A 72,089-nucleotide genomic window follows, 5' to 3' on the forward strand; every position below is an offset into this window, starting at 1 on the left:
AAAGGTGAATTATTTGTATGGAAAAATATTTTAGTATGGGAAAAAAGTTATTTGTCTTTTTTACTTCTGCCATCATGTAGAATCATCTCCCAAAGTTAGTGCACTTTACCCCCGGTAACGCTGGCTAAACCTTATGAGATACATCAAAATAATATACTAAGGAATTTTATATCTTAAAAAGGCCTACAGAAAAGTCCGCGATGGTTTATGTATATCTCCTATGGATAACCCCCAGTAACGCCGGGTATAGGTCAGATAGTTGAATATAAATTATTTATGATGATGCTAGTTGTAAATATACTGGTTTTGATTTAAGTGCATAATCAGAATGCATAAACCAGTAATATTTGCTTTTATTATCACTCTTTAGTAAATAAAGTACCTACTTTATTAATTTGACCTGCAACAAACTAATCTGACGTCATCGTGATACTTCAATACAACAGTCATAAAGGTTTTCTAGTTAAACCAGCCAAATCAGAACTAAATAAAAAAATAAAATATATTTAAAAAAAATATACATATACATATAAAAAATAAATATAATAAAATATAAAACTAGATAAAAAAAATTATGATAGGTTAGGTTAGGTTTTTAGGTTACTTATCGTCATTTTATGAGTTCGTATCTTTTCAATTGTTATGATTTATAATTTTTTTTAATGCTTAACTGCTCCCAACCGTCTGGAACCAGTGAGATTATGGCATCCCCAATCGGAGTATGTTGTGAGGCTCAAGGTAGTGTGGGCAGTGGGGAAGAGGAAGGTGGGGAATTACCTGGCTATTCAGATCTAGTCACCTAATAGGTCAAAGGCATTTCAAGCAACGTTTCAATTCTGAATGGTTCTCTTACACCAGGGCGATACTGAGAGTATCTTCCACTTTGAAACTTTTGTATTGTACAACAGAACATTCATTCCAGTTACAGTACAATTTTACATCATATCAGCATTTAGCTAAGTGACTCTTCAATTATTGTTTTAGGTAATTTAGAGAACAGTCACTTACATCCAAATTCTTTGCTAGTTCGTTCAACAGCACCACTCCCCTCGTCATGCTATGCTTTGCCAGGACGTCGCGCGTCGGTTTTGCCTTTTGGTACTCTGAATAAGTCATGGTATCGACTTCGGCTATAGTGGTCTGGTACATATAAATCATAGCGAATGAATCAAGAGGAATGGGCTATCGATAAAATTGTTCCAAATTTTGGAAGACATAAAAACTAGACTTGCTTTCCGCCTAGTTTCCAGACTCACAGAATTAGTTTCCTAAAGTAAGTCGATATGGTGCATGAAACTAGGATAAGTTCCATGCGTCCGCATATAGACATACCTGAAGAATTTCTTCTGGATTTGCTCTATCATATCAATGTACTTCTGGTGGTACGGTGCCCAAACATCGCTCGCATACTCCAGCTTGCTTCTCAGTATGCCATCGAACAATTCTAACATGGCATCTTGGTTATTGAACTGCTTGCATGTCCTAATGACGAACCCAAGAAGTTTGTAGCAAGACTGAGTGAGCTACGATATGTGGTCAGAGAATTTCAGAGAGATCCTTTACGGAATTTACACGTGATAGTGTTTCGCCCTTTATCTTATAATCGTAAAGTATAGTAAGTCTACGTTGCCGCAAGTATTAGCGGGTTGCAGACCAAGAGCTAAGCTAAGTTAGTTTAGCTTAGCTCGCGTAGCTGAGGTGATGTGTGCAGACCGCAAACTATGTAAGCTAAGCTATGTGAACTACCCGAAATATGCGAAGCTAAGTTAGTTGTGTATGCCGGCCGATGCTAGCTGAGCTAATCTGGCTCGCCCGCCTCACCCCTCGCGCTCCCCTTTGGCTCCTTTCGTTAGTGTTGTCCAGTGTTGTCGAGTCTTTCGCTTAGTTGTTGATGTGCACGCGAACAAATTTCTAGTTTAGCTATAGCTGGCTTAGCTTAGCTGACTTTGCTTAGCTCCACCACAGCTTAGCTTTTGGTCTGCAACCGGCTTAGTTACGATTTTTTAAATGAGTTATTTGTGAAAAATAACAAAAATTAATCAATAAATTTACTTGCGTGCATAAATATCATAATGGAATGCGATAATATCAGTACATCAATATCAATATTTGTATGAACACGTGTTCCGCGTCCTCAGAAAATATTCACTTTCATCTGATACTTTGTTAGGAACTCTGTCAATTCATTCTTGAAATGCCTGCAGTCCCGTTTTTAACAGAAGTACGAATAATTTGACAAGTTTGTTCATAAATCAACATGATTTTATATCAGTAAGTTTTCTCCGTGTGAAAATGCATCAGAGAAAAATTAAAAAAATACGAGAATCATAACTTTTTTTTAAAGTTATTTTTTTTTACCGAAGTTATCATTTCACTTCTAACATGAATTTTACAAGCATTTTTGCCGTTTCAAATAGATAAGCAAAATCAATTTGTCCCACAACAATGTATATTTTTTTCAACCATGGTTGTAAATTTAAAACAAGGAAGTAAATGTAAGTTTTTAGATTCTCACGGCCAAAAGCATGTTTGTTGTTTGTTTTTGGGGTGTTATGCCGTGTTGCGCTAACTCCTTCTTTAGCCGACGTTTCGGACAGCGTTGCAGTGTCCATCATCAGGGCAGATCCGGTAGATGATGGACACTGTAACGCTGTCCGAAACGTCGGCTAAAGAAGGAGTTAGCGCAACACGGCATAACACCCCAAAAACAAACAACAAAAAAGGAAGTAAATAATTATTTTCAAAATGTTAAATCGTAATTGCTTGGATCGACCAAAAACTGATCTCACATCACATAAAAAGCAATCATATCGGAATTTTTTTCGTAATTTTCGTTAAAACGATTGAAAAATAAATATAGGTTTTTTCCTCAATTAACTTTAATTACTACCTATAATAATGAGACACAATTGAAACATTTTGATAAACAATAATTATTTTTTGAAGAGTAACACTTGACTTGGTGGTCTTACAACAGGGCGATACTGAGAGTATCTTCCACTCTAGAACGTGCCACAATTTGAACATATATAAATTGTGAAATAAAACAAATTGATTAATTTATGCTGTTTCACAAATTACTCATTAAAAATAATATGTTGTATACTTGCGGCGGTGACCGGATAAATCATCAAAATGATAATTCATCACATCTTTAAAAAGTTATAATATAAAGTCATGGAAAGTGATGAAACAAAAATTTTATTAACTGGGTTAGGTTAGGTTAGGTTTAAAATTGGTTTTTCATCGTTTCTAATGACTTTATATCACTTTTTAAAGGTGTGTTGAATTATCACTGTGTTGAGTTATCATGGAACGGTTGCGGCATGTTCCAGAGTGGAAAATACTATCAGTAACGCTCAGAACCATTCCGAATTGAAAACTTCCTTGAAATGGTTTAAGCAGTGTTTGGTGACCATATCTGAATAGCCAGATACTACCCTACCTCCATCTTTCCCATCTCCTTCCCCTCCCCAATACTTTCACGTCCAAACATACCCCAATTGGAGTTGTCATTGTCTCACTGACTTCAAACGGTTGGGAGCAGTTGGGAAACTTGCACGGTTTCACAAAAAAGAAGAAAAAAATCTTGCGCACGCCAGTATTTGAACCCGCGACCTTCGGCTTGCTAGTCGAGTGCCTTACCCCTCGACCACGGAGGTCAAACTACTATTTAAATGAGACATTTAGTTACTAATGCATCCAGATAGGTTTCGATTGTGTTTGTCTCTCATCTTTCTCATTCCATCACAGTAATTTAGAGCCCAACGAGAAAATTTTCCAAAGTACTTTTCCTTCCAGACGTTCATGGAATCAGCCAACCAATTCTGTCAATTAAATTAAAACGGTCACTATGCGAGAAAGGAACTTATCATGTACATATACTTAAATGCAAAGCAGAATATCTCTGATGAAGAGGAAAAACTTACAAACTTGAGCTCTGGTATTGTGAAAATCACACAGCTCATTATTTTTAAATTCTAGGTTGACGCCATTTTTTGGCACATTAACTGAGTATTCTTAATTTATTAAGAATCTATTCAACTTATTAGTAATCCAGTTAAAACAGGGTGTTTCCTGATAAACTTTTAGTAAATTATCCATATCGGAACACGTGTTTATGCAGCTGCATTTACCTTGAAAATATATAATGACGAAATACAAAAATATTAGTATTTTTAAGAACACGTTTTCCAACTTCAATACATTCTTACCAAAAGTTTCCCAGGAAATACATCAGGTCTGAAATCCACTTTTTAATCGGATTACGAATAATTTGAAAAGATTCATTAATAAAATAGGAATACTTATTGAACTAAAGAAAAATTGTGTCTACAAAGTGTTTTTTTTTAATCGTCTCTCGGGCGAAGCCGGGAAGTAAATTATTTTATGCTGACATCTCTATTTCCTTCGTAAGCTACGGAGCTTTGTAACATCTATGAAATATATAAGGAAATTGCAATGTCGTAACGTAACAATAGTTAATTATTAAACATTATTAAATAACTTTCAAAGGACTTTTCTGTTCTCAACCTTATTAGCTATGGTTTAAAAGATTATAAATTTATTTTAAGTAAAGTTCAGTTTAACCCTGGTGGAAAGCTGCCAACCGGATATGTTAAGAGAATATATCTTAAACCTTACAATATTTATCGTAATCTCCAACATATTACACAGATAGTCTGATGGAGTCCCCTTGATGCCTTGTATATATGTAGATTGAGCCAACATAGGCGTTCGAAGTATGGTCCACAAACATCGGTTCATTGTCCGCTGCACAGACATAGGAATTAATAGACGAGAAGATAATGGCGAGGGGTAAAATCAACTGTTTAAGAACGAAGGGAGTGAAGCTGACTGTGATTCGTCAATAAATCAATCTGACAGTAAATAGGCATCTCGCATTATAATATCACCATTTACTTCTTAAAAGTAAAATCTACTTTTGAATGAATAGACATTTTTACATGGGAGCGCAAATTACTCGCCACGTTATGAACAAATTTTCGAAGTCCAAATTCGGCAAAAAAATTCGGTTCCATTTTCAGAGTCGAATATTTCGTTTAAGTATTTAGTTAAGACACTTTTATAAATGTTCATAATTTACTTCCCAGCAACCAACCAGCTTTGTGTTTCGCGTCCAGACGTTTCTCGATGTGATAGTAACAACTGATTCATATTATACGATGTGAATATGCTTAAAATAAAGTAAAATAATGCTTATACAGGGTGTCCGGAAACTCGTAGTACAAGCGGGAAACTGGTGAATCTACATCACATTTGGAGTCGATTTTGTAGTATATTTTTTTTTTATTTGAGCTTTCGTTATCGAGTAAATCGAGTTTGAAGTTGATTTTTTTTTTTTTTTTTTAATCAAATTCTTATAAATTATTACTGAAGATCAAAGTACCCAACTAATTAAAACTATTTGAAAGTAAAACAAATGAAGAAACTCGGATTTGAAGCATTATTTTGAAATCACCCTTCATTTAACCCGGTGTAATCATAAAATATTTCTGCTCTGCAGGGTTAAAACATCTGTTATTCAACCCTAAACACCAGAAAAAACTTTAACCCTAAAATAGCCGAAAAATATTTTTTTTTGGTTTTTTTTTTTTTTTTTTTTGAAAATGCTCAAATCAAAAAACTTTATGTTTTTTTGGGTTGGGTGGTGTAGATTCTCCAGTTTCCCGCTTGTACTACGAGTTTCCGGACACCGTGTATATGGAATGTAATACGACAATTGGGTTTATTCTCTTTTTCACATCTATTTTTACAAGTTTTCATAGTACAAGTCAACATTTTGCCGTGTTATTTCGTAAAATGAACCGATGATGCCTCGACCATAGTTCGCACAAGAATGATGACGTCACGTTTTCAAATTTCACTTGAGGCTATACGCGAGCACAGCCGGCTCCAATGGAACCGGTATGGGGAGTGGGGATAATACGCTTTTAATCACTTAGGGCAGGTCTACTAATATTCATATGTCTATGGTCCGCTGTGAGATACCACGGGATTCAGTCGGATACAAGTGCTCGCAAGGCACAGGTCTCCGGAGATAACATTGAAATTCCGACATGCACGCTGAGATATGGTATAAGTCGTACTGGTACTGTCGTGATTTCATCGGTAAATAGGGTTTAATCAGTAGTCGTGTAAATTGTTTTTTTAATGTTGAAATATTCTAGGAGCACTTGAAGTTGGCGCGCCGGTAACCCAAATGTTCCGTACGCGGTTGGAAGGTTTCGGGCGACATCGGCAGCCGCCACACCCCCTTCCTACTTCACGCACATTAACAACACTTACACTGATTTTGCAAGGAGTATAGACTCCAATCTATACAGTATGTAAATACCTCATTACCTTGATGGTCCTCCGGAGAATATCAAATTTCTACAATAAACATTTGGACATATTAATTTTGTTTTTTGTACATATTATGAATTAATCAATTATACGTTCTATGAATGTGAATTAAGCAAGAATTGTTTGCCAAGACCTTGCCTACCCTTGCGGGGAAATGGCGCGAAGGTTGGTTAATTTAGTTATTAGTTAAGTATTTAAGCTTTTTATTCATTTATTTTTTCTCATAGTATTATTTTTTTTTTTTTAAATTAGTGTCATTATTAACGTAAGTATTGCCATTGTACTACCCCTGAATTGCATTCCTTCTGAAATAAATAACTATATTATAATTATAAATCAATTAATTTCGAATTTATTTCAACAATCATAAATAAATCAGGCATTATTTATATCTTTGTATCTATATCACGTGTTTTCATGCAGTTTCTAAACACTAAGATGATAGTTTAATCTGCTTTGACGATGTAATTAGTGTTGAGTAACATAAACGATTCGGTATTTATCTTTCTCTGTATGAAAACGTGTGGCCATTTGATTTGGTAAAGTGTTTTGGCCTAGTAAAAATACAATTTGATTTACAATCATTTTATTAATGAGATGTCGTAAACTGGGGTCATGAAGAAACGATTACATAGAAAACAAAGAAAACATTGTAGGAAACTAGATCCACAAATCAAACACGGTTTACATTACTTTGTAGAAAGAAACATAAAAATAATTTGCACAATTGCATATCAGGTAATGTAATATTGATGTATGTATCAGGGGCGTATATATATACAGTCATATGACTGTATTTATTGAGGAAGCTACAAGCCAAAAATGTTTATATTCTTGGTATACCTTATATCGTAGGTAATAGGCAGTAAAATCGCTTGACAAAAAGAGTCTAGAAACGTTCGATTTCAAGCAAAAAACTGTTTTTTATTTATTTTGTAAATAATTTTATAAGAAAGCAAAAAAGTTAATCAAGCGAAACTGTCACAGTTAATCTTAACTATAATAATTTATTTTTGAAAAGTTGTATCCTTTACGCGTTCATACATTTCTATTTAAAAATATATATATTTTTTAGTAGTTTACATTTATATTTTTTATTGAGTAATTTATTTTTTTATTTGTATTCTACTGAAGCGAAACGGTAGAAAAACCTTCAATTTATCTAAAGAATATTTTTGGTATTAATAATGTACACCAATTCGTTATAAAGATTAATCAAAATATTAATTTAGCATTAAGCTTCGCCTCCTTGGCTCCTTGACTCCTTCGCACCCATGAACCTAAAAGGTCTTGAACAGAGTTATTCGAGTACAATTTGAAGCCGCGGAGTGAGGGGGAAGATGTATGAAAAATGTCCCCTGTCTCATCGAATACTGAAAAAAATTCTTAAGCGGTAATAATTTCATTGACAATATAAAAATAAAATAGTTCATTTTATACCACTTTGTATACATATCATATCAAAATTTTGTTATACTAGATGGCTGCTAGGCGATTTCCTCTCACCCTAGATTTGGCTTTAATGTCATTCATACAAAATTGCACCAATGCTCTGTCCAGATGGTCCAGCTCTCTAATCCTTTTTAGGTTCATTTGGCGCTTTGGCAATTCGGCTCCCGGAGTATACTGCATCAATTGCGCCTGCACGGTGCCGGCCCTATACCTACTACCTACCTACATTATTTTTACGCTTCTTAGAAAACAAGATTTATGTATTATGAAAAACTGTAACTTTATGTACGTTAAACTTTGTAGAAGGAATTTCTACAAATATAACTATAAATTGCCGTAACTTTCCATCAAGTATCAATAGCACTCTTCCGATATCGAACTAAAAACTATTGCCAATTTAGTGGATTTAAAAAATAAGATAAGGATTATTATATAAAGAATGCTACAACCAAATAGACATAATTTCTCTTCACCATCTACCAGAGGTACCTTATATAACTTATAGCGTATTATTATTTTTTATTTTTAATGGTTTTTATACTTTTATGTGCATAATTCTGATGAAGTATTTTTTGCGTCACAATTTACAAAAACAGCACAATTTACGATGATTTTGTCTTATAAATCAGGTGTCTATCATCACCTGGACGGTTACGAACAAAGACTTACATTTTTCAAATTAGAGAGTCTAGTTAAAAGACGAAACATAGTGACCTCTTAATGTTTTATAAAATGTGTATAATCGAACAGATAGTAATTTAGTCAATCAAATCAAGTTATACGCCAAGCCACCATATTTACAAGAAACCCTATCATATTTTGGACCAAAAGTAAAGACAATAAAGCTGCCGACAGACGTAGCTATAAAAGATCAAAAGTTATTTGGCTTGGCGTATTTCGGCATATCGCTCGCCATACATTTCAATTGGAAATGTACGGCGAGCGATATGCCGAAATACGCCAAGCCAAATATCTTTTGATCTTTTATAGCTACGTCTGTCGGCCCCATAACACTGGATATTTTAATGCTATGTCTATAATGTCTCGGTCGTACAAAAATCACAGCTTCACACACTACCATAGATATTTTTTCAAATACTAGTTTGTTTCAAGAGATACTCCTATCTCCATGATTTCTGATCTGAAAAACTGTAATAATTTTAATTTATATTGATAATACTCCTTTTTAACTTATTTTATATGAATATTGTTTGTAAATTTGTTTTCTTCAGTGATAAAGTATTGTGGTGGCGGACATGTAATCTGCCGTGGCAAGTAAATATAATAATATTTGGATGATTTGTATAGCGCCGTTTTTGTGTAAAATCACCTCAAGGGCGCTGTACAAATATATAATACATTTCTACAATGATCCATGTCATTACTAACTATATATGGAGATAATATACAGTACCATACTTACCTGGTAGGTCACTTGGGATTAACACTGTTTTTTGCTTAACAGTGAAATTTAGATACGGTTCGCACGCACATGACATTATTGGAAAATTGAACGTAATTAGATTTTCCGGTATTTATTTTAATAATATATATTTATGTTCCAATGAGCGTGTTTAGGAAATTAAAAGCAAATTTTATGCTGGGCGGTACTACAGTACAATGTTTTGATCAGAATTCACTTTCCTAAATGTGAATCATCTCTCGGTATAGGACAGATTATTTCGAATAATCCAATAATACACAGTAAGGCGATGCCATACGTAGTAATGCAAAATCATGTGTTTTTGGTTTGAGAATTTGGTCGCCTAGAAATGTTTCAGATGCTTTAATATACTGCGAGTAGAATACATCTTTTTATAAGCCCAGAAAAAAATAATGTATAAGGCCTATGAAAAATGCTTTAAACTTCAAAATCTCCTACTTACGAACTCATTTTCGGTCATGATTTTATTGTATAATGTGGCAAATTAAGTTATTTATAAAATGATCGGAAAAAAATTAAATATTTATGCCTGAAGATCCACAAAATAAAATAAAAGGCACTTTTTTGCCATGTTTTTTCTTGCATAAATCAAAACAGGCGGATGGTGTTAAGCGGGAATTTAAACCGTATCGCCATCTACGTAAGGGTTGTTATTGATATCGGCTCAATTTAAAATATTACACGACGTAGTGCATCGCTGTAATTCCCAAAATTAGAAAAAAATAGTTGAAAATGGGAAGTTATGAAGTACCGAATTTACTATGTTTTACGTAAAAAATAATTTAATGATACAATTTTTTTTGTATTAAAAAAGACGATATTAGATCGATATAAAGACGATATTTAATACAAGCCGATTTTGCTAATAAAAATAATATTATAAACGCTGTATGTATTAATGGATTGGCCCGCCGCGCCGTTGCAGAACTGTCATATTTTATATTTCGATTTTTAAACACATTGTAAAGAAATGTGAACCTAGGAAAAGTCGTTACATATTTTCCTTCTAATTGTTTAAAAATATGGCTTTTGTTTCAATTTTCAAAGCTTTAAAATAAATGATTGTCATCTCTGTATGATTGTATCGAAATTATACATAGCGAGATATCGTTTCTGCTACAGATGAAAACGAATTCAGCATTGAATTATGCTTCGGAAATTGGACTACATCCAAAAAATGGCGTTCGGTCCTCGACCTAGGCCTCTTTCCAATAGCTGTACGGAAATTAAAATATCATGCCGACCTCCAAGAGAAGTCTTTATGATATTACAAACATCACAAAATAACATAATTTCACTGTAAAAATGCTGCAAAAGTGATGCCAAAAAAGCTTTCGCCATAAAACGATATCACTGCCATCTATGGAAAAAGTTTCATAAATTTTTTTGAGTTACTTGATTGGGTTTTTTCCCGCTAGGGGCGGTAGCGTAGGGGATGTTTTTCTAATACAATTCGCATTACATCAGCGATTTTCTCTTGGTTTTTGGTCTATCATTTTCTTTCTTGGTATTATTATGAACGGCTTTGAAGGTTAGTTGTTCTTTGTGATTCAACATAGTGAATATCTGTGATGCTTGACATTGAAATGAGGCTAAAATTAGAAATAGAGATATACGCGTGCCACGGTTCTGATACGAAATACATAATGGTAAACGTCACTCAGAAAATGTGTCATCAAGTGCATTAATTGAAATGACAGATACTACATTGAAGTGAATGTATATTTATACTGTTCAGTGTTAACCACTAAAATTATAATAATTCGTTGGAATATATAAAAAAAAAAAAAAATTAAAACTGGGTTCTTTTTTGACATCAATAATGGTAGGTACGTCATAAAAAATATTATTTCACGTAGGTAGATACTTGTTATAAGATCAACTTTATTTATATTTGTTAGTTTTAGGTAAGTTTATAAACTAACAGTAGTGAACAATTTTTTTAAAAGAAAGACAAACATTCCCAGTTTACGAATAACCTGACAATAATTTGAAAACCTCCCACCACTGCCAAAGTCAGCGGTAAATGTTGCTTGTGTCGTGATGGAGGACGGTTGGTCGAGTGGTAGGGCTCTCGATTAACAAGCTGTAGGTCGCGGGTTCAAAATTTTATTTGTTTATTTTGTGTTATTTCACAAATTACTTATTAAAAGTTATATATAGGATATTTCACGTTCCAGAGTGGAAGATACTCTCAGTATCGCCCTAGTATAATACCACCGTTCAGTATTGAAACGTTGCTGGAAAAGGCTTTGGACGGGTTTGGTGACTAGATCCGAATAGCCAGATAGTTCTCCACCTTTCTCTTCTCCATCTCCTTCCCCTTCCCACTACCTTCAGCCTCACAGCATAACCCAATTGGGGGATGCCATAGTCTCATTTGCTCCAGACGGTTGGGTGCAGTTGGGACTCGTATGCATTTTCAAATAAAAATAAAAATGAACTCACGTCGCCAGTTGGGACTCTGACCGGTCAGAAATTAAAGTTGAATGTTTAAAATGTATTCCGAGTAGATGGGTGCTAATAAATTAAAAAATGTTTTTAATTTTTTTTTTTGCGCAAATCTCACTTGAGGTGAACTATCACATATCTGCTCTATATAAATTATTGTTATTGACTGAGCGCAGATTAAAGTTTTGAAAAAAATAATTGTCTCTGAGATAATGGCGTTTCTTCGGAAAATTGAAAAAAAATACCTTTCATAAAAAATATTGTGGTTTATAATTTAAATAGGTAGGTACCTACTTACAAATCTTCCGATTTCAGAGGAAATTTTGGTTTTGATTTATTGAGAGAAAATTTTGAAAAATACTACATTGGAAATCTAATTTTCAACAACTTTATTCGTAAAAACATGTGTACTTATTTTTATAAATAAAACTATCAACCCTGATATGAATGTAATCCTGATGAACATCAGAGCTTCGGACGTGATCCATCCACTGCATCAACCGCCTTAAATGTTATCCGCCTTACTAAAAATTAACGTATAAATATGTTTATTTTTCGAAATTAAATAATAATTGCAAAACGTTATTGTTTATCATAATGAAATATGTATGTAATAGTCGTGATTTATTTCCAACTATTCATAGCTAAAAAGGGAGTTACCGGTTAGTGGCTGAGTTGACAAATGCGTCTGGTTTCCACCTAGGCGTACCGTCGTGGGTTTAATTACTCTCATAACTAATCCTCTATCATTGCACAAGCAACGTCTTTCGCTTATATTAATGGCCAGTAGGAAGAATTCAAATATTGCTAGTTTATTATTGTAACCCGGAAATGTTTACCATTCTTTAAAAAAAAATACAAAAATAATATTGGGGTGCAGTTGCAGTGTCAATTTCATTTTAATTTTTTTTCCGTTTGAATTAATGTTATTTCTAATCAATTCTGGCCTTGATTGTATATTGTGTCTTACGCTATATTGTGGTCAAATTTGAAAGGAAACAATATCTTTTGAGTGAAGATGATTTGATAATCGTGTCTCACTCTTTTGAAAGACCGAAATGTATTTTTTAAATGGCTTTAGCTATACTTTGGTAGTTGCCAAACTTTCTCTTGAAAACTCTTACCTCTTCTCCACATTAAAATATAAATTTTCTCTTCTATTCAAAAGGAACTTCAACAGATCATTAAATTTTAAAAAAAATGTGCGTATTCGTGTGGTACCTACATTACCTACGATTATATTATAAGAGAAATAATTATAGATTTTTTCTTTGTTTTACAGATAAGGACAGAAATAATAACATCCTTCTTTCGTGAAAACAACTTACACAACTTTAAAACCATCGCTTCAATGGCGTCCCAAACTGTAAAATAAATTTTCTTTTGTGCGACCAAACTTTTTTTAATACCCCCAAGGCTGTGAAAAGTGACTTACATTTATTATCAAGAAATTGTAACAAAACTAATTCAAGATGGCGATGGCCCAAAGTGCTTTGATAGTGGACTACATAGTGTTTATAATATTCATAGTTGGCAGTTCTCTATGGCCCCTTTGGAACAAAGTGAAGACACCGCAGACAAAAGAGAATTATGTGTTTGCAACTGGAGGCGGTATTTCTATGGTTGCCATGATGTTGTCTATTGCTAGAGGAACTCTTGGCGTCCGATCCTTTCTTGGTAAGTGTGATTATTTTATTCATTGTGTATAACTCTAAATAGTATAACATAAAGTCGCTATCCACGTCTGTCTGTTTGTGTGCTTAGTTCTTCTAAACTACGCAACGGATTTCGGCAGGGTTACTTTAAAAATGATTAATAAATTATTTGTTGTACTTTAACTCGAGCAATATATTGCCTAAGGGTATCAAGGTGTTCTGTTGCCTATATCCATGTATTTCGTTAATGTTTAGCTAAACCTATATTTTCCTGGGAAGTTGGGGAGGGGAAGGAGATGGGGAAGAAGATGAATGAACGGGGAAGGTGGGGGAGTATTTGGCTATCCAGATCTTGTTACCAAACATGAGTAAATCCATTTCGAGTAACGTTTAAATTCTGAATGTTGGTCTTACACCAGGGCGATGCTAAGAGTATCTTCCGCTCTGGAATGTGCCGAAATATATATTATTTTAAATGAATAAACTGGGAAATAACATAAATTCATTAAATAAAATTTTCTTGCGAGCGCCGGGATTTAAACCCACGACCTTCAGATTGCTGGTGGAGAGCCTTACCCCTCGACCACGGAGGCCTGGTCGTCATGATGAGGTAATATCAAGATAGTGGCTATTTCTGAAAATCAAGGTATTTTCGGAGTTTGCATCATTTTTACATCGATTTTAAATCTTATACCAGGGTTATTAACCATCGAATTACACGTTATAAGACTAGCCCCCTGACTAAATGTAGTTGAGATAATGTTTTTTTATGGAGAATAAGATTTTTCTTAGGCCATAGGCCCATTGTGCTTCCATCTCCCATTTTACCTCATTCCACAGTAATCCGGTCCCTTTAATGAAGTTCACCAGGGTTGTCATTGGATATGTGGTTATGTCTTCTGGTTCTACAATGTGTCCAGATATCTGAGCCTTATTCCCAACAGGGCGGGACATTGGCACCAAAGGTGAATTGGAGTCTCTTCATCCTCTTCACATTTCCTGCATCTGTCTGTGTTTTCCACTCCCAACAGTTGCATGTGTCTCCTGAGATGGCAGTGTCCCGTTAATAGTCCTACCAGTTCCCTCAGTGAGTTTCTGTCCATATTAAGTAGCAACAGATGGTTACGCCTTGAGGGCTCTCTCAACGATTGTATTTTTTTAAATAAAGGAAGCTACATTTATGCTAAACTAATTTTGAACCTCCAATGCAGAGGCATAGCATTAGTTAGTATCATGTACAAAGTAATGGATTAGTTTAAATTACAAAATGTCTTGCAAATAAAACATAACATGAAATACTGGCATTGAGAAAACAACCTGTTGGAAAAATATTGCTAATTTATTACTAATCTCTTCAAATTATTCGTATTCTTTTTAAAACGGGATTATAGGCCATTAACGAATGAATTGATAGGTATTCTGATAAACTCTTATTAAAATACTTAATGTTTTTTCATCATGTCCGAACATGTGTTCATAAAAATCCACACTTTTGCAATTCGTCATGATATGTTATTAAGACAATCGTAGGTTGATGAGCACGCATTCCGATATTATTATGAATTTACTTTACCAGGAAGCGGCTTGCAGTCCGTATTTTAACAGGGTTACCGATATTTTTAATAAGTCAGCATTACTCACTTTTCTTCGTGGGAGTGCCCAAAGGCTCCTTAACAGGGCCATACCTATTAATGATTTCATGAACTAATTTTTTTTCCGTTCTCGACTAGGTATCCTCAGAGATTCCTTGAAGTGTTTTGCCTATGTGTAGGAGATATACCTGTGTTGACTTATGACACAGGCACCTTGCAAGTCTGCGGAGTAAATAACACCAATAATATACCTTTTAAACACTAATCAATGAAAGCTTACTATGTTTATGCTTTTGACCCTCACAAGAAAATATATTCACATAAATCTATAAAATATAAAATTGATGTGTTTTTCATTGCCTCCGCATACAAACCAAGTCTGATTAAATAAGTTTCCATGGAAACTGAATGACGGAAACCAATATTATCACCTTGTATGAAAAATACAAATACTCGTCGACATGTGTGGTTTGTACGCGTCACCTGCTAAGTAAAGATTTACAAATCTCGTGAAGATGAGTCTTTACGATTCGTAGTATCAAATAGATAATTTTATTCTTATTAGCATTGCTTATTTTATAATTTATCACGTTATTATCAAACGGGGACTAATAATAAAAAATGAACAAATTGTAAATATGAGTAGGTAGTATGCTAGGGTTGGTGGTATTTGCCAAGAGACAGGGCTTTAAAATCAAAGCTACGAAGCTCAACCAAAACTAAACTAATTATTTTTTACCAACACACTTTTTGACATATTTTGGGCCGTTCTTACGACTTGTTGTTTTCTTATGTGAACGCTGCACAAGAGTCCCAACTGTCAAGATCCAGTGGAACTATGACAACCCTGATTAGGACATGTTGTGGGTCTGAAAGAGGTGGGGCAAGGAAGGAGATGGGGTAGAATAGGGTTGGAAGGTTAACGCTTTATCCGTGTTTGGTGACCAGATCGGAATAGCCGCTTATTCCCCACCTTCACCTTCCCCTCTCCACTACCTTCAGCCTCACAAGGTACCCCAATTGGTGATACCATAGTCTGACTGGCTCCAGACGGTTGGGAACATTTGAAATTTAAAAAATCTACTGCCACGATCATGATAGACCGCCCGTCATAGTTCATGATTGCTGATTTATTAAAATCTTGTTAAAAACGGGATATTTCTAATTCCTAATCAACTTTTAGTACATTTAATATATATGGAACACGTGTTCATTCACCTGCGTTTGTACTGATAGTACACAATGACGAAATGCGAAAATATAAAAGAAATATCAACACGTGTTCCGACATCGCCATAACACATTCGTCTTTTACTGATAGTTTAATAGGAAACCTGTCAATTCATTATTTAAAGGCCTGCAGTCCCGTTTTTTACCGGAATAAGATTTTTAATAAATTAGCACTATTTTATTTACATCAGTAAGTTTTCCCCTCGTAGCATTATTTTTTTGTATTTTATTCTGACGACTTCTGAATAATGTGTGTACAAAGGTACTCAACCTTTACCTTGAACTCAAAAAAAGTATATATCCGTGTAATATTCAATTTAACATCTACCTGTGAAATTAGTACTAATTGCTGTACCTATTATAACCGAAGCACGGTATGGAGTTTAAAAAATATTGATTTTAACCAGGAAGCACAGAATTAACAATGACAAATCAATATCAACCTTATTAATTAACAATATCAGCAGATATGTATCTACTTGATATTCAAATAACCAGGAAAATTAGTTTATTTTGAAAACTAAGCACTTTACGAACGGTTGTGCAAACTTTTTCATCGGGCCCCCGCATACCCAATTTCTACCGATTTATAACAAGTTTCTCGTAAAGTTTAAGTTTACTGTCGAAATCGTAGCCACGACCTATTCTGTATACCGCAGGGTCGGACAGATGTCATTGCCCAACATAGCATGACAAGAGGTATGACCTTGCTAAATGCCCTACCAGCGGATATAGATGTGTTTAATATCACTATACCATGTTTAAAAAAAAATATGTACTTGTATTGTTAGTTATAATAAAATTGTACCATAATTGGACTTACCTGTCTGTCGTACAATAAAAAAATAAAAAAATAAAAAATTCAAAAAAAATATATATGTATATATATATGTTATTTTTCAAGATAATGTCTATACATTTGTTATGCCGATAGAAAAAAATCGCAAATTAATCTTCGAAGATTATTTAAAACACTTTTTGTTCTATTATTTAATATGTTATAGGCATGAAAAAATTCACAGTGTATCTTTAAATGCAACTTAAGCATTTGACGAGATATTTTTGCTCTTTTTCAAACGAGTTGTGTTTTGTTAAATATCTTCACCATTTTCGCTAAATTATTTACGATTTTTAATATTAGTGGGCTCCCTCTAGCATTCGTACTTACATATCTCCCTTTCAAATTATCTTTGAACGCTTAGTACGCGGCGTTAACTATTTGTTTTCAATTGCAAGGTATACCACAACTATGCGTACCGCCGCCCCGGGAACCATTTATTGGATAAACAACACCTCAATGATTCGCTAATTTGGTGACTCAGCAGGGGTGCCCGGGTTCGTGGGGGTAATGTTTGTCTAATACCTGTTGCGTGGCGGGCCGGATCAAGAGAGACTGGTTGAAGGAGGCCTATTGACCTCACCGGCCGGATTCTCTCAACCCATCGCGTTGCCCAGTTAAAGCGATAGATTCATATATCCGTCACTCCTGGTCACACTGACCCCAGGTTTCTACCCCCCGTACCTTTTTCCTTCACAGAACTTTCTATCCTTCCTGTCCTTGAAAAGACCCTCCACACAGCATCATTTAAGATGATGTAGGCCCTGAGGGAAATTATTTTATTCATCGCCCTCTGTGTGGAGTTATGTAAAAAAAACACGGTGACCGGATATCTAGGCAAAACTACAATTCAACACACCTTTAAAAAGTGATATATAACTAATGAAAAATAATGAAACAAAAACTAGATAAAGTATGCTAGGTAAATACACTAGCATTTTTTATCCCTATACTTTATATCACTTTTGTAAGGTGTTTTGGATTATCATTGTATTGAGATATAATGGAACCACCAAATATCTAGTTGAATGGTCATTGTGTTGAAATTTAATGGAATAATCAAAAATATAGTTGAATTGTCATTGTGTTGAGATATAATGTAACCACCATATATCTAGTTGAATTGTCATTGTGTTGAGATATAATGTAACCACCATAAATCTAGTTGAATTGTCATTGTTTTGAGATATAATGGAACAACCAAACATCTAGTTGAATTGTCATTGTGTTGAGATATAATGTAACCACCATATATCTAGTTGAATTGTCATTGTTTTGAGATATAATGGAACAGCCAAACATCTAGTTGAATTGTCATTGTTTTAAGATATAATGGAACCACTAAATATCTAGTTGAATTGTCATTGTGTTCAGATATAATGTAACCACCCTATATCTAGTAGAATTGTCATTGTTTTGAGATATAATGGAATTACTAAATATCTAGTTGAATTGTCATTGTGTTGAGATATAATGGAACCACCAAATATCTACTTGAATTGTCATTGTGTTGAGATATAATGGAACAACCAAATATCTAGTTGAATTGTCATTGTGTTGAGATATAATGGAACAACCAAATATCTAGTTGAATTGTCACTGTGTTGAGATATAATGGAACAACCAAATATCTAGTTGAATTTTCATTGTGTTGAGATATAATGGAACCACCAAATATCTAGTTGAATTGTCATTGTGTTGAGATATAATGGAACCACCAAATATCTAGTTGAATCATTGTGTTGAGATATAATGGAACAACCAAATATCTAGTTGAATTGTTATTGTGTTGAGATATAATGGAACCACCAAATATCTAGTATAGGTGTGAGCTATTTTATTTATTTGTGATTTAAATCATAAACTATAGACCATTAGAGAATTAAATTTGTCATTATTTTAGATACTACTCTGGCCATTTTTTTTTGTTAGTTCATAATATAATAACTTACTCTCCTTCCTTTCATTTTTCACTTTGCAAAAAAAGAATGCAAATCTTTGAGGAAATTAACCCAATACCCGACTTACGCTCGAGCTACAAATTCTGCAGATAGACTCGTGGTCGAAGAAAATGCATTCTATCTAATTTTTGTACACACCGCGGACATACTTATACGCATTTCTCTGAAATTGGATGACATTAATGAATGTCAGTCCTACCCGTTCGGCATCTGGCAAGATCGGTAGCGCGGTTGACTCTGGTCCCTGGGAAGGAAGGTACATTCCCCTGCCAAACTTTTTTTATGTTTTAAAAGACATTTTAAAATAGATGTTTATGTTAAAAAAAACTTTGATTTTTTATAAATGATTTTACCGCAGCCATCCTCGGGAATTTAGTTTCTTCTGTAATCAGTAGGTAAATACATTGTTTGTAGTTGAATTGTAATCAAGAAGCTAAGCACAAATGTTTAGTTCTATTGTTTTGTTGCAACGAAATATTATCACGCCATGCCTGTGATATTGGCTATTATTTTTATCACTGATATCATAACTATAAAGTTAAAATCTTTTGTTGAAGCAGTCCACACTCTCCGATGTCAGTAAGTTAAAAGCGTTCTTTTCAATATGATGAAAAAGTTTTTCGAAAAGGTAATAAATAAAAATAGCAATGAAATCCAGTTTTGATTACTAATGTTGTTTTTCACCTGCCTCTGTGTTTCCTCCCTCCTACAACATGGGACTCTTCAAGACCCATGTTCACTCCTTCCTCTCCACAAAAAGACCGTCCACACAGCATCCCCAAAGATGACATAGTCCCTGAGGGAAATTATTTTCTTCAGGGCCTCCTGTGTGGAGTTAATATTAAAAAAAAGTGCGATGCGGAGAGCATCTACCATTGAAATAATAAATTGATTAATAAAATACACTTTGTTCGTATTAATTATTGTGAAATAACAAGCACACATATCCAGCTTGTAAAGGCGACCGTGGCTTTGTAGGAACATTACATGGAGAAAACTAAAAAAAATATTGTTAATTTATTAAAGATCTGCTCAAAGTATTCGTATTCCTGTTCAAAACGTGCCTTTAACGAATGAATGAATTGACAGATTTTCTAACAAACTATCAGTAAAACACGATGTGTTATGAGGATGTCGGAATACGTGTTCATAAAAATTCTAATATTGTCGCATTTCGTCAATATGTTTATCAGGAAAAGCGCAGCTGCACGAACACGTGAGCCGATATATTCTGAAGGGACTAATATTGTATTAGGAAATGGCTTGCCATCACGTTGTAAAAAGGATTTTAATAAATCAGCCATATCCATTTTTCTCCGTGTAGGAAGATAGTCAATTTTTTATTTATCAACTTTCAAAAAACAGTTTTTACTATTAAGTCCCGTTAAAATGATTGATATCAGTTTGTCAACGGGTTCTTTTAACAGCATATACAATTTTAACAAGTATATAAAATATACACATAATTACATTTGTACAAAAAATTCTTTCACATAACCATTTTTTCATACATATCCTTCTGTGAGTCAATTTACGCTTTTTATTGAGTTTGGTAACATGTTGTAAATTATTGGAACGAGGTATTCTAGAGTTCTTTGACCGTATTTATTCAGGTATCTGGGAACTACAAGTCCATCGTTTGCAATTAGTCTTGTATTATGAACATGTGTCACTATTTTATTATGTTCAGATTGAGATGTATGCTGACTCGCAATTTTAAGCCACAATATAGCACGAACAGATAATAAATTTACAGAATTGTATAGTAATGACGGTTCCATGATAACTCAACACAGTGACAATTCAACACACTTTTCAAAAAGTGATATAAAGTCATTGGAAACTATGAAAAAATATTTTTTTTTAACCTAACCTAACCTACTTAACCCAGTTAAAAAAGAAATTGTTTCATCACTTTCCATGACTTTATATAATTTTTTTAAGATGTGATGAAATATCATTGTGATGATTTATCCGGTCACCAGTAATGACATTGGTACGTTATGTCGTTGTTCGTATTTAGTTTTGTTTAATAATTATTTTACCAAAGAATATTGTACATTTTGGACTGAAAGAAGATTTGTTTTTGTTGAATGTCCCCATGAAATTATTCCATATCTTATTTTGGGATTCCGCCAATGACAGGTATACTATTCTATGGGTATTTGGTGGAACAAAAAACATATTAATTTTCCTGATAAATGACAGTAACAATCGATTTCCAATTTATTGGGAAAAATGCACATTTCTTACGTGTGTAATGCGCAGTATTCACCCACGGATCCGCCCTGTATTACTCAAAATTGCCCTTGAGAATTTTGACTACAAAATCCAAAATTTTACAATTTCCCTACATTTTGTGGTTTTTCCCTTTTGTAAAAAGTTTTTCCCCACTAGATTTGGTCAAATTTTTCATCACTGTAATGTGAAATGCTTGCTTTGGCGGATTTGCTCGGCGTACAGATCTGCCGAGCAGATCCGTGCGTGCATTATAATCCTATTATAGGGGTAATTATTTTGAAAGAAGTGGTGATCATTCTTATCTCGTTACAGGTTGTGATACCAGATTTGAACATTCTTTGAAAATGCCCCTTAGGACCGAAAATTCATTAAAATTACACGAATTAGTCTCACGCTTGTACGGTGATAATATTCTTATCAAAGATTTATCACCGTAGGAATGCGTGAGAAATTATTCAACAGAATAAACTCACGACTCATTAGTGATCGGTGTTTAGTTAATTTTTAAAATTCAATACGATGCATGTCATGTCCGATATACACATCTCTAAATAGTATAAAATAAAGTCGCTTTCTGCGTCTGTCTGTTAGTTCTTCTAGACTACGCAACGGATTTTGGTTGGGTTTTCACTTTTCCGGAAGGTTTATGTATATATATATATATAGTTCCTTTCTTATGAATGTAGAGTGTAGGTATGAGTAATAATAACAAATATTATAAATAGGAAGAAAGCGTGTGGAGAGATAAAATAAATTTTGTAATCAAGGTATTGTTAGATTATATGCTCACGAATTGTAATTGACTAAATAAAAGTTTTATTAGTTTAAAAATAATTTATATCACGCTAAAAAATTAATAAATTGCTTTTGTATGTTAGCAAAGAATCATGAAATATGTGTTCATTTTTCATGATTTTTCGTAGTGGGTATATTATATGTTTTGATGGTGCGTGTAATTGGTGTGTTATTTGCATTTACATAAATACAAAGACGTGTTATGTTCATACTTAACGAACAAAAATATGGTACGTCCCTGTTTCTAGATTGAAATCGAATAACGTTAAGCATATGAAAAGAATAGATACATCGAATATGTCTGTATGAATGTAATGGCTTCAAATAACATCATTCATAGATAAATGGAACGGAACGCACTAGAAAGAGATAGCTATTCAAATATTATGTGTAAGGGTGAAACAGCTATATTATTATGAACGCCCCTAGTTTCTGTACGCGTTTCTCGCGACACCAGTTCCTACGCTCGTTTGTTTGTCGAGAAGTAGATAAAAAGCGGCCCACTGACGGGCGAGCATGTCCGCGGCAAGCATGACATCACAGACGAGCGACGAACATTTTTATCCGGCGGACATGAATGTCTGCCAGATAAATCGCGTGACATCATGCCCAGTACAAACAAACAAGCGTAACAGTAGTAGAATACGACGTACGCACTGTCACTAGGTTGTCCTTTATACGCTTATGAGTTTCTGCGTTCGCTGTCTCACTTTATTTTATTTGAGCATATGAATAATTGTATTTATTGAAATTACCAGTGATTTTTGAGTACATGCAAATGGAAATAAATTCTATCAAACAGCTTGTCTGACCGACGGACTTATGTACGATACTAGACAAAGTAAATCACAAGTTTGTCCATTGGACGCTCGTTGTCTCAGTAACCTATCTTCCATTTTAATTAATCTAAGGTTATTTGCTACATTAGCATAAATATACCACTCATATTAGTGTTGTTGGCTTCTATAAGAATAACAGTTATGTTATAGACAGAGATGTGCTTTATTTCAAATAAATCCATTTCAAATGGAAATGCAAAATGCAAAATGGGTATTTTCCATTTTGCATTTTAAATGCTTTTCTAAAAACCATTTTGCATTTTAAATGCTTTTCTCAATGCATTTTCCATTTTAAATGCTTTTTGCAACATTCTTCCTACTATCTCCACTCATCTTTTTTTCATAAGGCCCAAATATCAGCCGGTCCTCAAACTCGCTATGAGAGATAATTTACATTTGTCAAGTTGCTCCCTGGTAGGAGCCCTGGCGATTGAGTGATACCATTACAAAAAATACTGATTCAAATACTGAACACGGGGCCATGACGCTGTAATATTAAATGTTAGATAGCAGTTTCTATGTTTTTATGTTGGCAACATTAGTCCCGCGCAAATTTTTTTATGGTTTCATAATCTGTAGTCGTGGTGTTTTTGGATTTACCATCATGTAATATGTTTGTTCTACATTGATGTCCATTATTAAATGACAAAATTGTTTAAAAATTCTATAATTATTTTGATTGTTTGACCTGAGAACCATTTTGCATTTTCAATGCATTTACAAATAGGTATTTTGCATTTGAAATGCTTTTCTAAAAAACATTTTGCATTTTGCATTTTCAAATGGAAAAGTTTTGACCCATTTCCATTTTGCATTTCAAATGGTTTTGGGTACCCATTTTGCACATCTCTGGTTATAAATAACAGTTTTATTAGGCTAGGTTACTAATGTAATACACACAATCCGTAGCACCATTCAGACATTTTATATTATCTACTTTGTATGTTGAATTTTCCGGTATGAATTGTGTTCTGGTGGGCAACAGTTTGAATTCTCGAATTTTTTGTGAACCCATGCACCCTTTTTTCAGCGAACATCTGCGAGGCCATAAACCACATCTCTAACATACGTATAATTGTGACAATTTACTACGGTTTCTGGATATAATTCTGTTATAAATAGATTGCACACCATTGGTAACTCTTGTGCTTTGTTAGCTGATATTTTTAATGTGAATCTATTGAAGTATGAATACTAATTAAATACTAATTTTCGCGGTGCATTTATTAATGAGGTCACAGCATAACAGATTTTTTGTTTTTGTTTCTTCTTCGTTTCTTTCATTAACTTTGTACTAATGTTTATTGTTTTTTCTTTTGTTTCGTTTACTTATATAATCTCATCATTTTTCTTTCTTTTCTTCTTTATATATTGCACTACGATTGTCGATAACTATAATCGATAAATGACACTTGTGCCGTTGATTCTAAATCTATAAAAATAAAAAATGAACCTGTGGTGTGCCAGGAAATTCCAAGCTCAATTTAATTCCAAAATCAAACGTCAAGTGTCCGCTTAATTTTTTTTTGTGTCCTATTAAATAAGTATATGATAACAATTCTTCCAGATTTCGGTAGTTTATACAACTGTTGTTACTAATTATATTATTTTGTACAAGAAACCTGTAAATAAATAATGCTACAAATATAATTATTCATTATGACATAAAAATTTTGACATTTCTTACGAAGTTAATTTTCATCACTTTTCTTGGCTGAAATATTATAAAAATTACATAAAAATAATGTAGATAAAAATATCTTTCTGATGATACCTCAAATCTATTATTTCCACAATCAATTTATATCAAAAATAATGAAAGAAGACGCTTTGACACTAAAAACGCGGCAAATATTTCGTTGGCATTCCACAGAAAAATTCTTTGTAAAAAATCTGAAAAGCTAGAAGTCATTCCGGTATTTGCTGCGTAAAGAACGAAAATAGCCCAAGCGATTGTGACCTTGTTCTTCATACAAATTCCTTATACATAAGGGTCAAAATCGCACATAATTTTTTTTTTTAAATTCGTAGATAATGTGCAGCACTCACATATGCGGTCCCGGCATATGACAATGTTCAAAATCTTAAATCTCCGAAAGTTTTTCGCCGACTGCTCTGAAATTTTGACAAAACTTTGCATTTGAATACTCGTGTGTTTATATACAAATATTGTACAAATGTCTCCTGTGACAGGTAAAAATAGTTTTTTTTAAAAGAGCGCCAACTGTTGGACGTAAAAGCAATATGCGCTATTGTTTCTCTATCTGCACAGGCAGACTGAGCCACAGCAACGCGTGACGGGGTAAAGCTATTAAATAAATAAATTTTAGAAATTTGCGATCATTCAAAGAGGTAGCTGCCAATATTATGGGAAAAATTAGTTTCGAGATAATATTGTTAATTCTGAATTTGAAATATGAGAGCGACAAATAATATGACGTTTAATAACCAGGTCCCAATGGTCGAGTGGTTAAGAAGCTGCCCCGATAAGACAAAAGATCTTGGGTTCGATTTCTAGTTGTGACCTTTATCTCTTTTTTTGTGTCTTGTTCTGTTTCATGTTTCGTTTAGATTTGTGTAATGTATGGTAAAAAGTTGGGTATTCAAACGATAGATGGCACTAGTCATAAAGCTTACTCCAGAGTCCGACAGATGTCGCTAGTGTGTAGCAATTGCCTGTGGAGTATCCTTGTCAGACTTCAAGCTAGTAGAAACAGAGAATTACCAACCCTCGGGTAGTGAACAGTATAGCTAAATCCAGACTTAATTTATTGTAACGTAAATACACGCAATTAAGAGTAAAGAACTTTTTACTTAATCCATAGTTCCCAACACACACTAAATCTGCTAGTAAGCAGAGATATAACAATTTGTTAGCATGATCTTCTTCTTCTATAAAATAATTATTTATTTATCTTTCAGGCTTTCCATCAGAGCTGTTTTACCGCGGCAGTGCCATGTGGGAGACCCTATACGGCATGATCTGCGCCTACCCCATTGTGTCCCTGGTCTTTGTGCCCATCTACTACTCGCTGGGCATCACATCCGTCTACCAGTACCTCGACCTCCGCTTCAAGTCCCGAGCGGTGCGCTGCTTAGCGTCAGCCACCTACATCTGGCGTCAAGTGCTCAATCTTGGCGTGACGATCTTCACACCGTGCGTCGCGCTGAACACTGTCATAGGTCTACCTTATTGGGCGTCCATTTTAGGGATCACGGCCATCAGCATTCTGTTTACGATATTTGTAAGTACCTGCCTATAAACCCTTTGTTTCATCCTTATATAGATAGATATCTATGGTTTTGGATGATATCTAAGATGTCTATGGTTTTACATATACCTGGAAACAGTTGATTTATGCCTGGAACTCCGCTGCAAGTTCCTTACGGTGCGCTGCACCTGGTGGAAATTGGTCAATTATGCGCTTAACACAATAATTAGACCATTTTGGCCATTACAGCTATGACGACTTTCGTGGTCGAGGGGTGAGACTCTCGACTAGCAAGCTGGAGGTCGCGGGCTTAAATCCCGGTGTGCATTAGTAAATTTTATTTGATTAATTTGTTTTATTTCACAATTTACTCAAAATATGGTATATTTGCGGCACGTCCCAGAGTAAAGGATACTCTCAGTATCGTCATGGTGTAAGACCACCATTCAGAATTCGAAACGTTGCTTGAATGGCTTTGGCCATTTTTGTTGCCAGATCTGAATAGCTAGGTTCTTCCCCACCTTCCTCTTCCCGATTGGGGATGCCATTTCACAGTTGGGAACAGTTAGGACTCTGGTGCCGGTTCACATTTTTAAACATATTCATATTAAACATTCACACAATATTTGTAAGTAAGTACTGACTTTATGTGTATTATGTGCCAAAACTGCTCTCCTACATCTCATCCATAATAATCTTCATATTACAAATCAACCAAAAGCCATAATAAAAACCAGATTATCAACAAATAAAACACTGAACATTCCGATAACACACACCACACACGGACAAAGACACTTTCAATACTAACTTTCTCAAAAAACATATCGTAGCCTGGATAAAAAATCAAGATATTCACTTTATTCAAAAGATTATAATTCCAAACCAAACAACCAAAATATAATAAGTAAAATTAAATATTATACACGTTCTTCAAGAATTATCCAAAAATACATACACTCACATATAAATGTGTGTTTTCATGTTTAAATATATGTCTGCGAAAAAAAAAAAAAACTTTCTACTACAACACATAAATACCTGTCACACTTAATCACAAACACGTTAACACCTCAGCACAGGTTCTCCTAGTGAGGTGTTCACGTAACATACAATATCACCCACACACAGTTTTACCTATATCAACCTATGTTCTTTATTTTTTATACCTTTTTTCTGTACTTTTTTCTATGTACCACAATATAAACCACTGTAATCATTTGTAAAATGTGTATTCAAGAATAGACATAAATAAATTATCTTTTTGTGTATGATCGGAATGAACATCTGCGAGTCAGAAGTTGCACATTTCATCAGTCTGATTCGAGGAAGGTTCGAAAATACGACTTCCATGGAGAGCATTAATATCTCTGTTCCCGAAGGTTATCTCCGTCCTCCATCACCAAGACTAACATGCCAATGGTCATATTGCCGGTGGGGAGGGATATCTTTTTGCCTATGGCAGACCCTGCACGGGCGCCTTTGGAGCAGTCTGCTCCAGGCGCTGAATCGCTAAAGCGCCGAATTGTTAAGGTGCCGAATTTTTAAAGCGCCTAACACCTAAAACTTGTGCGTCGACAGGGTGCGGCGGATTAAAAAAATATTTAAAAAAAATTATTTGGTGTTTATTTTTACATCCAAACAGGAGGCCGTGAGGAAAATAATTTGCCTCAAGACCTATGTCATTTTTGGTGATGCTGTGTGGAGGGTCTTTTTAAGTAAATGAAGGAGATGAAATTCTGAGAAGAAAAAGAGTATCAGGGGTGGGTGCGAATCTTGGAATCAGTGTGTCCAGGAATGACGGACGCATGACTGCATCTCTCGCACTGTGGTGCAAGGCGATAGGTCGAGAGAGTCCTGCTGGAGATGTCAAAAGTCTCAGCCATGCAGTCGGCGGGCAGAAGCATCCACCGCCAAGACCTAGACAAACCTCACCCCATGAACCTGGGCACCCCTGCTAAGACACCAAACATAGCGAACCACTTTAAGTGACCTATGGCAGATGGGTTGGTTATCCAATTAATGGTTACCGGGGTGGCGGTACACATACCCGCCTCTCAAATCGCTTTAAATTGTTAACTGCTGCTGTCAAATGACGTCACTATTTTCTACTTTTTCCTCGAGTGATTTTCAATGAATCACTCGAGGCAATAATGCCTTCATATATCATTTACATTTACTACACATGATTGATAATAATTGCCTAAACTTGTCTAGAACCAGAATTCTGTGTTGGTAATCATTATTTGATGTTGGCTCTAATTCGACGTACAAACACATTTTAATGTATCAACATTATAGTTGTGAGATTCTTTGCCTATTTATTTGAACAAAACAAACTTGAATATGGTAACCAAGTAACCATGTTGTGAAAACTAATGTCAATATTACCTTAAAAGCGTAATTTATTTCATTGATTGAAATCGTATCCATTTTTATCATGGGGTCTAGCACAGTGAAATCGATAACTTTATAATGTCGGTCGATAGGCGTAACTACCGATGATTTTATTTCGATCCATAAAGCCCTATTTCAAATAAAAACTTATCTAGCACAGTGAAATCGATAACTCTATAATGTCGGTCGATAGGCGTAACTACCGATGATTTTATTCCGATCCATAAAGCCCTACCTATTTCAAAGAAAAACTTATCTAGCACAGTGAAATCGATAACTTTATATCCATAGGCGTAACTACCGATGATTTTATACCGATATATAAAGATAATTTAAAAATTTAAATGGAGTTTCACAAATCAAACATGATAAATACACATTCCTTCGATTATTTTACAATATCTTGGCTTCATGCGAAATTAAAAAATAAAGTCAGAGTACCTATTCAAAAACTAAAATATTTCATTTATACAGTTTGACACACTTAACTTTTCTGTCGGGGTCGTCACTACTGTAGATATTTTTAATACGGAAAAACAGCATATTATTTTAACTATGCTTAGATTTAGACTTACCGAATTCGATACTTCGTTTGTGTGAAAGCACTAAGAAATAATATGTGAATAAAAATAGTTCATTTGTTCGTTAGTTCCACGTTTGACCGCCTGTGAAATTGAGTATATATCGACATTATGTCAAACTGTAGATGGTATACTATATTGTACACAGTTAAAAAAAGAACTTTTTTCCTATTTGTTTGGCAACTTTTGGAATCTATGGTCCTATGTTTTGTACCGACTCATGTTAAAAGCCATAAAACTGATATTAACCCCCTAGTGACCGATTTTTCACATTTGACTTTAAAAAATCTAATCTTGGACTAGATTTATTCAAAAACAAAAGCCAAAAAGTTGTACCTAAAATCGACTTGAAATGTGGTGTAGATTCACCACTCTCCCGCTTGTTGTACTACAAGTTTCCGAACACGTTGTATAATGAACACATCTAACTCAGTGAAAATAATTTTAAAAAAAACATATGGCGGTATTATGTCCTCTGAAGTTTAAAATCATCCTCAATAACAAATTTGTTTTTATTACTGTATGACAGATCAATTATCCATTTACCGTAAAAGATTTCTTATTTTAACATTCTTAAAATTTGAGAAGATAGGTATATAAAAAAGTTTTAAGGTTATTTTAAGAGTAATTTTACATATCTATTGTTTTAGAAATTTAATTGATCGAGCACTGTCTGCTCTGCCATGTGGTATCCATTATTATTATATATTCTATTATTTCCAGGGAGGCTTAAAAGCAGCCATCAAAGCCGACGTCATTCAAGGAGTGACCATGATCCTGATCAGTATAGCCATCTTGGCTCAGTGCTGCATTGAAGTAGGAGGCATCAGTCCCATTGTCACCATCCCGGCTGAGCGAGACAGGCTGAAGTTCTTTGAGTAGGTTTACATAATATGTTTTTGGAAAGGAAGGAGAGGATGTTCCGGAAAGGAAAAAGGTATAAAGGACGTATGACCGCTGCTGTGAAAGACGATGTCTCTCTCAGACTCTCCATATCTGGCCTGCCACGCAGCTGGTGGGCTTATGCATTCGTCACCAAGTCTGACCTGGACAAACCTCACCCTATGGACCAGGTCACCCCTGTTAGCTCATCAAACGTATCGAACCACTTGAGGTGACCTGCATAGAGGTGTTATCCAATAAATGGTTCCTGGTGTGGCAGTACCTATACCGCCTCCCAAATTAATTAGATTTCAGCTCCCGGTGGTTATTATCAGCAATCAAAATTGAGAGCACAAGATGACATCAACCAAAGTGATTCCACTGTACCATACATTTGTTATTTTCACCACAAGCCTTTGAAAGCCAATCTCCCGCTATTTGCCTTCAGTTTATTGTGTCCAAAGGAGCAGTGTTCATCTTCCCATTGTACATTTACCTGCCTCCCATTATTCCTTGGTCCTGCATGCTTATCACATAGAATCCTCTTCGGTGGTAGGCTTTCTTTCATCCTAGTTTCGTTTCCTGCATAGTGAAGTCGTCCAAATTTGATTAATCCCGCTATCGACAACTCCTCTATCAATTGTTATAGTCACCATTGGATCATCTACTAATTTTTGTCAAATTTCAGTTTCAAATGGGATCTGACAGTGCGAGTGGACACAATGTCGGCCTGGCTGGGACAGATGTTCATGTCTCTCTCTTTGTACGGCTGCCAGCAGAACTTCGTGCAAAGATACTGCAGCATGAAGTCACAAAAGAGAGTTAGGAAGTAAGCATGTTGTGGTTATATATTAGCTATAAATGACACATGCCAATTCATCCATTCATTTATTCATCTATAAAATATTTGTTGATATGACACATAAAATGTATCAAACTGCCAGCAAGCAAGCATATGGGTTTTATTGCTTATTCATCAAACTGCGTTCGGAATTTAAAACAATTTACATATTGGAACTTCGCCGAAAATCAATTATTATTATTTAGTTAAGGCTTGGTTACAGTGCGATCCAGCATGCTTGTTAGCTATGCGAGTTACTGCAGTGCAGCTACTTGCACCGTGCGACTGCATAATACGAGTATTATTACCTGTGCGAGTCAGTCAATAGCTTGCATTCATGGTATTATAATATTTTTTGTTTTCAAGGCAGCAACTCGCACAATTTTGGAAAGGCCAGTAGGTCATACGCTCGGGCCCGCGTGTTTTAGTTTGTTTCGGTAGTCAAAATGCAGAGATGTGCAAAATGGGTACACAAAACCATTTGAAATGCAAAATGGAAATGGGTCAAAACTTTTCCATTTGAAAATGCAAAATGCAAAATGGTTTTTAGAAAAGCATTTCAAATGCAAAATGCAAAATACCATAGACATATGAATATTAGTAGACCTGCCCTAAGTGATTAAAAGCGTATTATCCCCACTCCCCATACCGGTTCCATTGGAGCCGGCTGTGCTCGCGTATGGCCTCAAGTGAAATTTGAAAACGTGACGTCATCATTCTTGTGCGAACTATGGTTTAGGCATCATCGGTTCATTTTACGAAATAACACGGCAAAATGTTGACCTAATGCTATGAAAACTTGTAAAAATAGATGTGAAAAAGAGAATAAACCCGATTGTCGTATTACATTCCATATATAAGCATTATTTTACTTTATTTTAAGCATATTCACATTGTATAATATGGATCAGTTGTAGAAACATGTCTGGACGCGAAACACAAAGCTGGTTGGTTGCTGGGAAGTAAATTATGAACATTTATAAAAGTGTCTTAACTAAATACTTAAACGAAATATTCGACTCTGAAAATAGAACCGAATTTTTTTGCCGAATTTGGACTTCGCAAATTTGTTAATAACGTGGTGAGTAATTTTCGCTCCCATGTAAAAATGTCTATTCATTCAAAAGCAGATTTTACTTTTACGAAGTAAATGGTGATATTATAATGCGAGATGCCTATTTATTGTCAGATTGATTTATTGACGAATCACAGTCAGCTTCACCCCCTTCGTTCTTCAACAGTTGATTTTACCCCTCGCCATTATCTTCTCGTCTATTAATTCCTATGTCTGTGCAAAATACTTATTTTCAAAATGCATTGAAAATGCAAAATGGTTTCTCAATTAAAATAATTATAGAATTTTTAAACAATTTTGTCATCAATGGACATCAATGTAGAACATATTACATGATGGTAAATCCAAAAACACCACGACTACAGATTATGAAACCACAAAAAATTTCCGTGGGACTAATGTTGCCAACGTAAAAACATAGAAACTGCTATCTAACATTTAATATTACAGCGTCATGGCCATGTTCAGTATTTGAATCAGTATTTTTTGTAATGGTATCACTCAATTGCCAGGGCTCCTACCAGGGAGCAACTTGGACAAATGTAAATTATCTCTCATAGCGAGGTTGAGGACCGACTGATATTTGGGGCTTATGAAAAAAAGATGAGTGGAGAAAGTAGGAAGAATGTTGCAAAAAGCATTTAAAATGGAAAATGCATTGAGAAAAGCATTAAAAATGCAAAATGCAAAATGGTTTTTAGAAAAGCATTTAAAATGCAAAATGGAAAATACCCATTTTGCATTTCCATTTGAAATGGATTTATTTGAAATAAAGCACATCTCGGTCAAAATGTCTGCAGTCTCGGGCAGAAGTTACTTGCCTGTGTTATGGCAGCTAATCTCATTGTGTGACCGGTCTGACCGAGTATACAATGACAGGTTAAATAGATGTCTACTGTCAGGTCAGCAGCTTGCAGCCCATTACTTTAGTAAAACTTGCATGTTTCAACTGACCCAGTATCTTATTATACACACTTTTGGGTCATTATTTGAAGTTTCATGTAGGCAATCTTTTAAATAAATTATTATTAATCAATACATATTTCTGATTATTCCTGTACGCTAATATCAACACTAGAGACATCTAGCGTCTGAAACCTAATGCTTATCTTAACTGAAGCAAAAATAACAACAGATTTTTCATTATTTAAATCATTACATAAATAAAACTACCATTTCATCGTCTCCTACCCCTTTAAACATTTTTATTTTTTATTTTTTTTTATTTATTTATTATTTAACATTATAAATGATAACAATATGCAGACTTATAAATAATTTGTTCATTATTATTCTATTTCTCCATAAGTTGAGCTCCAGGAGCTCGTGTTTATGGGAGGAGTCTTTACATTTAATTCTAATGATTTTTTAAACAATAATCAAAAACTTTTGAAATAAATACAAACATAATACTAACATAGGTACACAAATTAGAAAATTGTTTTTTTAAAGATAATTAAAATAATTCATCTTTTTACAGATTAAGTAAGCGTGAGGAAATTAAGGGTACAATATATCAAGAAAAATTTAGAAAAGTAGTTTTTTTTAAAGACAATCAAATTAATATATATTTTTTACAGATTGAGTAAGTGTGAGAAAATTAGGGGTACAATATAACATTATCCAATTTTAGGGACTTAATTAACTTTTTGAATTGTTCATAATTCACAGTTTCGGTTACACTAATTTTATTTTATATTATTTTACATACTTTAACTTCACAAAATATCCAATTTGGGTGACACATAGCCTAGCAGTTGGAACCCTTGTGCGGTATACACATAAAAAAAATTTAAAAAAACTAAACAATGTCACTTTTATTTCCAGCACCTTGACGCTCATAATCCCCGTAATAACGGTACTGTTCAGCCTCTCGTGGGTGTGTGGAATGGGCATATTCGCCACTTACGCTGACTGCGACCCACTGACCAGTGGCTACACCAAGAAGATGGATGAAATCATGCCGTTCTTTGTGGAAGACAAGTTCACTTACCTGCCCGGCCTGATGGGACTGTTTTTGGGCAGTCTCTTTAATGGAGCATTGAGGTAAATATAGTTTCATGTAACAATAGTTGAAGTCCTTCGCGTTGCCCGGGATTTACATTATACATTACATTGTGTCAACAACAAAATGTTTCTTATTTTTCTTTCTAGTCTCTCAGTGTCAAACCTTAACTCCCTTGCCACCGTGACCTACGAAGACTTCCTCTCCCAGTCTCCAGCCTTCAGCAACCTGAAGGATCGCCACCAGCTGGTGATGATAAAGATAGTCGGTGCCATCTATGGGGTCATCATCATGGGTGTCAGCTTCGGAGTGGGTCTTCTGTCAGGAGTCATTGAGAGCAGTATGCTGATGACTTCTGCCACATCTGGACCTTTACTGGGAGTATTCTTACTGGCAATGCTGGTACCTTGTGCAAACAAAAAGGTAAAAAGTTATAACTATTTGACATGTGGGGGTTCTTCATAGTGGGATAATGGGGTCCATCCCCACCAGATTTTCCCAAAACCTACTTAAAGAGAAAAATGTTGAAATTTTGTCTTCATAAAAATGAATAAATTCCTTAAACATAAAAGAAATTAGCATTTGAAGAAATATAATATAAAAAATTATTTCACATTTTTTCAAGCTCTAAATTAAAACAGTTTCTACGGAGGAACTGACTTCCGCTCCGCAGCCTTCCTTGTAGTTTACTAAAGCATACATTCAAAATAACACAATAATACAAAACCCAAAACTTGATCTCAGGACACTGAAGCCGATGAGCATTGGCCATACCCAGAGCGTACAGCGCATTCACCGAGCTTTTTCATGCTCACTTGTATATGAATATCTAACCGTCTTACTCATAATAGATAATAGCACGTTAGTAGAAAACATTACACATAAACGTAATGCGTATACTGACCATAATACCGCAGTATTAGTGGCTGACAGATTTTTAAACTGCCCGACACCCAGGATTGGGGACGTATTACTATGGTATTAAGACCATAAAGGTATTGAGGGCAATGAACGGGCTGACGAACTAGCAAGAAAAGGGGCGAAAGTACCACTTGTAGGATCCGAGCCGGCCGTAAGAGTAGCAGCTTGCCACACAAAATTACATATTGATAGGTGAGTCAAATCCCAGCACTGCAAAGAATGGGAGAGGGCACCTGGAATGAGACAATCCAAAGTACTCATAAAAGGACCAGACCCTAGACGAACAAAGAAACTACTCGATATGGACAGAAACTCACTGAGGGAACTGGTAGGACTACTAACGGGACACTGCCATCTCAGGAGACACTTTCAGATATTGGGAGTGGAAAACACCAATAGATGCAGGAAATGTGAAGAGGATGAAGAGACTCCAATTCACCTATGGTGCCAATGTCCTGCCCTGGTGGGAACTAAGCTCAGATACTTGGGGAGACATGCAGTAGAACCAGAAGACATAGACACATACCCAAAGACAACCCTGGTGAACTTTATTAAAGGGACTGGGTTGTAGTTAAAGGATTGAGGTAAAATGGGAGATAGCACAATGAGCCTATGGCCTAAGTGCTCACAGGAACTAAGTGTAAACCGTCTCCGCCCTTAAAAAAAAAAAGTGTTATTAAGACGGAAAAATCTTGTTGATTTGACAAATATCGATCGGTCGCGAAATGAAAATGTAGAAAAGTAGTAGTACCCATTGGCAGCACTATTAGATGAATATTTTAAATCGAAGCAACGTGAAGTTAGTTTTTGAGAATTGAGAAAAATTTTGAGTAAAAAAATGTTGAATGAATATTATTATGAGTAAATATTTACACCATTTCACCGTATAGCTATACCAGCGCTGCGGTGGCGTATTAGGGAATCTTTATAAGCAAGTAAGTTCTGTCCTAAAACAGGTAATCTCCTAGTTGGACAGCCAAAGATCACTGTAATATGTAATATGTCATGTTTTTTTTAAAAATTAATAAATAATAAAATAATAAAAGATGATAGAGTTTGGGGACAGTCTTTAATGTTTTAAAGTCCCCCTGCCTAAAATTGGACAGTTTGCTAGTTTCGGGCGGGAATTATAATTCTGTATTATAAATTGGTATAAATCTATAGAGATTTAAAAAAAAGTTATTTTGTGTTTAGACAGCTGATTAGGTGCATAACTTATCCGTGATCATTTTTGTTTGAGAAATTATATACATATATTCTTCGGGTAGTGATATTTTAGTACACATTAAAAAATTCGGCCCTCACCATCGAAAAAGTGCTCGAGCCGCCACTGCTATTTGATAATTTATCCCTCAATTCTTATGGTGTTTTACTCAGCATGAGGAATCCATTGTTGCTCTACTTAGCTTCATATTCAACACCATTCGCATTGATCAGGACTAATAATTCAAAGTATGACTTCCAGGTAAGCTGAGTGTCGTTATCTCATGCGGTCATCATATTATCATAAAAGATGGATAGTAAAATGAATTATACCGAGTACTAGATACTTGTTGTGCCTGTGTACGAATCTCCACGCAGATGTATGACGGTAGTCACCACGATACTTGAATTATCGACTATCGAATATTTGCGTATCCTAGTGAAAGAAGGGCCTTAGAGTGCCGATCTATCGCTGCATCTAGACTGCTCTAAATACCCCCTAACGCAGATCTGTCACCTGTATTTGATGTATCATTTAAAGTACAATAATAGAGGAAACACAGTAATTTGTGAAACATTCTGTAAGGCCTAGTTTTTTTGCAGAAATTCAAATGTAACATTTGTTATCAAATGGCTATTCAGCGCTATTTTGTTGTTTGACATTTGATAGGTCCCCGTTAAACTAAGATTCTAGGTGTATTTCAGCTTTCTATCAAATTGTAATAATCTGACAAGCATGATATTGTCCTCTTCTGCTGATCACAATTTATTCAAAAACTGAAACAGACTTAGGACGGGTTGTTTCGGAGCATTTGAATGTTAAATTTCTTCAAATTTCAAAGTTAATTTTATAGTTCAGTGAAAGATTTCTTTAAGTTCTGTTATTATTTCAGTTCTGTCAAGCAACTAGTCTATGATGATATAATAACAGAACTTGAATAGGATTTTCACAGAACCCGGAAATGAACGTTGAAATTTGATGAATTCTTCAAATTCTCCGAAACAACCCATCCTTAGAAGGAAACCTTTCAATTGTAAAAACAAAGGACAAAATGGCCTGAATGGCCAATTGATTGATGCATGTGAATTTCTGCGAACTAGCTTGACCTTCGTTTTTTTAAGCTGCAAAATGTGTGATACTGAAATGGTTATTTGAAATGGGAACATATTGTAAAATATTTACCTTTTATCTGTTGTTTCCAGGGAGCCATAGTAGGCATGATCCTCTCCCACATAGTGACCATATGGGTGACAGTCGGCCACCTGATGTATGACACGAAGGACGTGAAGCTGTTGCCCCTGTCCACCGCGGGTTGCACCAACGAGACCTTCTCCCCGCACATCATGAAGCCGCGCCAGCAGTGGCCGCTGCCCTCCTTGCCGCTGGAGGTCAACCTGAACACCACCCACTTCCTGGAGCACTTCAACCATCTGAATGTAACGGCAGAACCAGCAGTGGACACGTATGTTTCAAATATTAATTTTTAAATGTAATATATCATCACAGAAAAGCAATACTTACCGCCAAAAACCTTATTTTATATTGAAGTAAAATTCAAATGAAATTACAAAAAGATGATTTAAAAAAAATAACAATATTTATAATACAGAGTCAATCACAGGAATGGCATGGTTTTAAAATAAGATGTACTCGGTCAGTTTTGTAGAGATAAGCATAGAGATTAACTATGAACATACTTGTATACTTTTAAAAATACATTTCGCAGTCAGTGGTAAGATATAAAAATATTACAAAAAGTTTATCACAAAAATTGTTTATTATCCACTCGAGTGATTTTCGACATATTATGCCGAGTTTGCAAATTATCTTTAGTGATTTCAATTAATCTTCCTTATGTCTTCCTTAATATCTTCCTTGGACTTCTTTAATTTTTTCTTCTACACATTTCTAACAATCCTTTATTTTTTCTCTTTCAGAAATCCCTTCAAGCCATTCTACATGATGACCTACATGTACTACGCCCTCTTGGGCACATTCATCACGGTCTTCTTTGGCGTCGTAATCAGTCTAATTTGGCCCGCTACCGAGGATGAAATTTACGATGAAAATCTTCTCCATCCCTTCATCCTGAGGATGAGCAGAAAGTTCCCTGGCAAACCCAGAAAATACCTGACAAGAGAAAGCAACATTTCCGCAACTCTGACGAAAGAAACCAGTCAAAAAGATGGAAAAGAAGTCGATAACCCAGCGTTTGAGTTGCACGACACGATAGACAAGCACAAAGTTGAAGTTGAGATATCGAAGCATAACGGAGATATTTCAAAGATTAGAAATTCAGATCCTGGAAAACACGATGAAATCCAGTCTGTCAGTCGCCATTTTGAAAACTACGACAAGAAAACAACGGCCATCAAAAGAAATACTTCAAAAGCCCCGCACTTGCAAACCTTCAGAAATTTGACAGATGAAGAAATCAACACAGGACAAGTGACCAAGTTTTGATGACGTACTGAAATAAAGTGCAACTTCTGTTTTGAATTGTGAACAAATTATTAATTCCATTCGGATTAAGTGACAATTTCATTAATTTCTTTGATTAATAAGTGACATTTTTGTTAGGTTCTTTCAAAATGGCAACATTGTTGAAAGATTCTTTGACGAACAAGTAACATTGTTAGATTCTTGAATAGGTGACAATGTCATATTAGATTCCTTGACGAAAAAGTTCCAAGGTAATTGTTATTACTTAAGTATGACATATATTATCTTGCGTGATCTGCGTTGTGCAAAAGTGTACTTAAGTTACCTAATAGGAGAAGCAATTTCTATATTTTTAAACTATATTTACATATTGACTTCTTACCATGCAAATGTTTGAGCAAACGGAGATTTGAATCTACAAGATATTATAATGCTTGATATTTTGGTTAACAATTTTTAAAGCCGTAATACTGTTACACCTGTACAATTATTTTATAAATTTATTAATTATTTTATAAATGGATAATTATTTTATAATTAATGTGTAAAAGCCTCAAATTTCCTTATAAATATATGTAGTTGCCTTTTAATGTTTACGCTTCCTGCCAGATGTAATTAAGTATTATCATTCCAGTAGTATAATGATTTTAATCACTTATCTAATTTTGTAGGTTTGACAGTAGAAAGTTATTATTTATATATGTATGATTGAATTTAATACAAAATTGAACAAATTATTCTGATTTCACAGGACATTGACAAATTGCTTGTAAATGAGCTAAAAGAAACAATATTTATTATGCCATGTTTTGTAAGTTTCAGCTGTTTTTGTATTAATGTCGCCAGGTCCGGTCCTGTAAAGGCGCAATAGGGAACTCCAGTCCATTTTATTAAATTTTTTATCAATAATGACCTTCTAAAATAAATACCAGTATATATTTTATTGCTGTAGTTAGTCTTAATAGTTAAAATAATTTCCACAGTTTTAATTTATCAGGTCTCCCAAAATCGCACCAAATCTATGGACGTGCCTTTCAAGCAGCGCTCTATTTTGTATGGGAGTTGAGAGGTCTTTTATTCTTGAGATCATCTGTTTTTTAACATTGAAGAATGCTAGGTAAAATGTTAACACCTTGTAGTGTTATTGTATTAAACCAAAGTGAAAAATACACCCATGACCGCACGTGATGAACAATTTTCCGGTGTTTTTAATACCTGCATTACTACGAAAGGAAAATACATTATAGACCATAGATATATTATTCACGAAGACTGGTTGTATTGTCAGAATCAGCAGATTCAGTTGTACCAACCAAACATGGTGTTCAATGCGACTATTTTTTATTAGTTTTTAAATGACGTTTTATAAATTCTATGTATAATGATATACGATAAAACTTATGTATTCAGAATCAGCGTTTATTGATTCGTATGAATATATTTTTACTAAGCCATAATATTTTTCACTGGAGTTCCTTATTGGAGCAGTTCGCACCGGGCGTCAACTTGCAAAGGCACAAAGGCCCCAAGGAGCCAAGAAGCCAAGGCATTGATAATAACCTAATCCGTAACACAGTTTTTACTAGCGCCCGACGCCGTTTGGCTCGATTTTGTGCGCTTGTGGTGATAGTATGTCTTCAGTCCCTTATGTAGATAGCGTATTTTATAAAATTTGGTACAAATAAAAAAAAATGGTATACTATAGCTAGACCACAAGCATAAGAAGGTGCACAGACGCACGTCTCTTGCCATGTGCAGAAAGGGTGTGATTTATTATTAGTTCACTGGCGTTCATTGGTGGCTTGCCACGCCATATCGCGCTTCATTCCGGATGACGGTAGGAAACGGTGTTTTGTTTTTGATTGAACTCAGATAAATTTTCATTTGTAATTGTCGTGTGTTTATGCCACAATGACTGGCCATTTTTGGGTCTCTGACCTTATATTATGTTGGTGCTGTTGGTCTGGATGTTGTGAAGTTGATTACATATAAGTGTCGATGGATATCAAATATTGTTAAGTTCATTGAATGACAAACTGAAAAAAATGACATAATCTGTTATTTGGAACAATTTTGTCTCTGATTGGCAGAAAGGGACATTTTTTAATTTGATTCAAATCACCATATTTAGTTTATGGACTTTACGACGTTTGAAATACATCGACATATAAGATCTTATAAAAATGGCTGTAATAATGTTGCAATGAATATTGAGAAAATAATGTATGTTTTAATCTGTATTTTAAAATGTCAATATGCGGTTAGAAGACGTAAAACCATAACATAAATTTGTGTGTGTATATCCAAGCTTGTAACCTTTTACTAATAAACGTCCTTTAAATTTTACACAACTGATAAATACCCATTTGGTTGTTTATGAGTTGTGTAAAATTTAAAACAAGTTTATTAGTAAGGCCCTTAATTTTAATAAAAAGCAGGGTTTTGTTTCATGTTCATACCATGAAACTTAGGGTAAATCATTCGTGATTGTTTGATCGATTAGTGGTTAGTTGATTGAGTGGTCAAAAGGGTATGGCTCCCATCCGGGCGTAGCAGATTCAATCCTTGTTTAGCTAAGTCCTCCATCAATGCACAAACAACATTTTCCGCTCATAGTGATGGTAGTAGGAGGAGTCAAACTATTGTTAGGTTGTTCTTACGAATGAAAAAAATATCTTTTTAATACCATAAAAAAAACCTTGCCAGTATTTTTAGTATATCATCAACTCATGCAATATAACTTTAAAACTATGGAATAGTCAAATAATTATAATAGTGCCTTTAAAAAGTCGAAAATAATCATCTTTTTTTTTTATAGAGTGAAGACGGTTTACATATAGTTCCCGTGAGCACTTAGGCCATAGGCCCATTGTGCTATCTCCCTTTTTACCTCATTCCTTTAACAACAACCCAGTCCCTTTGACAAAGTTCACCAGGGTTGTTATTGGATATGTGGCTATGTCTTCTGGTTCCACAATGTTCTCATTTCTCCTCTCCAATCCCCCTTGCTTCCCTTAAGGCCCCAAAAGGGAAGAGAGCCTCATCTCTCCTCTCCACTCCTCCTTGGTTCCCTAAAGGCCCCACGATGGAAGAGGACTTCGTCTCTCCTCTCCACTCTTCCTTGGTTCCCCGAAGGCCCCATGGCGGAAGAGTCCACTCTTCCTTGGTTCCCTGAAGGCCCCACGAGGGAAGAGGGTCTCATAGCTTCTTTCCACTCCTCCTTGGTTCCCTGAAGGTCCCAATAGAGAAGAGGCCTTCGTCTCTCCTCTCCTCAAAAATCGTCTCTTCTCTCCTAAAAAAATAGTCCTCACTTAACACATTTAACATATGTCACAATGTCTATTGACATCGATTTAGAGGAGATGTGATATGTCACAATATCTATTGACATCGATTTAGAGGAGATGTGATATGTCACAATATCTATTGACATCGATTTAGAGGAACTGTGATATGTCACAATATCTATTGACATCGATTTAGAGGAGATGTGATATGTCACAATATCTATTGACATCGATTTAGAGGAGATGTGATATGTCACAATATCTATTGACATCGATTTAGAGGAGATGTGATATGTCACAATATCTATTGACATCGATTTAGAGGAGATGTGATATGTCACAATATCTATTGACATCATTTTAGTGGAGGACGCAATTTTTGTTTGTCATATCACAAACTTCTGTTTTCCGGCATTTTCCAGCAAGTGTCTATTAATATGTTAAATAAAAATAGAAAAAAGTTTGTTACTAAGCCTATGGTCTGGTACTGTAGGTTGTGATGCCATTTACTGTTTCAAATAAAAATACATATTATTTTTTAATTTTGAGTTTAGCAGTAATATTTTAATGACTAAAATAAAAGTTCCTAACTTTCACATTTGGACATAGGTACCTAATACAATAAAAAAGATATTTTTCTAAATATATACTGTGGATAACTCACTTGTAAAGTTAGCTTATTTGAATCCTGTCACATTTGATTGAACATAAGCAATGTGTGATTTGATATCTGAACGGTCCCCGTTAACCGCTGATTATCAATCATTACTTGATCAAACCCTGAAAAGGGATGATAATAAATGGTTAACGGATACTGTTCGAATGTCCACAATTCAAAATGGAACTAATCATTGATTTGATTGACGAACAAATATGACAGGAGCTTAATACACAAATCTAAATTTTGTCATTTTAATGAATCAAAAATGCGTAGATAATTTTTAAAATTTTTATTTTTTTTAAATTGTGAATATTGAAAACAGTTTTTGTATGGGCAGGCAAATCTTAAATAAACTGTAATATGATATTATTTTAAGAACCACCTCGAAAAAGTAGGTGATAAAGAAAGTAAGTTTGATAGTAGCAATTTTTTATTTTTTATTAAGGTACAGGAAGAATTTGAAGAACAATTTATTATTACTTAAATTGTATTATAAATAATGTATTATCGATAATTATTACTACTAAATAATACAATGTTATGTTTATCTAGTGAAACTAGAAAAAAAAGCGTGATATTTTGTGCTTGTAGAAAATCTACGTGTAATTAGGATATATGTATGTGTAATATTAATCATTAAGTGCCTATGTACGTATTTCGAAAAATAAATAAAATATCTATATTTTCTAATAAATTTATTGAGACGACTTTGTTCTAGGGGAATATGTTAATTTTAATAAAATTAATGTTTTCTGTTAGAACAGGAATGATGTTGTTTATATGAAAAGAAGAAAAGTGAAAGTAAAGAAGTTTTATTGTAAACTGACAATAAAAACACATTTTATGAAAACTGTTTTTTAATTAATAATATGATTATTTTACCCCCAACCAGGTCATTTTAAGATATACAATTCCGTAGTTCATGATTTTGATATATCTCATAAGGTTTAGCCAGCTTTAGCAATGTAAGCTGCTGAAAAAATTTTTTTTCGATTTTATTACAAAGCTTGGACTTTTCTCTACTTTATATAAATATAATACGCATGTATTATATGTTTAAACCTTCCTTAAGAAGTTCTTCAAATAATAGTGAAAACCCTATCAAAATCCGTTGCATAGTTTTGAAGAACTTAGCGCACAAACAGAAAGATGCGAATTGCGACTTTATTTTATACTATGAGATTGTAATGAAAAACATTCAGAACCATTATACAGGTGTCCGGGGGTAAAATGCATTAACTTTGTTGGGTGATTCTACATGATTTTAAAAGTAGAAAAGGTTAGTAAATTTTTCGAAATTCCAACGTTTTTATTTAAAAAAAGTAGAATTATTTGTATGGGAAAATAAATATTCTTCTATGAAAAAATATTTTAGTATGGGAAAAAAAAGTTGGAATTTCGAAAAAAGTTATTTTCTTTTTTACTTCTATCATCATGTAGAATCACATACCGAAGTTAGTGCACTTTACCCCCGGACCCCCTGTAGTGATTTATTTTTGGGGTAATACGCCGTGTTGTGCTACTTCCTTCTTTAGCCGACGTTTCGGACAGCATTTATTGAATGACAAGATTTCTAACAAAAAACTTGATCAACTTTGTTGAAAGAATGTTCACGCTTGTCAATATGCTTTCAAGTGTTGAGTTGATCTCGATATTACTGGGTTCAGACCTTTCATTTTGAGTTGATCAACATTTATAGAAATACAAGATTTCTAGCAAAAAACTTGATCAACTTTGCAATATGCTTTCAAGTATCGAGTTGATCAATGATCAACTAAAATCAAAATATCTGAACCTGCTATACAGGGTATTAAGGGAAAAACATGACTAATTTTAACCAGAGATTATTGACATTATTTGGACTAAAAATGTAAATGAAATTTTGGAATCCGGTGACTTTTTTGATACTTTTTATTTTCGTAACCAAGCAAAAAAAATTCTTTCACATGTCGTCACTGGTCACTCAGCCTAGTAACCGAAGAACCCCTCACATATACCCTAGCTGTTCAATTGCTACAGATTTTTCAAATTTTTGTTAAAAAAAAAAACATAAAAATGTCACCGGTGACCAAAATATCACTTACATTTTTAATCTCCAAATAATGTCAGGAATTGCTGGTTAAAGAAATTCAAGTACATCCCATAACACCCTGTATAGATTCGATTTAAACTGAAATGTCTAAACAAAATCTTGTTTAATTTTTTGTCATTCAATAAAAGTTGTTCAACTAAAATCGAAACGTCTGAACCGCCATTATGCAGAATAAATCTTAAGTTTAAAAATTTTTTATATTTTATGTATGTATTTTTCAACACAACAATTTAAAAAAAATACATGTTTAAATAAAATGAAAATGCTTAAATTGTCTGAGAGAAAGATTTTTACTGACTTGGTATTTCTATATAAAATTCTAAATGATTCGAGTCATTTGCGAGTCCAGAATTGAATACTAGAAGATTTATTTCATTGCAGAAATTCTGGGATTAACTTCCATATGCATTCCTCATTTCCCAGAATACTAGATGATTTAATCGATCGAAATATCATGGACAAATCGATTGTTAAAAATCCTCACACAGTTTTCACAATCGTTTTGAAAATCATTCGAAAGCAAAGCTGTCACTTTATTTGTCAGAATTCACTCGACAATGTAAATGGATTCCCAACTCTCAAAAATATCTCGGACTGCTTGACAAACGAGATATTATTCCCGTAGTACATTATGTTACGTACTACACGAAATGATTTGATATCTACTGGAGACTGGGAACTGGGATTACGCAATTATTCTTTGCTAATTTTCAAATGTTCAATTATGATATTATTTAACAACCGAAGAAGTTACGAGTATGTGAACAGTTCATTTATATTTTAGGTTGGGATTTACGACGAACGTGCACTTGTGTGTGTAAAAAATGGCATTCTGACTGATAATAAGTTGGGAAGGTTATTAAATCAAAAATTCATTTTTATAGTGCCGTTTTTGTGAAAAATCACCTCGAGGGGCTCCATAAATAATGTTAAGGTTTAATGTATGTAAGGTTATGTATGGTTTATTTATGGTATGTATGTATTTTTTGGGAAAGATGGAATCGGCCAGATATTATATTCGGTATTGTTGTTTTAGTGTCTAGGTTTTTATGTCCGTAGGGATGAAATATTCAAAATATTTACCATTGAAAATTGGTTTCAAGGAATAATGATAAATTTGAGGAGATTTAAAACCTCCAGTAGGAATATTCAAATATATTATAGTATTTCCTTATAATTGGAAGTAGATACGGAACTTATTTGTGTTATTATTTAGTTTAAATGTAGATATTAGAAAATTTAACGTCGCATTCAAATTCGTAGTCATCCACATCATCATAATAATATTCATAAATATACCACTCTATAATATTATTACCATTACGTTGCCATCTGCATAAATAAACCACTCCCTAGATCGATATCTTCGGGCTTTTTGTATGGCGCCATTTTGTCACCCCCTTAACCACAGACGACCACAGATAAAACGGTCGTTTGGTCCAGACAGGTAAATATATCGTGGACCATAAATAAATCTCAAGGCCATTTAAAAAAAGTGGAACCATAAACAATATAACTACACCCAGCGAACATCGTTGATTCAATAGCCCACAAAAATTATATTTTAAAAATAAAAATATTGGAATGCAGGAAATGGAAAATAAAAAAAACCCACAGCTATGCACACATAAAAATACTTTTTATTTTCAAAAAGACAATGGACAGTAATACAAAACAGGGTCAGTACAACCGATGTATTGAGCATTGATTTATCATTGAAGTAGAAGATAAAACTAATATATCTAAACAAAACATGAAACAGAACAAGACACAGAAAAATAAAAAGTAACGGTCTCAAATAGGAATCGAACCCAGTCTTACTGCAACAACTTAATAGGATTTAATTTTACCTTGCACAAAAATTCAAGAATATATACACAAAATACAATATTCAACAAATGTAAGTGTTCATTATTATTGCCACAGCACTAGAAGTTATTCAAATTCTCCTGCAAGGGTTTCATATAATTTCCACAGCTCTGTCGTCAGCAAACATCATGGAAAATGCTGGTTAAATCTGAATACTTACATGATGCAATTCTGGAGAGGTTTAAATGACCTTGTATGATGTAATCGTGGCTTTTTTTAGCAGTTTTAGCATCCTAATACGTGGTATTGTATCGCGTCGGAATACGGATAGGTCTGAAAAGGAAAATTAATTAAATTATTAGCCAATGAAGTACATTCAGAAATCAGGAACATTGTATCAAAGAACGAAAGGTTAGTACCTGTATTTTACAACGGGTTCGGGTCCTTCTTTCAATTGGTGGGGATAGACCGGATAACACACTTTAACACAACACGGCATTAATTTATCACCTTGAAGAATTCTAGCACGTAACATTATTTTTAGATGGGTGAAAGAAAATTCAAAATATTTACGTAAAAACATCAACTGACTTTTCAACTTACGAAATGGCGTCTTGGAAATTACCGTTAATTTTTATCGGAGCATAAAGCATGCTTAGCTTCTCTTTCTGTCGCTATGGTAGAGAGCGAGAGATCAAACTACAATTTTTGCTCTAAGCCAATGAGATCTGAGCTTTCAGCCACAACAGCTTTGTCTATAAGAATTTGGGTATTGAATAACTCCTCCCATCAGGGTTACAAGGTCATGCGGGAGTTATACGCCCCTGGCCATCTGCAAGTAAACAATAAACATCATTGCCAGTATGAAAACACTGGCTTAGCCCATTTTTTGCAAAATCAGAAATTACCTACCAAAATTTTGGCGTCTTTCCTTCGGTTTCAAATAATGGCTCAGAGCATAAACCCAAATACATGGCCCATAAAGCGGCCGCTACACTGCTCTCTTCGACGCTTCGACGAAGTTCGAAGTGCGTGCCCACACACTCGTGTACTTCGCGAGTAACTAAGTCCAACCAGTCAGTGATTGGTTTATTTATGCCGTGACGCTTCGAGTCCTTTGACTCGGGCGCATTTACCGACAACAATCGGAAGTCTTGCGAAGCGAAGCGAAGATGCCCGAAGCGAAGCGAAGTTCGTGCCCACACTATCGTATTCGGTCAACTTCGATCAACTTCGCGAGTAGTGTAGCTGGGCTATTAGGTTCATGCGGGTTCGTGGTTGAGAGCTGAGAGTGATATTTACGTCTATCTAGTTGCTCTATGGTAGGAGTCCTGGCATAAATAAACCATTTTCAGTCCTGGCAAGATATGCCTAGGGCCAATATCCGGGCCATGATCCGGGCCACAGTGAACCTGTTGCAAACTTCAAATCCTAAATTCGGGATTTCCATGGATTTAAAAAGCCTAGACAAAGCATTAGTGCGATTTTGTATGAATGGCATTGAAGCCAAACCTAGGGTGAGGGGAAATTGCCTGGCAGTCATCTTGTGAGATTAGTTTGATATGTCCCTAAGTATCTACGTGACTTGAATTCACAGAACGACCAAAGCGAACACGTGCGCCCTCATCTGTCTCTGTAATTTTACACGCAGATTGAGGTGGCAATTCGCCTTATTATACCTAAAATATTTAGTGAATAGCCTGGCCGGCAAGCGCAATAAAAATTTATAAAGCCAACTTAGAAATACACTCATAAAGTCGTAAATCTGAAATGGGAAACGTTAAGCCAGCGACCCGGAAATAAAAACCTTCGCCCAAGGCTAGACTATATTGCAATTGTTTGAAGGTCTTTTGTACAAATGTAATTTTAACATATTTTAAAATAATAATAACTATAGGGTAAGAATGGCGATGCCAGCGCCACGGACTCAGACAACGTACCAAAGTGGTGTAAAGCGGAACCACTTTAGTTCCAGCACCCCACCACAGGCGTGCTACGGTTGCCGGATCGCGCAGCTGAAGACTGATTCCGCAACCGACAGTTAACAGTCCCTAGTCAGAGAGTGATCATCTCGCCGCCCCGTGAGGCGGTCGCCGAGGCGCTTCCGCTCAGGAAGCTGCCATCTCGGCAGTTCCGATTCCGCAACCAACAGTTGATTTTTTGGCACTCGAGAGTCATCATCTCGCCCCCTCCTAGAGCGGTCGCTGAGGCGCTTCCGACCAGGAAGCTGCCCTCTCGGCAGTTACGATCTCGCCTCCGCCGAGAAATATCCTGCCCTCCCCCTTGGAGCGGCGCCGTGGCTCTTCCGACCAGGAAGCTGTCCTCTCAGGAGTTACCGTCTCGCCTCCGCCGAGAAACCTCCTGCCCTCCCCCTTGGAGCGGTCGCCGAGGCTCTTCCGCCCAGGAAGCTGCCCTCTCAGGAGTCGCTGCGTGCTGACTCCGCCCTTCGGAGCCTTGGCCCAGGCTGAACTAATTCCGCCCTTCGGATCCAACCCAAGTTGCCGCTTGTGTTATCGGTGATAAGTGCGAACGTGGAGATCCGCGGTTCCAGATAAGAATTATAATTTAAGACTTTTATTAAGCCTAGATTAAGACTAACCCTTCTTTTACATTTTAAGTAGAGCAGCATGGAAAGACTACGTGTGCAGTAATTGTATTATTCGTTCAGTATAACGTGTGCAGTATACAATAACATCGTGCCTACGATATTTGGCCTTCCCATATACTACAGTGCTTCCAACATGATCACGGAGGGGCGAGTACCGGGATGTGCAGCCCTCATAAGAGTCCTGGTAGCAGGTTTAGGAGAGAAAACAAACAACTCCATAAATGTTCTTATCGTAGAATCCCGCTAGAGTCAAAACTCAAGCATCGTAGTACACCGGAGAAAAGTGTTGGCCCCTTCAATCTAATGATTAACGTCTTAAAAATAAAAAAAAGAATATGTTAGTTCCTATTATTGGATATAATCGCATACTATATTGAAATATTATTGCAAGAGTTTTGTATTATTACTGTATATATGGGATGTGTGGGGTTGTACATACTTCCCCACATTCTAGAATAAACTCGTTATTATTTTAATAATTTGATGGAACAAGGAAAGGTATACGTCATTAAAAAAATAGGTTTTGGCATTTCCATTCATCTTCCCCCTAACCTACCGGGTTTTAATTGTTTTTGAATTGCCCGGTCAATGGGGATTTCCTCCACGCAGCCTATGCAAAATCATGCATCTGGCAACACCGCCACCACAGCGCTGTCTTTACGTATTTCCATTTCCATGTTTTATCAATCGCACAAAAATGGCGGAGGGCAAGGATAAGCCTGGGGGTGAAATTAATTTCGAAATGACTTGTCGGACTTGTTTGGAAGAATCCTACAGTCTTAAATCCATATTTTTAAGTGCTGAGAATTTCGGCTCGACCACTATAAGCGAATTGGTTAGTTCGTGCACACAACTCAAGGTTTGTTTGACCCCATATTGAAACGCTTGATAACTGTTTTTGGTAAAATTTCCCGCTTAATCCTTATTACACAAAATATTTATATAACACTTCGTTACACCTAGATAAATAGGAGTAAATGAGGAGCGCCTTATACTCAATACTCACAAATTATTTAAATAACACATGAATGGTTTATTTATGAATACCACTAATGTCCAGAGGCGCGTCTCGTTCATTAACACAGATTATAATCAGGAACAACTATTTCAGTGTACGTAAAAGCAAAGTAATGCATTTTAAATAATATTTCATCTTAAATTAAATAAATATTGATATTTGCGTTATTTTACTCTCTTGTGACATTTGACAGTAGTTTTAGGTTAGTTTTTTCAACCCAAACTAAAGACACACTTGGTTTTTTTTTTTTTTTTTAATTTTTAATTTTTTCATTAGTGGTCATGTCATCTTTGGGGATGCTAAGTAGTGGGTTTTTTTTGGAGGAGAGAAAGGAGTCCCTAACCGCCGCACTTCTAAGAGGTACAGATTGTAGAAATTACATTTCGTCTCAACTTAATTACTACAAAAGACAACGATTTAGGTCGGGATAGATGGTAAAAGATGCAGTATGATTACGTTTTTATTAAAATTTCAAAATTTACCATAAATCGGCCCATTTGCCGCCATTTTGTATTTTTTTTCTATGTAGTGACACTTGTTAATGGTTCGTTTCAATCTAAATACGAATAAATTACTTACTTAACCCAAACTAAGAACCTATTTTGTGCACGTAAATAGTTGTTTCTTCCAGTAATTATTGACACAAAGTTTAATTTCCACAATCTGTGCCTAAAAGTGCGGCAGTTACATTGAGTTATATATAAATAGAGTATACATTCCTTGCAATATGAAATATTGTTCCCATGCGGGAAGTAGGATAAGTAGTAAGCTGTCGATGTCGCCTGAATCCTTCCGACCGCGAACGAACTCAAGTCGAAAGTGACCGGCAGCCGCGCGCCGCCGAGCAAATGCTTCACGAATTTTTAACATCAATAAGTCAATTTACACGACTGCTGATTATGGTAAAACCCTACTGACCGATGAAAGGTTAAACCAGAGGTTCCCAAACTTTTTTGCCCCGTAGACCACTTGCCAAAAAATTTTTTTTTCCGTAGACCCCCTGTCTGCCGAATATTGAATTTTCCTAAAACTATTAACGTCCCATGTGATAATCATTTATTTTTTTCCTAAAAGATTCCGTTACCTTGCCTGTCCAACAACCGGGTGGCGGTATAGTTCTTCTGTCTTTACACTGTGCAGACAAGGGCGCCCTTGTGAGGTATTACACCAAGTGAAAATGTAGCAGGATAAGCAACGGGAATTTCTTTCTGTAGCTGGCCCTACAGGACTGCCCCTTAAGTTCTTTGTCAGTGCTTATTCTGGTCAGTTCTTCTTGTCACATGATATCTGATTCTTCAACGTTCCATTTCCATAGTCAAAATGTCCTCAAACTTAGTTTTGAAGTGTGTGCGAAGTGCATTTAAATGTTGAACGTCATTATTACCCTGGACGTTTTTCAAAAACAAGTTGGGGTACTAGGAAAATTTGCGGTTTCCAATATGCAATGTTTTGCTTGAATATATTAATTCTGACGAGAAAAGGAATGTAGACTCTATTTATATACCTAAATTAACAACTTTACGAAATATAAAAATACAAATATCAAATAAGTAATTTATTAGTCTATTATATTTGTGCTAGGTCTATTGTGTCATTTACGGAACTCCTAAACGTTGACTTGAGGTAAATGGTGGTCCGCTCGTATGTACCCCCATTTGAATCTCGTGGACCCCCAAATTTTTTTCTCGCTGGCATAGACCCCCAGCAAGCCGATATCGACCCCTGGGGGTCGATATAGACCACTTTGGGAAACTCTGGGTTAAACCATTGCTTTCCCTGTATTTTCCAGTACGATAGTTGGGACAGATGTTGTTTTTCATTAGTTGGGATTATCAAGGTTCTACTATATATTATATACTAATGCTCTATAATCCGAACATATCGCGAGTTTGAACAGATGTTGTTTTTCATTAGTTGGGATTATCAAGGCTCTATTGTATATTATATCCTAAAATTTAATTTGGTATGATAGTCCTCAGAGCACCCACCATGCAAAAATATGTGAACACCTCAGCACAGGTTCTCCTAGTGAGGTGTCCACAAAACTCTGCTACTATCCTATTTACATACAGTTACTGATTATTTTTATTTTCTTATATTATCTATGTAAACTGTGATTCAAAAATAGAAAGGAAAAAACATCGGGAAAAAACTTTACAAACATGTTATTGCAACACTATGAAATGAATGCTTCATTATCTATACAGAGAGCGATTTGCATTTAAAATTTGTAACACATGTGTCATTTGTATGTCTGTTTTTATGCCAATGTTTTTATAATTTCAGGCCTGTCACACTGGCGTGGTTTCAGTCTAAGTCATAGCGATACACCCCCGTTGGGCGGTGGGGTTTGAGGCCATTGGGTTAATATCCACTAATCAAAACCTGTTTTACTATTATTGTAAAAGTTCATCTTCCTTCTTGAGCCAAAGTTTCGGACAGCCTTGCAATGAACATCAATCAATCAATATTGTTATTTATATATTGGAACTCACCTCTATGTTCATTTTCATTTATAGATAGCGCGGGGAGATGGCTTGCCCGCACACATGTGTATTCCGTGCATTGACAGTGTACATGCGGCTTTTACCTTCAAACAACAAGCCGAAAGAGCGGACGCCAAGTTGCGGGACTATGTAATTAGGAAGCTTCCGGATTTACTGACATCATGGTGCACTGTCATCGGTGACCAAATCAAAAGAGAGGTCATTAATATTCAATAAAATCATCCTAACTAACTAACTAACCATCACGCCATTTCTTCGCAGGTGTAGGAAGAGAGGACGGACCGCCAAACAACTCGGTCTTGGCACACACTCCTTGCCTCATTCACATTCATACATCATCTCATACATACTCTTCTATTATTCTGTCTCTTGACATGGCCCGACTCAAGTATCTGATTCACTTGATCGTGCCATTTCTTCTTAGGGCGTCCCCAACTTCTGCTAACATTCCCATTTGCGTCATATATTCTCCTTACACTCCTTTCTTCGCTCATTCGAACTACAGAGTTTTCCAATAAGAGGTGTTATTTTGAATAGCCCGCTATTTCGGTAGATGTTACTTTTGAAGCTGTCATTTTTTGACATTTGACAAGTAGAAACTACGCTATTAATAAAAATGGAACGATACACCCTTCAACAACGCATTGAAATTATTAAAATTCACTTGAGGGAATCAAATGCAAATCATCTTGAGTGATGAGGCCCATTTCCACCTCAGTGGCATCGTCAACAAGCAAAATTGTGGCATCTGGGGCTCGGAAAACCCGAGAGTTATTGTTGAAAAGCCTCTCTTTCCTCAACGTGTGACTGTTTGGTGCGGCTTATGGTCCGGCAGAGTCATTGGACCTTACTTTTTCGAAAATGAGGCTGGAGCAAGAGTTACGGTGAATGGATTGCACTATCGAGAGATGATTAATGATTTTTTATGGCCGGAATTGGATGATATTGATCTGGACAACGTTTACTTTCAACAAGACGGCGCTACGTGCCACACAAGCCATGAAACCATTGATCTTTTACGATTGAATATCAAAATAACACCTCTTATTGGAAAACCCTGTATATGCCCAAACCATCTAAGCGTCTTACCCATTACCAGTGGCGGCTTGTCTATGGAGGTCTTTTGGTCAATGACTTCCCAAATTATGCCGCAATAGTATTAATATAAAAAAGGATTTAACAAACTACCCGATTATTAATTATTTTTAATATTCGTACGGCAATAGCGACTTTCAGTGCCATCTAGCGTCCAAATAAGAAGCTACTGTATGTACCTAGCGTGGGTCACTTCAAGTTTTGTCCCCAAGCTATCTCCTTATATATTCTCTTTGCTATACAGACAAAGGAGGTAAACACTATCATGTCTGACGTATATGTACTTTAAAAAGTTAACTTTAAAAATTTATTTTAAAGGGAGTTTCGGACATGACCCCAGTGAGATAGAGATATCTACGACCTAAGATTATTAAGATATTAGAGGGAGATGTGAAAATATGTCGGTCGTAAGTTTTTTGTGTTACAAATGATAGCCATCTTGAACTTGAATAAGTTTGCGAAATTATGTTTATCTATTGTTGACGTAATTTGCATGGAATAATTTAAAATGTCAAATTCTGTGGATATCGTATCGAAAGGAATTGCAAACAATTCATTGAATCATAACAAACATATTCAAATAAAGTGACAATTAGTTTATATTACAAGAGAAAAATATAGAGGTTAAAAACAAAAGTTATCATTTTTATCAGTGCACTTGCAGGTGCAATAAAATAAACCTATAGGTACTTTTCCTTTTATTGTTGACTTTTTAAGTCTATTGATATACAATGACTGAGTTTGAAGTTAATACAAATTAAAATCAAAACTTTTAATATGAAAAGAGCTTTCAAAGAAAAGAAAAAAAAAACATTAATTAGTTATATGTTTAAATAAATAACCTAAAATTAAACAATATTATACTATGTACCGGCTTCAGAATAGGTAGGTACCGGCAAATTAATCACATACTTTGGAGTTTTTATAATATTCACCACGCATTAGCAATATGTATTAACATTTCATATTAATATTTTTTTCTATTGACTTTCCACTTCTGGATCCCTGGAGCCTCTGCTCATTACGTTTACATCAGACTTGCATTCTTTACGAATCTTCACATTCATCCTAACCAGAGATGTGCAAAATGGGTACCCAAAACCATGGAAATGGGTCAAAACTTTTCCATTTGAAAATGCAAAATGCAAAATGGTTTTTAGAAAAGCATTTCAAATGCAAAATGCAAAATACTTATTTTCAAAATGCATTGAAAATGCAAAATGGTTTCTCAGGTCAAACAATTAAAATAATTATAGAATTTTTAAACAGTTTTGTCATTTAATAATGGACATCAATGTAGAACAAACATATTACACAAAAAACACAAAAAATTTGCACGGAACATATGTTGCCAACGTAAAAACATAGAAACTGCTATCTAACATTTAATATTATAGCGTCATGGCCCCATGTTCAGTATTTGAATCAGTATTTTTTGTAATGGTATCACTCAATTGCCAGGGCTTCTACTAGGGAACAACTTGACAAATGTAAATTATCTCTCATAGCGAGGTTGAGGACCGACTGATATTTGGGGCTTATGAAAAAAAGATGAGTGGAGATAGTAGGAAGAATGTTGCAAAAAAGCATTTAAAATCGAAATGCATTGAGAAAATCATTTAAAATGCAAAATGGTTTTTAGAAAAGCATTTCCATTTGAAATGGATTTATTTGAAATAAAGTACATCTCTGATCCTAACAAACTATAAAGCAGGGGGCCTACTCTGTATCTTTCGGGATAACAAACCAGTAAGTTCGGGGTTTAACCTTTCCTTGCCGGTGCTATCAACTGGGTGAACATCGTCTATAATTAATAAAATATCTCTCTAAATATACTAAACACAGAGTTCAAATTTGAGGTATTCCTCCACAATACATTTATGTATTGCATTAACACGTTGAACCCCATGTAGGTCACTGGTGACCTCATAACGAAAAACATCATTTTTCTCCCATAGCGCCACGACGGTCACCGGTGACCGCAGTTAATTTTCTTGATTTTCATGGAAAATTTTGGTCAAAAAAAAAAAGAATATGTTTTCATGGTCGAGTATTTTTTTTCAAATTTAAAATGGTAATGTTTCTTCATTTCCACAATGGCGTTCAACGTTTTAAGTAATTACAATACATAAATATTTACCGAGTGTATAGTACCGGATTACGAGGAACTTTTTAATACCGTAAGGGAAGGGTTAATACTGGTTTGTGACGTGGCTAAACCGGTGGCAGGAAAGTTTAGAAAGATACAGAGTAGGCCCCCAGATCTCAAAGCATTTTCGTCTGATGATGTAATTTTTATCACGAGTTGTCGACATTTGTGATATCTCCTTAAGGCGATGCACTACGTCGTGTAATATTTTAAATTGAGCCGCTATCAATATAACAACCCTTACGTAGATGGCGATAAGGTTTAAATTCCCGCTTAAAACCATCCGCCTGTTTTGATTTATGCAAGAAAAAAACATGGCCAAAAAGTGCCTTTTATTTTATTTTGTGGATGTTCAGGCAAAAATAATATATTTTTTTCGATCATTTTATAAATAACTTAATTTGCCACACTATACAATCAAATAATAACCGAAAATGGGTTCGTAAGTAGGAGATTTTGAACTTTAAAGCAGTTTTCATAGGCCTTTACACTATTTTTTTCTGGGCTTATAAAAAGACTTATCTAAAAAATACTCGATTATTTCAAAGGCCAAGATGTATTCTACTCGCAGTATTTAATTAAAGCATCTGAAACATTTTTAGGCGACCAAATTTTCAAACCAAAAACACATGATTTTGCATTACTACGTTTGGCATTGCCTTAACCTTTAACTATGGACGTGAAAAAAAAATCACACTCCCATGGACGTCGGGTCATACAGACCCCTTCATAAAATTCTTCTAATTTTCAAACCTGGACCAATCTGACTTTAGCAAGGAGTTTTGTATGTATAAAGTATTTATAAATAAAAGATCGAGTAATAAAAATAATCAACTTTTATTCATATTTTAATAATTATCTCCAAATTTAACAAACCTAGTCAGTTTTCAGTCTTAATTGACTTGAGATCATATTAAGGCTCCTCAATTCTAGTAGGTATTACAAAAATCAAAACCAATAATTTTTCCTAGCTAATAAAAGAAACAGTAACAAAAAATCATAAAAAAAACTTCTAAAAAATAAAAATTCTCACAAGGATCAAACTTATGTAAAATTACTGGCACTCAGAACATAGAGGTTTGGAACACTGAAGACAAACTGGCTTCTTGCAGTTAATACAGGCATGGGTTGTCTTTCTAGAGAGCTTTGATGGGCAAAATCTACATCTTTTACGATTTTTAGGACCAACTTCTTCAGCCTGTATTGCCGCTGGGGGCACATCTGCACCTAATATTCGAGTAATTGTCAACCTCAATTCTCTAGGCAACTTTGTGCATAAAACTCGTCTTTGAGCATGTGGCATGTCTAGAGACCTCGCTAAAGTTTTCAAAAAATCACCTCTTTCTATTTTCTTTTCCTGTTCCTGATTGAAAAAGACGTAAGCATTTACTCCACTTAAATCTAGAACAAATTAAAAAAGATTATAATACTAAAATGTAAGAAAATTATAGTAGACGGGTCACATAGGCCCGAGTATATTTGTATGGAAATTATAGTCAACGGGTCTCCCAGGCCCTGATCAAATTTTAAATGATTATTACTCACGTAATAAGTGCCGGATGACGCGACCTTCTCCCTCCTTGGTCATAACACAACTAAAACTGAAGCTACTGAGACGCGCGGGGATGGCACGCGCGGGGAAGGTGTTTATTCCGAGAAATTGAAGAAGGGGTTGGGCCTCTGAGACCCGACGTCCATAGTTAAAGGTTAATATAAAAGTGCTTATTAATAAATATTATGGATATACACTAAAGAGTGGAAAAAATCTAAAACATGCACATTTAAATGCACACCAGCAAAAAAAGCAAAATTATGCAGAATTTGCAAAAATGATTAAGATTTAAGTGAAAAGCATGGCCACAAGAAGCATAAAACACACAGTAAACTAAACAGTGAAAACACAATATTAGAACCTCACATTTGAATTATGCCTCGCTTTTTATTGTAAAAACAGTTACCCAAGTATTTTCAAAAGTTTTCCAGGAGGATATTGTGCCTTTTGACGACCTCCTTGGTCGAGTGGTAAGGCTCTCGAATATCAAGCTGGAGGTCACGGGTTCAAATCCCTATGTGCGCAAGTGAATTTTATTTGATTAATTTGTGTTGTTTCGCAATTAATTCATCTAAAATACTATACAGTATATCCACTGGATTGCTTTTGGTAATATAAATGCGCCAATTTAAATGCCTCCGATTGCTTTATTGAAAAAAATTGCAATTTATCTCGTGATTTCAAATCCTACAAAAATGAAACAAACGGTAAAATACAGGTTAACTCATTGGCTATATAGCACCATAACACAGACATATGATTTATATAGACTAGAAATTAAAGGTGAGGGGTAAAATCAACTGTTGAAGAACGAAGGGGGTAAAGCTGACTGTGATTCGTCAATAAATCAATCTGACAGTATATAGGCATCTCGCATTATAATATCACCATTTAGTTCTTAAAAGTAAAATCTGCTTTTGAATGAATAGACATTTTTACATGGGAGCGCAAATTACTCGCCACGTTATGAACAAATTTGCGAAGTCCAAATTCGGCAAAAAAAAATTTCTTCTATTTTCAGAGTCGAATATTTTGTTTACGTATTTAGTTAAGACACTTTTATAAGTGTTCATAATTTACTTCCCAGTAACAACGATGCGCACACTTGAGAATCGCTACATTCGACCAATGTTGGCTCGATGTGATAGTATATGTTTCTACAACTGATTCATATTATACGACGTGAATAAGCTTAAAATGATGCTTACATATGGAATGTAATACGACAATTGGGTTTATTCTCTTTTTCAAATCTATTTTTAGAAGTTTTCATATCACAAGCCACTATTTTGCCGTGTTATTTCATAAAATGCCTCGACCATAGCTCGACGCTAGTTCGAACAAGAATGATGACGTCACATTCTCAAGATTCACGGGAAGCCATACGCGAGCCCAGCCGGCTCCAATGGAACCGGTATGGGGAGTGGGGAATAATACGCTTTTAATCACTTAGGGCAGGTCTACTAATATTCATATGTCTATGCACCATAACAAGTTTGTATGACTCCAATGTAAAATTCTAAGTTATGGTTTTTTTAATGTGGGCGAAAAATTTAAAAAATGATCGCCTGGATATCTCGAGCAATCGAGGCAAAAATTTTTATTTCGCGTGGTCGCTCCAGTGGATATTTGCGGCATCCTCCGTAGTGGAAAATACTCTCATAATACTCGCCCTGGTGTAAGACCACCATTCAGAATTGAAACGTTGCTTGAAATGGCTTTGTCCATGTTTGGTGGCCAGATCAGAATAGCCAAGTACTTCCCCACCTTCCTCTTCTCCACCTTCCTCCTCCCCATCTCCTTCCCGTCCTCACTACTTTCACAACATACCCTAATTAGGGATGATATGGTCTCACTGGCTCCAGATGGTTGGCAGCAGTTGGGACTCTTGTGCAGTATTCATATAAAAAAATAGTGTGATTGCAAATCAAAAAACTTAAAAAAGTGTGACGAGTGATGCGAAGAGAGACTCGGTCAGATAATTTTTAGCATAGCTTCTTTAAGCCATGTGCCCCGACTAGTTATGGAGAGGTAACTAAAGATTTAGAAATTTGTCTTCTAATTTTTTTTTTTAAAGTTAATCAGGTCATTTACCGTTGGAAACTGTCATTTATTAGTGGAAAAATGCAAAATTTACAATTTATCCCTTTCAACTCCTCAGGCCTTATTTTGACAGAAGGTAGGAGTATTTTCCCTCTCCAATAAAATCCAAATAAATGGAATATTTCTAAAGGCATTCCAGCTTTTCAAAGGTGATAAAATACACTTTATTATTATAAATAAACCTATATTTTTTGATATACAGGGTTTTCCAATAAGAGGTGTTATTTTGAATAGCCCGCTATTTCGGTAGATGTTACTTTTGAAGCTGTCATTTTTTGACATTTGACAAGTAGAAACTACGCAATTAATAAAAATGGAATTATATACGCTTCAACAACGCATTGAAATTATTAAAATTCACTTTAGTGAATCAAATGCAAACCATCTTGAGTGATGAGGCCCATTTCCACCTCGGTGGCTTAGTCAACAAGCAAAATTGTCGCATCTGGGGCTCGGAAAACCCAAGAGTTATTGTTGAAAAGCCTCTCTATCCTCAACGTGTGACTGTTTGGTGCAGTTTATGGTCCGGCGGAGTCATTGGACCTTACTTTTTTGAAAATGAGGCTGGAGCAACAGTTACGGTGAATGGATTGCGCTATCGAGAGATGATTAATGATTTTTTATGGCTGGAATTGGATGGTATTGATCTGGACAACGTTTACTTTCAACAAGACGGCGCTACGTGCTACACAGGCAACTAAACCATTGATCTTTTATGATTGAATATCAAAATAACACCTCTTATTGGAAAACCCTTACGTTTTTTGAAACTAAAATTACTGATTATGATAAAATGTATAAAAGAACACAAATTTTACTAGACAAATGTATTACAAACGCCTGTCACTGTCACCCCACTTTTTTGTTGTTACATATAAAAATAATTTTAAAAATTCACAAACAATCATATTTTTTTTATAAAATTGCTTTCAAACCTTTGGTTTCATAAAGGTTCACACTTAATTCTTCTGTGTTTAACTTCTAGATTTAAATATAAAGCGTGGTGTTTTCTCTTTGCAACACCGTTTAGATCATATTTCTCACCATGAGGGTAAGGGAGATGCAACGATTTTTATGAGACCAGTTATTCCCAAAAGCGATCAAATTAGCCTGAAGATTACAATGTGATATTTTGTAATAATTGAAGAATTATTATTCTCATTTTGTCTATCGAGTTGAACACGGTAAAATCTATTTCCTTCCTGCTATCCGAAGTTAAATTTTTTTTTTTTAGGTAAGTACTGTTATTCTTTTATACTTGGAAACTAATTTCATATTATCTGCTTATTTTTTCAGGACAATCAAGAAAGTCATGATGTCAAAGTAATATATGAATTAAAGACTGGAGATTTCGACAATAATTATTTACCTGTGGCAGATTTAGAATCATTTCCTGATCATTCTGATGACTCTGGAGATGACAGCAGACCTCTTAAAGGTAACACATATTTAAAACACAAATGAAAGAATATCTTTGTTCTAAACCACTTTATTGTTTTGAATAAAGTGGTTTAGAACAAAGATATTCTTTCATTTGTGTAATAATGTCAAGCCACAAAGTGTTTGCTTCCTTCGATAACATATTTAAAAGATTAGTTATTTGAATAAAATTACATTGGTATTATATAGATCTAATGCTTCCAGTACACGTTGTACAGGACCACTTGGCGTATATTGGCCGTTGCGCGTGTTGGCCGGCAACGTTGGCCAACCCGATTATTGTCGGTTTTTTTGTATACATATCGAAGGATCTTGGCGCCGATATTGGGCCAATGTGTACTAGGGGCTTAACCATTTCTCATGCCAGGTTTTAAACAACTATAATTGCCTGATAACAACACTAATCTTAGATAATAAAATTTTATAGTCTGTGTCAGTGCGCCAGCTGATTCTATTTTCGTAACTACTTACTTTATTTTTGCAAAATAAAGTAATTTGTTAATATTTTTGTAAATTGTACCTCCTTACCAGATAATGAATGTATTTATGCTGGGTGTCGAGGGGTAAAGTGCGCTAACTTCGGGGGTTGATTCTACATGACATTACAAGTAAAAAATTAATAATTTTTTCGAAATTCCGTCGTTTTTAGGTAAAAAAGTTGAATTGTTTGTATGGGAAAATAAATATTCTTCCATAGAATTTTTTTATCATTGGACAATAAACATAGTATTTTCGAAAAAAGTAATTTATCTTTTTACTTCTACTTAGAATCAGCTCCCGAAGTTATCGTGCTTTACCCCCGGATACCCTGTATATGTATTTATAAAAAAATTGTATATAATCTAGCATATGTGCGAGTAGTTTCCCCAGAATAGCTAGCTACCAGTGGTGGCTGGTCGCATAGTGCGTTCGTGTGCAGCACTATCTAAATTGTAATGGCTAAAATTAATTTATAATATCTTACTGAAGACTATAAAATCTATAAAAATCATTTAAAAATAATACTTACCAATACAATGCAATGAATATTATCAGGAAGAGCAATTTTAATCTCTCCAAGTATAAAGTATGGCCGCTGCGCGGCGCTCGAATCTGCCGTGTGCACAGATTTGCAAACGGACGAAAATACATTTTTGTATGTATTTTTTAAAACATTGGGAGCGCGTCAATCTAGCCATTTCTACCCAGGAATTAGCTGATTCTCGTGTGACACACGCCGCCGACATAACCCGATCATTGCCGAAGATTACCGATCGATGAACCTTGACCCGAGGTTACACGAATACATCTGAACTTCATCGATAGTGGACAATAGATCACAGATCAGCTAGCGTTGTTATAGCGAGCCGTGACGTAATTATTGTCATTGTTTTGGTATTGATTTATCGAGTAATTTAATCAAGCTAAATACTGAACTTAATCCTTTTAATTTGTAACTTTATAAGAAATAAAAATGAGTGTAATCAGTGTCGAATATATAAGAAATAATAACAGTTTGTTTGAAAATAAATTATTAATTATAATATTAATTGAAAAATGCATTCAGACAGTTCGTGATTCCATAGACCGAACAGGTGAGCCCAAAGCAAAAAGAAATAAAACGGTGAACTATGCAACTTCATTGAAGTATGTGATATTATCTTACAACAGATCAAAGACAGATTCGAGTTTACTAACCATTTAAAAGCATCAAAATTATTTGATTGTAAACACTTTACTCAATATAAAGAAAAATTTCCTCAAAGTGATTTCAATGAAACAGTGAACACGTACACCTTTTTAGATAAATTTAAATTGAAAAATGAACTATGTGCTATATACGGGAGAGATGATTTCTCTAACGCCGATGGTGCAGTGGCAATCTTGCAAATTTTTATAAAAATAATTTTGTCGAGTCGTTTTCGGAGTGTGTGAAGCTTTTAAAATAATATGTATAATACCTATGACATCTGTGGAAAGCGAAAGGTGTTTTTCTACCCTAAAACGAATTAAATCATTCTTGCGAAACACGATGAGTCAAGACCGTTTGAATGCTTTATCTGTACTTAGTATTGAAAAAAATTTTTGCAAACAATCCCAAATTTCACTTCAAAAGTGATAGAAGTTTTTACTCTTCACAAACAACGTAGAATAGACCTTATCTACAAATAAGGTAGGTGGAATAATTACTTTTACCCATCTTTTTGTCATATTGTTTTTATTTTGGATTGTCAGTGAACCACCACCTTTTTAGGGCAGCGGCCGCCACTGTTCTTCCCTTAGGTCGTCAATAGGTGTTGGACCTCCCAAAATTATAGACAACAATAATAATAAATTATGTGCATCAAAAAAACTGGTATTATTCTTAATTTATTTGAAATGTACCCCAAAACGAAACGAAATGAAAGGCGGTGTGCAGTGACGAGCAGTGACATCTGTTGACTCTAATAGAAGCTTTCATTCACAAGTCCTCACGATTCGCTGGGTCAATTTAAAGAATGTCCCCTTTGGCATCTTCTGTCCATAGTATAAATGAGATAGTACTATGTCTTTCGTCGAAGTAAATATTAGGTACCGAAGAAAGCTTAGGGACGCTTAGGTCATGGCCGTGAGCGAGACAGTACGATGAATATTATATGTTTTAAAGAGATGGTGACATAAACATTTGTCGGTTTTTAATTTTACACGCTTGTCGTGTGTGAAACATTGGTTGTTTTTCAATTGCTTCGCACCCAGTATCTTTGGATAATGCCGACGGACATTTCAAACTCTTATTTTATTTACCTTAATGTTGTCAAAAAAATGTTCGAAAAATACGAAGAACTCGATATTCCAACGGTTAATTTATCCAAATTATAATAAGTAATCTCCATTTATTGAGCTGGTACCCAATGAAAGAAAAACTTTGTTTCAGATTTACAAACTGACAAATATAAGTCTGTACGAAGCACGGAGACTATATCGGCAGATAACAAAATGGAAAATTCATTTTTATGTGAATTCTGTAAACAAACTTTCTTGAACTCACTGAGTTTAGAAATTCATAAAAGTAAACAGCACATCGGTAAGCACATCAAATATAATGAAATATTTTTATAATTAAAGTTTTGTTGTGATTTAATATTGTAATCCCTTTTTAGGTTATGTTCAGTGTGAAATTTGCTACCGAGCTTTCACAAGTACATCTTACTTGGACAGTCACAAGAAAGCAGTTCATTCTAAAATTCCTCCAAAGAGCTTGGAAAAGAAAACTAATTCTAGTTTGGAGAAAAAATCTAACGCAAACTTTGTGTGTAAATTCTGCGCCCATACATTCCAGCGGGAAGAACAGCTAATTTCCCACTTGACTCTGTCGCATAGTGAAAAGTGTGGCCCCAAGAAGCGTGGACGACCACCCAAAAAAGATATTTTAGCCAAAAAACTGCGTCTAAATGAAACATTAAACATTGTAAGTACCTACTTTTAATTTTTTTTTTTAAATAGTCCCAATTGCTCCCAACAGTCTGGAGCCAGTGAGACTGGCATCCCCAATTGCGGTGTGTCGTGAGGCTGAAGGTAGTGGGGAGGGGAAGGAGATGGGTAAGAGGAAGGTGGGGAAGTACCTGGCTATTCAGATCTGGTCACCAAACACGGCCAAAGCCATTTCAAGCAACGTTTTAATTCTGATTAGTGGTCTTACACCAGGGAAATACTGAGAGTATCTTCCACTCTGGAACGTGCTAAAATATACTATGCTAATTCCAAAAAATGTTCGTACTTTGTGTCTTTTTTTGTTTTGTTGGCTTTTTACAGCAGAATTACAACATTTCATCTACACCAAATTAATACAATCACATAGCAGTTTTATCAGTCTGCGTACATTCAATCTTATAACAAAACAATTACAAATAATAAATAATAAACAATCACATTTGGAGAGAAGAAAGGACTTCATTCAAACTTAAAACAACTCAATTACTGTCAAACTTGTTGTGAAATCAGATATGAGCGCATCAGCAGAATGCTGCCTGCTCATTACATAATAATAATAATAATAATAATAAATGACTAATAAAACATCACATTATGTAAAACATTTAAAATTATGGATTAATAAGTTAAACGTTGAAACACTGTTTGTATAAATTCGTTGTATTTTATTTTGTTAAAAGAGTTTATTTTTTATTTATTTAATTTTTTATTTTTTTTTTATTTTTTATACTACTCACGCACAGGCGGTGCCTTTGTGGGTTCCTATAACATTAATATGTATGTAATTTTTCATTCAGAAATTGTGTATAAAACTTGTGTGTAAAAAAATATAAGAAAAAAAAAATTCTTGTAAAAAAAACGTTTGTATACTTTTCACTCTTCTTCTTCGTAAGGTGGAGGACAGTTGGACTTTGACAGAGGTCAAAGTGGGGTGATCAAAGGTTATTCAGCCAATCAACGACATCGGCGGTCACTTCAACAGTTCAGCACAGATGCGCCTTTTGGAAATTGATGAAGGGAACATTTTTCAGCGTTTTGTTGTTTGAATATGTCCATATTCAAACAATTTATAATCCTTTAGGCATGCGTAATGCGCAAAACGGCTGTGACTCCACCGGATGCGGTTTAGAATGTCTTCCATGTTCCCAGGGAGAGAGAATTAAATGTCCCATACTATAAGATTTCATCTTTCTGCTTGCAAAAACATCTAGATGCCAGATTTCAGCAAAACGTTTATTGCACTAAAATTTTTTAAAAAAATCAAGGATTCGGGCCCAATCTTGGCTAAGACCATAAGTTTAACCGTTATCGCACAATAGTCGTGAAAAAGTCATAAAACTTTTTTGTTGACATTTCTCCAAATGAACTGGGAGGTTTTTTGTTTCCCCTGTAAAGTTTGGTAATACTAACGTAGCCGGTCGTGCGATCGCAACGATGACAGAAATTGCCATCTTCAATATGAATGTGTTTATAAGCATCAAACAAGTGTTTTTTTTATAACTCCTGTTTCTATACTACGTCTTGTAGTTGTTTTTTGCATCTCTAATTGTTTGGTCTATGTATTCTGGTTTTAGATGAAGATAAAAACTGAAGACAATGATGTGGAGAGGAACTCAACTGAACCAGAGTCTGCATCTACCAATGATAACTCAACAGTGAATCTACTGTCCTCCAGCCAAGTTGTAGAGATGGAGATTGCTGTAGGAATGGAAATACTATCTGAAGATAAAACTGAGAACTTCTGTAATATCTGCTCCAATTCATTTAGTTCTTTTTGTTATATTTAAGAAACACATTAAAAGACAGTTGGATTTATAGGCTGATCCTAATTAGACAAATCCATATTATATTAATTTGATTCTGACCTTTTAAGGGCCTCCCCCAAGCAATTCCTTCTATCATCTGGATTAGATTATAAATATTCAGAAGAGACGTGTTGGGTCATAAAGATGTCAGAGATGTATCCTGTTTAAATCTATATCTACCCAGTTTATTAAGGTTCTGATGGGCTTCCAAAATTACATTAATTCGTACACTGGTCTTTAAAATCCCTTTCACAATGATTATAAAATGATATGTTATTGTATGCTGACTACGGTTGACTGAATATGATTTTTTTGTTGTTTTAGATACCCGGCCATCTGTATGTAAAATTTGTGATAAAAGTTTTACAAAATTAAAGTATTTAAAGAAACATCTTCTTACCCACAAGTCTCTGGAATCTCTTGCTTGTACCGATTTGAAGAAAAAGATGGCATTAATGTCAGATCATGAAAAGGTACCTCCAAATAATGCTTTTGACTTTGCGTAAATATTAAATCAACAGTTTCTATTATAATTATTAAAAGATTGTGAAGTGGAATCATTATGTAACATATTTTTACAGGTAGTTCTCATGGAAAGTGAGGATATTACAGATGAGATCCTGTCGGATATAATGATAGAAGATATCCGGGAAGGAAGGGTGGAAAGGTACATCAAAGAAACCAAAGTAGGAGCAATGAATCCTGACTGCGATTCAAATGATGGTGGTGATAATAACAATATCGGCGATGATACCAAATCTGAAGAGAACATGGTAAGTTACATGTATGTAAAAGTAAATTTTTTAAACTCCAAACCTCCCAACATCACCTTAACCCCTCTGGCTAATTTGTTAGATTTTGGTAACAAATAGCTATTAGTCAGTATTACATTATGTAAAAGTATATTTTTCCCTTAGTCAGTTTGTTCAGTTTTAGGATCAGCTCTTGTGGTCTCGTAGAAATCGTTGTCCCCCTTACTGCCACTGTGAGAAATATGATCTAAACGGTGTTAGAAAATGAAAACACCACGCATTATATTCAAATTAGTATCCTTAATTAGTATCTATCGAAATTCCATCGGAAAAGTCACTTTGCACTTTGAAAACAAACTCTTCTTCACTACAAATTAGTAAAAATTATTAATTATCAGTAATTATTGTGACAAATGAAAAACAGAGCAAAAAGCACAACCTATCGCCAGCGGGTACTGTATACAACTGAATAGAACAACCCTTTATTTTTTAAACAATAAAATGTATACCTATTGTTTATGTCACCGCTGCGGCGCCATCGGAGTTGTTAGAATGTTTTTTCTATGTCGCCGTGGCGGCGACAATGAAGTGCAAAAGGTTAGATTATATTCACAATATTTTGTTCGTGGTTATTTGTCAATCCTCCCTGTCTGAGGAATTATTTTTCACAGCTCCGCAGAGGTCCAAATGAGCATAATGTCACATTATTGACATCTTGCAACAATTAAACCGGCCGTGGTGACATCTTGGGATGGGTACATTAAGTAGGTAGGACGATTAGAGGATTTGATATTAAGGTTTTATATCCAACAAGTATTTGCGAATGCGTACCTTTCAGTCCCATACAATCCCATACATATTGTGTGAACAAGTTCAGTGTTTAGACGAAAAAACGTGAGGTGAGCAATTTTTAACTTTTTTATATTTGCACTCAAAATTTTTATTTAAAAAAAACTAGCTGTACCCCGCTACGTGTTGCGGAGGCTCAGTATGTCTGTGCAGATATAGAAACAATAGCGAATGTTGCTTTTAGGTCCAACATAGGGCGCCGTTTTAAAAAAAAATGCATGTTTTTATCTGTCGCAGGTGATATCTACATAATATAGGTAAATAAAAACACACGCGTATTTGAATGCAACTTTGTGTCAAAACTTCAAAGCAGTCGGTGGAGAAAATTTGGATATTTAAGATTTTGAACAAATTTTCTAATAATACAATATAAAAGGTTATTTCATCATCTTTCAAAAACAGTTTTTAGTTTTCAGTTACATTTAGAAATACATATTCCATTTATTTGGATTTTATTGCATAACGGAAATAAAAATTATACAAATTAAGACAGCGGAAATATAACGGTCAATATGCCAGAGCCCTGAGAGGTTAAATAAAAATACTAGAATAGGTATTATATTGCATTGACTAGGATTTTTGTGATAGTTGTGTCACCATTTCCTTGAATTTTTGAAGGTTTGATCGTTTTTATTAACATGTTTAAAGCTATTTTTCACTACAGAGCAAAATGGTGGGGAAAACTAATCAAGGAGCAAACCATAAGACCAAGGAATATCGCTTGCATAAATGTTCGTTGTGCGACCGAACATTTACAAGAACAAATCATATTATACGACACATGTCGGCACACAATTATGATTTTCCGTTTAAATGCGATAAATGCACAAAGGTATGTGATATTATATAACAAGTAAAAATGCTTTCAGCTATTAACTCAACGCCTACAACCGGGGATTGTTAAAAAAATACGACGATCTTGACGACTCTTAGCTGTAAAATATTATGCACTAATTACTAAAATGTTTTGAATGGCTTGTAGTAAAGTTTGGAAGTTATAAATTCTAGTATACTTGAAAACTGAGTATATTTTTAACCCATTGGCCTCCGAATTGTTTTGTACCGAAGTTTTAAATCTGCAGTGGTGTACTAAATCTTACATAACTTTTAAACTAAACATACAAACGAAACAATTTTTTTAAATTTACTCGTTCATTGAATTAAGGTATGCAAAAAATATATGCAGTTTTTTAAAAAATAATAATAATATGATTAAACGAGGATATAAAAATATTTTTTTTCATAAAACCCATTTTTTTTTCTTTTTTTTATAATTGGATTAAGAAAAGTTTTACATTAATCATACTTATGACCATAATATATTTTATTTCAATTTGGGCTGATGTTAGCCGCCCACCACGCATTTTACGAACAAGCTTGTCAATTCCCGAACCACACGCTATTTAAAAAAAAATTCAATGACGCTGAAATATAACAAAATTTCAATCGTAAATATCAGGAAAAAACTGTACCAACGGAGTCCTGCCAATTACTACGAAATGAATGCTTAATTATCTACAGAGCGATTGGCATTTAAAATTTTAAACACAGATGTCAATAATGTATCCCTTTTTCGTTTTTAAGCCGACGACACCAGACCCGCCAGGATGGCGTCGTTTGAGGCCAATGGGTTAAGGTGGAAATAATAATATTCTAAATAATTGAATAAGTTTACTTTTTAAGTCTTTGTTTCATTTGGTTATACTACGACTTTCTCAGGCATCCTCGACCTCTTCTACCTTTCACTTACACATCTTTCTTCATTCATGTTCATCACATATGCCACATTTTACCACTCATAAGTAATTGATTTATTTATTTATTATTTATTAATGCCCTATCGGGCTTTTACATAGTAAGTTGACAGTATATGTATGTAAGGGGCCGTTCAAGTATTACGTAAGCAGATTTATTACAATTATTTACCCCCTCTTCCCCCTTGTCACCAAAAGTAAGCAAAGCTCTTACCCCCCCCCCCCTCCCATGCTTACGTAAAAATTGGTACCTATATGCATTTTTCTGTTAATGTATTCTGTTTTATACACAATTCAACTTTGGCGAAAGAGGATCAACGGTAACACAAATATTAACTTGCTTTGATTTGCTTACAACACGTCAAATCGTCAATCGTACTGAAACGAAACAATAGATTGATGGAAGAAATTTTGACAAGTGAGTAGCGCGCGAATTCGCGTAATTCCCCCATTCGCTTCTAAGCGAGTACCTAAACGTATTAATTATTTGTGGGAATCCCCGAATATGTATTCGGTTTTCAAACATAGACAATGTGTGGGTTGCCAATGTGTAAAAAAAAATAACTACTGCTGAGCAGTGCTGACGTAATCACTATCTCGACCCCCCCACCCCCCCATGTCATCAAAAATAAGCAAAGCAAAAACCCCCCTGCCCCCCTATAGTGCTTACATAATACTTGAACGACCCCTAAGTGTAACAAGTACATGGATAAAATAGCTAAATATAATTTACTCATAAGGTAATTAGAAAATAATATGGTGAAGTAAATCAAAGTATGAAAGCAAGACCTTTTTTTAAAGCCATTAAATAATACACGTCAATAACTAGCAAACAGGTCTAAAATTAGTTGCCTTTTGAAACTCACAAAGTTATTAACACCAAATATATCAATAAGTTTACAGTATTTGTTTGCAAGGTGATGAATTCTTGGAATTGGTGAATACAAAGAGTAGTTAGTATTGAGGTTATTGTTACATTCAAAAGTGTCTTTGCTTCTATTTGATCATGCCACGTCTTCCTCGGGCGTCCCCTACTTTTTCTACCATCCAATTCATGTAGTATCATTTAAAAAAAAACATTACTTCAACCTTAATTCGAACCTACATATCTCATTCCAGTGTAGAGATAAGTTTTTTTTTTAATCCGTCCATAGACGGTGTGCAACAGAAAGTTATTTCAAATGATCTGCATAAGGGTAAGTGTGTAGTATATATTCCAAGCTGTTAATTAATACCTCCCTAATTGAGAATAACTCCTCTTTAATTATAATTTGAAAAGTCTTCCTCGAATTTTTCAACCATTCACTTCTATACACGGTGTCCGGAAACTCGTAGTACAAGCGGGAAACTGGAGAATCTACACCACATGGGGAACCCAAAAAAACATAAAGTTTTTTGATTTGAGCATTTTCAAAAAAAAAAAAAAAAAAACCAAAAAAAAATATTTTTCGGCTATTTTAGGGTTAAAGTTTTTTCTGGTGTTTAGGGTTGAATAACAGATGTTTTAACCCTGCAGAGCAGAAATATTTTATGATTACACCGGGTTAAATGAAGGGTGATTTCAAAATAATGCTTCAAATCCGAGTTTCTTCATTTGTTTTACTTTCAAATAGTTTTAATTAGTTGGGTACTTTGATCTTCAGTAATAATTTATAAGAATTTGATTAAAAAAAAAAAAAAAAAAAAATCAACTTCAAACTCGATTTACTCGATAACGAAAGCTCAAATAAAAAAAAAATATACTACAAAATCGACTCCAAATGTGATGTAGATTCACCAGTTTCCCGCTTGTACTACGAGTTTCCGGACACCCTGTATACCGTATTGCCACTATTACAAAACATTCCATCGTTTATTCGATTCCGTATCTCATTATCTCTGCACAGGAGGACTTACCACTATAACTACCATTCAAACACTAACAAGAACAAACTTTGGAATTTTCAGCAAAATCGGACCAGTTTTGAGTCTATAGCGGACAAAGAAAGAAACATTAATTTATATATAATATATGATACATTAGAAATGTATAGACATGGATTGTACCTAGTTATTTTCTTTTACAGGTTTTCCCAAACAATGAAATACTATTGAAGCATAAACGCAAACAGTGTAATAGTCTCACAAAACCATTCCAATGTGGTGCTTGTGGGCTTATATTCACTTGTGAGATGTCTTTGAACAAACACATCCTTGAGAACCATAAAGAGGAATCTGTGCCTGTTAATTTTATAGATCCGTCTCACCAGAAGAAAGAAAAGACCTTCATCTGTCTGACCTGCAACAAAGGATTCTACAAGTAAACCTTATTTATTTTATGTTATATAAATATTGGTTACATTTAGTACCTGTGATATGTTTCCTTGTAATGTCTCATATATGTGGTATGTATATTCAGTAATTACCGGGTGACGCATATAGTGTATAGGTGTGTGTGTGTATGTGTTCGTGTATATATGTATGAACATTGAACAGTTTATAATATTATTGACATGATGCCACTTTTAAATTTGGGCAGTGAAAAAATGTCGATGTTAGAATTTAGACAAATATTATTTGTACTGGACGGGAGTCCGCACAAGACTGTAGATTTGGGCGCCGGTTCCAAACCGTGTCTTTAACCGATGAGAATGCTCCTTTACGGCCGATGATGATGATAGTAGAAATATTTATGATGAAATCTGCCTCCCGCACCCAGGCTTGGTGAATGTTGGGCACTGGCTGTGCTTTC

The 72,089-nt window shown here is 34.8% G+C and overlaps 3 protein-coding genes across 3 annotated transcripts in view; all 3 read left to right on the forward strand.

Annotated features, from left to right (window-relative positions):
* Positions 1-13,005: 13,005 nt before the first annotated feature.
* LOC149411569 (sodium-coupled monocarboxylate transporter 1-like) lies at positions 13,006-39,196 on the forward strand. The gene is made up of 8 exons (XM_089646751.1): positions 13,006-13,393; positions 25,790-26,112; positions 29,781-29,935; positions 30,628-30,768; positions 33,683-33,901; positions 34,010-34,283; positions 37,188-37,447; positions 37,923-39,196. The coding sequence occupies exons 1-8, from the start codon at positions 13,189-13,191 to the stop codon at positions 38,446-38,448; spliced, it is 2,103 nt and encodes a 700-aa protein (XP_089502877.1). The 5' UTR covers positions 13,006-13,188; the 3' UTR covers positions 38,449-39,196.
* A 26,576-nt stretch (positions 39,197-65,772) lies between these two features.
* Positions 65,773-68,228, forward strand: LOC149411570 (uncharacterized). Its single transcript, XM_089646680.1, has 4 exons — positions 65,773-65,941; positions 66,328-66,476; positions 66,585-66,776; positions 68,223-68,228. The coding sequence occupies exons 1-4, from the start codon at positions 65,773-65,775 to the stop codon at positions 68,226-68,228; spliced, it is 516 nt and encodes a 171-aa protein (XP_089502806.1).
* Positions 68,229-68,276: 48 nt separating this feature from the next.
* LOC149411571 (zinc finger and BTB domain-containing protein 41-like) overlaps positions 68,277-72,089 on the forward strand; it is a 16,847-nt gene continuing 13,034 nt past the window's right edge. The window contains exons 1-2 of the mRNA XM_089646681.1: positions 68,277-68,436; positions 71,425-71,657. Of these exons, the coding sequence (XP_089502807.1) occupies positions 68,386-68,436; positions 71,425-71,657 (284 nt within the window). The 5' untranslated portion in view covers positions 68,277-68,385. The remainder of the gene's footprint in view (positions 68,437-71,424; positions 71,658-72,089) is intronic.

Source organism: Hesperophylax consimilis, chromosome 25 (assembly GCF_061612785.1).
Source record: "Hesperophylax consimilis isolate HC1 chromosome 25, BYU_Hcon_1.0, whole genome shotgun sequence".
Classification (NCBI taxonomy): Eukaryota; Metazoa; Arthropoda; class Insecta; order Trichoptera; family Limnephilidae; genus Hesperophylax; species Hesperophylax consimilis.

Excerpts from the sequence above, each read along its gene's own strand:
- LOC149411570 (XM_089646680.1), top strand. The coding sequence starts at position 65,773 with ATGAAGATAAAAACTGAAGACAATGATGTGGAGAGGAACTCAACTGAA. Across the intron at positions 65,942-66,327 it reads AGATAAAACTGAGAACTTCT|ATACCCGGCCATCTGTATGT; the intron begins GTAATATCTGCT and ends TTGTTGTTTTAG. Across the intron at positions 66,477-66,584 it reads TAATGTCAGATCATGAAAAG|GTAGTTCTCATGGAAAGTGA; the intron begins GTACCTCCAAAT and ends ATATTTTTACAG.
- LOC149411569 (XM_089646751.1), top strand. The coding sequence starts at position 13,189 with ATGGCGATGGCCCAAAGTGCTTTGATAGTGGACTACATAGTGTTTATA. Across the intron at positions 29,936-30,627 it reads GACAGGCTGAAGTTCTTTGA|TTTCAAATGGGATCTGACAG; the intron begins GTAGGTTTACAT and ends GTCAAATTTCAG. Across the intron at positions 30,769-33,682 it reads TCACAAAAGAGAGTTAGGAA|CACCTTGACGCTCATAATCC; the intron begins GTAAGCATGTTG and ends TTTTATTTCCAG.